The sequence below is a fragment of the Syngnathus floridae genome, chromosome 14 (genome assembly GCF_059516105.1).
Source record: "Syngnathus floridae isolate MCC-2025c chromosome 14, RoL_Sflo_1.0, whole genome shotgun sequence".
In the NCBI taxonomy this organism is placed as follows: domain Eukaryota; kingdom Metazoa; phylum Chordata; class Actinopteri; order Syngnathiformes; family Syngnathidae; genus Syngnathus; species Syngnathus floridae.
Window position 1 is genome coordinate 238,616 of NC_142426.1, and position 69,667 is coordinate 308,282.

General features: G+C 55.9%; 1 protein-coding gene and 1 long non-coding RNA gene across 2 annotated transcripts; both read right to left on the reverse strand.

Moving 5' to 3' along the window:
• Positions 1–10,117: 10,117 nt before the first annotated feature.
• On the reverse strand, positions 10,118–12,358 carry LOC148386878 (janus kinase and microtubule-interacting protein 3-like). Its single transcript, XM_088397051.1, has 8 exons — positions 12,123–12,358; positions 11,837–11,899; positions 11,652–11,750; positions 11,333–11,566; positions 11,147–11,212; positions 11,017–11,085; positions 10,573–10,940; positions 10,118–10,493 (listed from the first exon to the last, which is right to left on the reverse strand). The coding sequence occupies exons 1-7, from the start codon at positions 12,189–12,191 to the stop codon at positions 10,713–10,715; spliced, it is 828 nt and encodes a 275-aa protein (XP_088253177.1). The 5' UTR covers positions 12,192–12,358; the 3' UTR covers positions 10,118–10,493; positions 10,573–10,712.
• A 209-nt stretch (positions 12,359–12,567) lies between these two features.
• On the reverse strand, positions 12,568–14,425 carry LOC148386879 (uncharacterized). Its single transcript, XR_015862752.1, has 4 exons — positions 14,312–14,425; positions 12,964–14,080; positions 12,809–12,879; positions 12,568–12,672 (listed from the first exon to the last, which is right to left on the reverse strand). It is a non-coding gene; the product is annotated as an uncharacterized LOC148386879 (long non-coding RNA).
• Positions 14,426–69,667: the final 55,242 nt, after the last annotated feature.

Here is a 69,667-nt window from a genome sequence, read left to right on the forward strand (position 1 = left end):
GACTTATTCATTGAATAAATGCATTTGGTTCTTCAAAACTGCATCACGCAACATAGCGTGACCGAGACGGCCGTTATCCACCTGCGTGAAGTTATTTGGTGAAATGAATGAGATGTTTAAGACACCATCGTTCTGTCTCTATGTAGATGAAGGGAAATAATCGATTGCTGAAGGTCCAAAGGTGTTGTGATAAACAAATAAACATATTAGTGATTAGTGTCATATTTGTGATAAACATATTAGGCAGGATAATCTTATATGTTAACGTGACTGCCCACACTGTATTTATTTATGGTTATTTGTTAAATCGAGTACTGTTAGACATGAAATAGGAAGTGTTTAACATAAATGGAAGACGAAAGGGGTACTCACCATTGTAGCTCCTGCTGGTCAATGATACGAGCCTCTTCTTGCAGTGGAAAACATACAGCCAACAAACACCGTGGAACCTAAAGGAATGAAATTAAACATTAACATTTAGCCTCAACCAACATTCACAGATACAACGCAACGCAAACTACACAAACGTAAATCTTTTTAAACACAATGAGTTGTACTTACCGTGTACGCTCTAGACGGTCCACTTGCAAGCAGAAAATAAAGATATTTCTGTTGATAATCGTCGTGTTTGTATCCGGTGTCTCGCTCAAGGCCATTGCGCCCACAGATTTGAATTTTGGCGAGAGTTCAGCCTATTGACGTCATTTCCGCGGTGTAATACCCGCATATCTGAAACGGCAAAGTTAAGAGTAGAGTTAAATAAAGTTTTTAGTCAACGCAATAATTTACAACCGTTGACCAGTCGAAATAATCGTCGAAATTTGGCGTCTGTGGCTGGAAGCAGACGCCGAGTTCGACATTCCTCCCAAACGCCACACTCCCTCGCTTTTCAGGGCTAAAAAAAAACTATTGTAATTACCTTGTACGCTCTAGACGGTCAAGTTGCAAGCTGAAAACAAAAATATTTGCCTTGTTAGTCATCGTGTTACTAACCGCTGTTTCTTGTTTGCCAGAATTGCCGCTTTCCTACTTCCTGCTGCAAGCCACGCCCACGGCTTATAATTTTGCCGTGAGTTCCGCCTATGGACGTCATGTCCGCGTCACATGACTGCGACGTAATATTATCTAAAACTGTTTGTGCGGTATTGTGTTGTTCTGTGCGGTATTGTGTTATTCTGTGCGGCGTCGTGCTGTTCTGTGCGGCGTCGTGTTGTTCAGTGCGACGTCGTGTTGTTCAGTGCGGCATGGTGTTGTTCAGTGCGGCATGGTGTTGTTCAGTGCGGCATGGTGTTGTTCAGTGCGGCATAATGTTGTTCAGTGCGGCATAATGTTGTTCAGTGCGGCATGGTGTTGTTCAGTGCGGCATGGTGTTGTTCAGTGCGGCATGGTGTTGTTCAGTGCGGCATAATGTTGTTCAGTGCGCCATAATGTTGTTCAGTGCGGCATGGTGTTGTTCAGTGCGGGATGGTGTTGTTCAGTGCAGGATGGTGTTTTTCAGTGCGGCATGGTGTTGTTCAATGCGGCATGGTGTTGTTCAGTGCGGCATGGTGTTGTTCAGTGCGGCATAATGTTGTTCAGTGCGGCATGGTGTTGTTCAGTGCGGCATGGTGTTGTTCAGTGCGGCATGGTGTTGTTCAGTGCGGCATGGTGTTGTTCAGTGCGGAATGGTGTTGTTCAGTGCGGCATGGTGTTGTTCAGTCCGGGATGGTGTTTTTCAATGCGGGATCGTGTTGTTCAGTGCGGGGTGGTGTTGTTCAGTGCGGGATGGTGTTGTTCAGTGCGGCATGGTGTTGTTCAATGCGGCATGGTGTTGTTCAGTGCGGGATGGTGTTGTTCATTGCGGCATAGTGTTGTTCAGTGCGGCATGGTGTTGTTCAGTGCGGCATGGTGTTGTTCAGTGCGGCATGGTGTTGTTCAGTGCGGCATAATGTTGTTCAGTGCGGCATGGTGTTGTTCAGTGTGGAAAGGTGTTGTTCAGTGCAGGATGGTGTTGTTCAGTGCGGCATGGTGTTGTTCAATGCAGGATCGTGTTGTTCAGTGCAGCATGGTGTTGTTCAGTGCGGCATGGTGTTGTTCAATGCGGCATGGTGTTGTTCACTGCGGGATGGTGTTGTTCAATGCGGGATCGTGTTGTTCAGTGCGGCATAATGTTGTTCAGTGCAGCATGGTGTTGTTCAGTGCGGCATGGTGTTGTTCAGTGCAGGATGGTGTTGTTCAGTGCGGCATGGTGTTGTTCAATGTGGCATGGTGTTGTTCAGTGCGGGATGGTGTTGTTCAGTGCAGGATGGTGTTGTTCAGTGCGGCATGGTGTTGTTCAGTGCGGAATGGTGTTGTTCAGTGCGGCATGGTGTTGTTCAGTGCGGCATGGTGTTGTTCAGTGCAGGATGGTGTTGTTCAATGCGGGATCGTGTTGTTAAGTGCGGCATGGTGTTGTTCAGTGCGGCATGGTGTTGTTCAGTGCGGCATAATGTTGTTCAGTGCGGCATAATGTTGTTCAGTGCGGCATAATGTTGTTCAGTGCGGCATAATGTTGTTCAGTGCGGCATAATGTTGTTCAGTGCGGCATAATGTTGTTCAGTGCGGGATGGTGCTGTTCATTGCGGCATGGTGTTGTTCAGTGCGGCATGGTGTTGTTCAGTGCGGCATGGTGTTCAGTGCGGGATGGTGTTGTTCAGTGCAGGATGGTGTTGTTCAGTGCGGCATGGTGTTGTTCAATGCGGCATGGTGTTGTTCAGTTCGGGATGGTGTTGTTCAGTGCGGCATGGTGTTGTTCAGTGCGGCATAATGTTTTTCAGTGCGGCATGGTGTTGTTCAGTGCGGCATGGTGTTGTTCAGTGCAGCATAATGTTGTTCAGTGCGGCATGGTGTTGTTCAGTGCGGAATGGTGTTGTTCAGTGCGGCATGGTGTTGTTCAGTGCGGCATGGTGTTGTTCAGTGCGGCATGGTGTTGTTCAGTGCGGCATGGTGTTGTTCAGTGCGGCATGGTGTTGTTCATTTCGGCATAATGTTGTTCAGTGCGGCATAATGTTGTTTAGTGCGGCATGGTGTTGTTCAGTGCGGGATGGTGTTGTTCAGTGCGTTATAATGTTGTTCAGTGCGGCATGGTGTTGTTCAGTGCGGCATGGTGTTGTTCAGTGCGGCATGGTGTTGTTCAGTGCGGCATAATGTTGTTCAGTGCGGCATAATGTTGTTCAGTGCGGCATGGTGTTGTTCAGTGCGGGATGGTGTTGTTCAGTGCGGGATGGTGTTGTTCAGTGCGGCATGGTGTTCAATGCGGAATGGTGTTGTTCAGTGCAGGATGGTGTTGTTCAGTGTGGCATGGTGTTGTTCAGTGCGGCATAATGTTGTTCAGTGCGGCATGGTGTTGTTCAGTGCGGCATGGTGTTGTTCAGTGCGGCATGGTGTTGTTCAGTGCGGCATGGTGTTGTTCAGTGCGGCATAATGTTGTTCAGTGCGGCATAATGTTCAGTGCGGCATAATGTTGTTCAGTGCGGCATGGTGTTGTTCAGTGCGGCATAATGTTGTTCAGTGCGGCATGGTGTTGTTCAGTGCGGCATGGTGTTGTTCAGTGCGGCATAATGTTCAGTGCGGCATAATGTTGTTCAGTGCGGCATGGTGTTGTTCAGTGCGGGATGGTGTTGTTCAGTGCAGGATGGTGTTGTTCAGTGCGGCATGGTGTTCAGTGCGGGATGGTGTCTTTCAGTGCGGCATGGTGTCGTTCAGTGCGGCATGGTGTCTTTCAGTGCGGCATGGTGTCGTTCAGTGAGGCATGGTGTTGTTCAGTGCGGCATGGTGTTGTTTAGTGCGGCATGGTGTTGTTCAGTGCGGGATGGTGTTGTCCAGTGCGGCATGGTGTTGTTCAGTGCGGTATCGTGTTGTTCAGTGCGGTATCGTGTTGTTCAGTGCGGTATCGTGTTTCTCAGTGCGGTATCGTGTTGTTCAGTGCAGTATCGTTGTGTTGTTCGTATTGTGTTGTGTTGTTCGTAATGTGTTGTGTTGTTCGTATTGTGTTGTGTTGTTCGTATTGTGTTGTGTTGTTCGTATTGTGTTGTGTTGTTCATATTGTGTTGTTCATATTGTGTTGAGTTGTTCGTATTGTGTTGTGTTGTTCGTATTGTGTTGCCTTTAACACTTAGCCTCTAACACTTAGCCTCTAACACTTAGCCTCTAGCATCTAGAAGGTAAATAAATAGGAAGGAAGGACTCACCGGTGACGTCTTCGCCCACGTCCAAGCGTTGTACTTTGTATTTTCATCCTTCTGACAGTGGAAAACATAGCCAACAAACACCGTGGAACCTAAACGAATGAAAGAAAACTATCATTTGGCCACAACCAACATTCACAGATACAACACAATGTGACGTGCGGGGTTGAGGTTAAAGGTTGAGTGAAGGGCCCTCGTTTTAAACTACTTTTTTGAAAAGGATTGGGAACAAGTAAGACGTATTTAATTTATTTAATGGGAAGTAGTAAGAGCTATTGAATTTAATCTATGTATTATATTCTATTGTATTGTATTCTGTTGTATTCTTTTGGATTGTATTCACACTAACCCCACTAAAACTTCAGCCCACAAAAACTCGCCTCTGGCGCCTAGCCTCTGGCACTTAGCCTCTAACACTTAGCCTTTAACACTTAGCCTTTAACACTTAGCCTTTAACACTTAGCCTTTAACACTTAGCCTAGAAGGTGAATAAATAGGGTTAAAGGTTGAGTGAAGGGACCTCGTTTTAAACTACTTTTTTGAAAAGGAGTGGGAACAAGTAAGACGTATTTAATTTATTTAATGGGAAGTAGTAAGACTTATTAAATTTATTTAATCTACTTTTCTTCCCAGGCAAAATTTGATGTGCTGCAATTCCAAATTTCCAAAGTGAATGAAGGAATGAAGTCCTTTAAATTATGATTTTGTATAAATACTAGGCATTAACACAAAATCGACGGCACAAAATGGGCAGACTTTACTTGTTTGAAAAGGACTGGTTACAAGACAGACTTTTTTAATTTATTTAATGGGAAGAAGACTTTAGTTTAATTGATCTATTTTTGTTCCCTGGCAAAATTCGATTTGCTGCAATTCCAAATTTCCAAAGTGAATGAAGGAAAGAAGTCGTTTAAATTATGATTTTGTTTAAATACTAGGCATAGACACAAAATCTACGGCACAAAATGGGCAGACTTTACTTGTTTGAAGAGGACTGGTTACAAGACAGACTTTTCTGATTTATTTAATGGGAAGAAGACTTATTTAGTTTATTTAATCTATTTTTGTTCCCTGGCAAAACTGGATTTGCTGAAATTGTATTTTGCCAAATCTTGCCTTGAGACCTGATAGGAAGTATTAAACGCTTAGTTAAATCAATACAAGTTGGTAATAAGAGCGAGTAATGTTGGTTGAACCGATGAATGAAGGTTGAAAGCAATTTAAATTATGACTTTGTATAAATACTAGATATTAACAGAACATCTACTGCGCGAAATGGGCAGAGTTTACTTGTTTGAGAAGGAGTGGCTTATTCAAAACTAAGATTTATTTAATCTGTTTGTTCCCAGGCAAAATTGGATGTGATGCAATTCCAAATTTCACCACATGATGGTGCCCAATTTTGACTTCATAGGACATATTAAACACTTAGCTTGTTATTATGTTCAAGGTAAGCAGATTTGTTTATTATTCTAATGGCCTCTTCAAAACTATTCTGGATTACTACTTTGGATCTATTCTACATTACTTGGCAACAACATACTCTGTAACAGATTAGGCAGTATAATCATATCTGTTAACTTGAGAGTGCCCACACTCAATCTACTTATCGTGATGTGTTAAATCAATTACTGTTAGACATTATTTGTCTGATAATCTACCAAATCTTTGAATTGAAGAATTTGTGATTTAATTAATAGCTTGTTGTTATGTTAAGGGTAATCAGACTTGTATATAATTCTAATGGCCTTCTTTTGTAAACTATTCTGAATTACAACTTTGGATCTTATATTACTTTGCAACAATCTACTCCGTGACAGATTAGGCAGTATAATCACATATGTTAACTTCAGTGCCCACACTGTATTTATTTATGGTTATTTGTTAAATCAAGTACTGTTAGACATGAAATAGGAAGTGTTTAACATAAATGTTATGGCTACTCACCATTGTAGCTCGCTCCTGGTCAATGATACGAGCCTCTTCTTGCAGTGGAAAACTTGCAGCCAACAAACACCGTGGAACCTAAAGGAATGAAATTAAACATTAACATTTCGCCTCGACCAATTTTCACACGTACAACGCAACGCGGCTACACTTCTGCTATTACAAACGTAAATCTCCTTAAACACAATGAGTGTTACTTACCGTGTACGCTCTAGACGGTCCAGTTGCAAGCAGAAAATAAAGATATTTCTGTTGATAATCGTCGCTGCTCAGTGGCTCACGGCCATCGGGCCAACAGATTTGAATTTTGGCGGAGGTTCGGGCAATTACGTCATATCCGCGGCACATGACTGCGACGTAATACCCGCTTATCTGAAACGGCAGTTAAAAGTAGAGTTACATCAAGTTTTCTTGGAACCTAAACGAATGAAAGAAAACTATCATTTGGCCACAACCAACATTCACAGATACAACACAACGTGCGGGGTTGAGGTTAAAGATTGAGTGAAGGGCCCTCGTTTTAAACTACTGTTTTGAAAAGGAGTGGGAACAAGTAAGACGTATTTAATTTATTTAATGGGAAGTAGTAAGACTTATTAAATTTATTTAATCTACTTTTCTTCCCAGGCAAAATTTGATGTGCTGCAATTCCAAATTTCCAAAGTGAATGAAGGAATGAAGTCCTTTAAATTATGATTTTGTATAAATACTAGGCATTAACACAAAATCGACGGCACAAAATGGGCAGACTTTACTTGTTTGAAAAGGACTGGTTACAAGACAGACTTTTTTAATTTATTTAATGGGAAGAAGACTTATTTAGTTTAATTGATCTATTTTTGTTCCCTGGCAAAATTCGATTTGCTGCAATTCCAAATTTCCAAAGTGAATGAAGGAAAGAAGTCGTTTAAATTATGATTTTGTTTAAATACTAGGCATAGACACAAAATCTACGGCACAAAATGGGCAGACTTTATTTGTTTGAAGAGGACTGGTTACAAGACAGACTTTTCTGATTTATTTAATGGGAAGAGGACTTATTTAGTTTATTTAATCTATTTTTGTTCCCTGGCAAAATTGGATTTGCTGAAATTGTATTTTGCCAAATCTCGATTTGAGACCTGATAGGAAGTATTAAACGCTTAGTTAAATCAATACCAGTTGGTAATAAGAGCGAGTAATGTTGGTTGAACCGATGAATGAAGGTTGAAAGCAATTTAAATTATGACTTTGTATAAATACTAGATATTAACAGAACATCTACTGCACAGAATGGGCAGAGTTTACTTGTTTGAGAAGGAGTGGCTTATTCAAAACTAAGATTTATTTAATCTGTTTGTTCCCAGGCAAAATTGGATGTGATGCAATTCCAAATTTCACCACATGATGGTGCCCAATTTTGACTTCATAGGACATATTAAACACTTAGCTTGTTATTATGTTCAAGGTAATCAGATTTGTTTATCATTCTAATGGCCTCTTCAAAACTATTCTGGATTACTACTTTGGATCTATTCTACATTACTTGGCAACAACATACTCTGTAACAGATTAGGCAGTATAATCACATATGTTAACTTGAGAGTGCCCACACTCAATCTACTTATCGTGATGTGTTAAATCAATTACTGTTAGACATTATTTGTCTGATAATCTACCAAATCTTTGAATTGAAGAATTTGTGATTTAATTAATAGCTTGTTCAGGGTAATCAGACTTGTATATAATTCTAATGGCCTTCTTTTGAAAACTATTCTGAATTACAACTTTGGATCTTATATTACTTTGCAACAATCTACTCGGTGACAGATTAGGCAGTATAATCACATATGTTAACTTCAGTGCCCACACTGTATTTATTTATTGTTATTTGTTAAATCAAGTACTGTTAGACATGAAATAGGAAGTGTTTAACATAAATGTTATGGCTACTCACCATTGTAGCTCGCTCCTGGTCAATGATATGAGCCTCTTCTTGCAGTGGAAAACTTGCAGCCAACAAACACCGTGGAACCTAAAGGAATGAAATTAAACATTAACATTTCGCCTGGACCAACATTCACACGTACAACGCAACGCAGCTACACTTCTGCTATTACAAACGTAAATCTCCTTAAACACAACGAGTGTTACTTACCGTGTACGCTCTAGGCAAAATTGGATGTGATGCAATTCCAAATCTATCTGAAACGGCAGTTAAAAGTAAAGTTACATCAAGTTTTCTTTTTTAATCAACACAATCATTTACAACCGTTGACCAGAAAGAATCGTCGAAATTCGACGTCCCCCACAAACGCCACGCTCACTCGCTTTTCAGGGCAACAAAAGTACTTCTTTTTAAAAACGATGAGTTGTACTTACCGTGTACGCTCTGGACGGTCCAGTTGCAAGCAGAAAATAAAAATATTTCTCTTGTTAGTCGTATGTTACCATCCGCTGTGTCTTTGTGGACATCGCCGCCATTTTCCTACTTCCTGCTGCGAGCCACGCCCACAGATTTAAATTTGGGCGGAAGCTCTTTCCATTGGCGTCGTTTTCGCATATAGCAAATCCGATTGGTTGGGAAGGGGGCACGGTTATGCAGCCGAGGGGTCCTGTGATCGGTGGGATGTAAAGTAGGCGTCGACGTCACGTCCGCGTCACGTGACCACGACGTGGCAGACGTCATATAGCAACCGCTGTTTTGTTTAGTAGACTTACAGTTGTTATGCATTGACATAATGGCGCACACACCAAATAGATTTAAATAAATTAAATAATTCTTCTGCCCACTCTCTTTTAAACAAGTTAACTCTCCCCGCGGATTTGAATTCCGGCGAAAGTTACGCCCATCGACGTCACGTATGTCACGTGACCACGACGTGGCAGATGTCATATAGCAACCGCTGTTTTGTTTAGTAGATTTACAGTTGTTATGCATTGGCATAATGGTGTGCACTCAAAATAGATTTAAATAAATTAAATATTTCTTCTGCCCACTCCCTTTTAAACAAGTTAACTCTGCCCACGTCCATTGACGTCTTGTCTGCGTCACGTGACCACGACGTAGCGACGTCATATAGTAACCGCTGTTTTGATTAGTAGACTTACAGTTATTATGCGTTGACATAATGGCGCACTGGTTAGCATGGCCACCTCTTAAGCATGATGTTGCGGGTTCGACGCCTGATCAATGTTAGCATGGAGTGACCTGAAGTGCATGGCGCTGAAGATTTGAATCTTTGAAATGCGCTGAGGTCTGGCATATCAGGCAGAATGGTTTGCCATCACGTTCAACAAAAAATAGAAACTTTCTCACTCTGATTAAAACGTCCTGTGTTCATCTACGTATTTTCGTTTTGCTGTGCATCTTTTCCCTGCCATTTCGAGAGCCCAATTGACACTCATAGTTTAAAGAAATGTGTTTGCCCATCCTACTTTGTGGAATTTCACCACATGCGCTTTTGACCAAAATACCAAATTGAACTCAAGTGAAGCCAACACGCACAACCCCCCCAAACACACACACAAATGTTGATATGAACATGAAAGAGCCGCATGCGGTTCGGGAGTTGCGGCTTGGCCAAACCTGTACTATACAACTTTATTTGTATAAAATTTTCACAACAGCTGTCACACAAACAAAGCGGGAAAAACCGAAGACGTGCGTGTTCCGCCCACGCTGGATTTATTTGCACCTTTGAAAAGACACCGTATTGCCGCAGATGTGGCAAAGAGTACTCTTGGGCATCTGAGACGGAAGGATGTCCAAAGCATCACGTCACCTGCTCTGGTAGGCATGGTGGTGGGACGTTGAGGTCAACCGCTTTGGGGTTGGCTGAATCTTTGATCGCAGGATGCCACACACTTGAAGACAGAAGCAGAAAAGCAGAGCTAAATGCAAAATGTACTCACCGGTGACTCCAATTTTTTTCCCCCCTGAAGAAACAGCTGGACGGGTGGCCCCGGCTGGCCAGTGGGACTCTTGTTATTCTGACCCTTTTTAGTGCGCGTTTGGGGCAACAACCGTTTTTTGTGGCGCTCTCTTCTGGTTCAAAAGTGCCCTGCATGTGAATTTGCTTTTCCTGCCTTCTGATTGGATGAGCCCCGGTGTGACGCGGTGCCTCTGTCACCGTGGCGGGGGGTATACGTTGGCATCGGAGCGTCTGCCAACGTCTGAGACCGGCTGGCAGTGTATCGGAGGTGTCGAGTGCGGTGCCGCTGGAGCTCACTCACCAGCTGGTGTTAGGGCCACAGAATGAAGGCCAAGGAGAAGAATAGAAAGAGAAACAGAAACTTCTCCTCCAATTGTTTGATTTGTCTCTTCTGAGCTTCGATGAATTCTTTCAGCTCTTTGTTCCTCTAGGACGGACAAATGGAAAGTGGCATTCAAAAGCCAGTAAGCGTGCAAGTAAGTGCCGGGCTGGCTTTGGGCCCTTACCTGTTGCGCGCTGTGCAGCAGATCCATTCTCTCTTGGAGGATGCAAGCGTCGCGCTCCCTCAACTCGCACATCAGGGCTCGCTTCCATTGGTCCACGGCGCTCCTAAGCTCTTCTCTCTGATCCGCCGTCAGCACGTCATTCACGCCAGCGTGGCTGGCTTTTTCGCCGTCCGTGGCGGGGCAGTCCCGCTGCGGTAGCGCCTCGTACAACATGGCCTCCAGCTCCAGGATCCTCTGGGCCGCAATCCTCGTCCATCAGTGGTCCGGCGGGAGATTTGAGGGCGGCTTACCTTATGAGCCTGGTCCATGGAACACTTCCTGAAGTCCAACTCTTCATCCAGGTAGCCCTTCTGCTTGCAGAACATATCCTAGCACAGCTCAAGGTCAGAATTGTTGGGGCACATTGCCGGAGTTCCCCTTGGCTGATGTCGCGTGTCTGTCTACCTTCTCACTTTCAATGTCCAACATCTTCTGTTGAAGTGCTGACTTGGTCACTTTGATGTATTCTAACCACTGAGGAAAGGCTGGTGTCACATAAGCAGAATGCGAGAGCGTGCGTGGACGTGCGCGTTACCTTCTCGGCTAGGGTGAGAAGGGTCCTGGCGTGAATCACGACCACCTGCTCCTCGTTGGTGAGATTCTGCAAGAGCCCAAAGGCACAGCGTCAACAAGCTTCTTTCAGCGCAAAGCCTTCCAAAAGTCACATTTGAGCCGCCGAGTCTCGTGGAGTGCGAACATAAGGAGTTCGACATACACTTACGGCGTTATAGCCCAGGATGTCCAGCTTCTTCATCAGATCACTGATGACGATGTCCGGGGGAAAGGCGCAAGGAGCAATGTAAGGTGTTCTGGGACCTCGGGTTAAGGTTAGGGTTGCGAGGGACGCCTTACGTACGCTCACGCCCTCGGCCTCGCAGTAGATCTGCAAAGGGCTGAGGCCGTCTGGGAAACGGACTTGCAGAAACTTCAAGACGGGGGAGACCCATTCCCTCTCCTGAAAGGCAGAGGCATGCATCCGTCCGTCCGTCCGTCCGTCCGTCACATCTCTGGCCTCAACACGCTTGTGCGAGTCTTCCCACCTCCAGCTCCAGGATGCGGAACTCAAGCAGTTCGTTTTGGTCTCGGATATCCTGGATGTGCTCTTTCAGACGCGCTTCTTCCGCCTCCATCCGCCTGACCTGAAAAGACAGTCAGACCTCATCTCCGGGGCTTCCCGACAGGTGTGACGCCAAGCGACTCCGCCCAGCGCCTTTCTTTCCGTCACCTTTTCGGCCAACTGCTGATTGCTCTGACGCAGCAGCTTCTTCTCCTCCACCCACTTGACATTCTAGAAGAGACAAACGCGTGGACAGCTTTGGAATGTTGTGTCATTTTCATCCACAAATTCTTTGGTTGACTGGAAAATGACATTTGCTTTTCTCCGCATTTTCCCAGCCACGTTCGGGGGTTGGGGAGGGGGGGGGGGTTGGTCCAGTAATGCCAGACGGATGAGTGACTGAAGAATGTAGCTATTTTGTCTGAGAAAAAGGTGTGCTCATTGATGAGCTTACCTGTCCTTGTTGCTTCAGCGCTGACTCCAGATCTGCTACTCTGCTTTGATAGTGACCCATTTCTACCATCAGCTTTTCTCTGGTCTGAAAGGAGGAGGAGGGAGGCTCCTCCTCCTCCTTTCAGACCAGAGAACACCCGAGGCTGGGTGAGAACGGGGAGGGTGCGACCCGGCCGGGGGTTGCGGGAAGGGGCGCCACCTTGATCTCCTTCTCGGCGTCGTAGTCCCCTTCGCTGGTCTGGGCTAGCAGAGCGTAGGCTCGTTGCAGCGCTTGATATTCTTGCGTCAGCGAAGCTCCGCCTCTTCATGCACACACCAATGCAACACAGCACTAGTACCAGAATCAGTCAGACCGGCGACAAAGCACCCGCGACGCAAAGACGAGTCCGATTCCAGGCTGAAGAGGAATGTTTGGTGCCAATACGCTGGCAGAAATGGCAGGCTACCTCTTCGGGTTCCGTGTCGGGGGTTCTGTCGGTGTGAAAAGACAAGGACGATCCGTCCGAGTCCACCAACACGTCTTCGTCGTAGCCGTAAAATGTTTCGATGACCTGCGGGTGCGGAAGCAAACATCTCTCTGAACAAACTGAAGCGACACCTCACGATGAATCGACGAGAGGAACGATAGCGAGAAAAAGGCCATTTCATCTTGCGCAACACCAAGCAGCCGCAAACAAACAGACTCACCTTGCAGGACCTCACGCTTTGTTCCTCCTCAGAGATTCTCGACGTCGGTATCGTAGCAGCAAATCTCTCTCCTGTCGACACAAATAATCCGCCTTTGAGATTCTTTGGATGCAAAGGGAACGAACGGCTCCGGCGCAGAAACAAACGCGACTCACAATGACATTTCTGACATGAGCTCCTGTCTCCAGAGCCTGAAAAACACGTCACCGGCGATGATTGGAGGGACGCTCGTCTTTTCCAAAAGTGACAACTACAGGGTGTGTCAGGGTTTTCCAGATTATCTTTATCGTATCATTGTGTTGCTTTGACTTTGACTGCGACCTGTAATAAATAATATTATTTATCCCTTATTTATCCCTATCGCTTATCCCTTCCTACACAAAGTCGTAAAACACCCCTTGCTATGTTTTGACTAGAGGTCAAGGGCTTCCTCTATTCAATCCACTCTTACACCCACCCTGTTTCTCTTAATTAAAATGCTCGTGCAGGAGCCGAGAGTCAGACTTCATTCGTACAACGGATGGACTCTCCACCTGCAGGTGTCCAAAAGAACTTACTTGTCTCCCGTGTGGTTCTTGCAAAATAAGTTGGAGCGAGCGCAACTCTAACAGGGTGCATTTTGCCACTAGCTGCCTACGGACAATGACGTCGCGCTCGCGGCTCATGGTTGACGGGCTGAGCAGCCGGGCAAGTCCGTCGTTTTCAGCGCACAGCGAGTGGCAAAGGCGCTGACAAAACGGGAGCTTTGAGCTGCTGAAAACGGCAAAACAAGTCTAAAGCGTGTTCAAACGCGTGCGCACAATGCTCCTGCTTGAAAGGTCGGAATTTAAGGGGCCAATTTTTTGGATGGCGGCCGCCGGCCAAGCTTTGGACGGAAAAGGTTTCCTGGCGACAGCGAGCGAGCGCGGCGCTGCCGTACGTGCACCGAGTCGCCTGCCTGAAGACCTTGGACAAGTCGTCGATGATGTGCCGCTGCTCCACAACTTGAAGGAACTCCATTTCACCGTCCTGCTGGCCGCAACCGCGGTCCAGGTCATTGAGCGAACTAGGCCTTCTCTGTGGAACACAAATGCAGTGGACTCTGTTGGCACGCCGCCGTTGTCCGCGTCGACTTACCAAGCTTGCCATCTCCTCGTTCTCCTGGGTGACAAAGCGCACTTTGTTTTCAAGGCGACACAGCACCAGCGAGAGTTCTTCATTCTTCCTGCTCAGGCGTTTGTTTTTGTACAGGAGTGGCAGAAACTGGCTTTCTGTTTCTCTCAGTCGCTTTAGCTGCAAGCATGAAGTGCGGGATGTGAAAGACGCACAACACGCGGGCCAGAACGTATCCATTCCTTTTGCATCGGTTTGAACGGAATCGTGGCTTTGGCTCCCAATAAAAGACATCTACCAGGCAACCGACTCGCCGCGCCGCTCAACTAATAAGCAAGCGCAATGGGTGCCTCGCTGGATGGCGCGCATCAAACGTAGCGCAAACCTTCAAGCGTGCCGTCAATAAATTACCAGTTCATTGCGCTCTTCAGAAAGCAGGGCGTTTCGATCCTCCGGTTTCCTGATGACTGCGCTGAGCTCAGCGATTTTCAGATGAAACCGTCGCGTGTCCCGATCCTCCTGAGACTGAAAACGCCCCGCAACACACACACACAAGCACTCGTTCAAAGTTCAAAACTGTTTTTGTGCTACCTTCCTCCAGCAACGAACTAAGTCATGCGTACTGCAAGTGTGTGATGAGGTGGCTTACGCTATGAAGAGGATTGCTAGTAGCGGCGTTGACCCCACTTCCAGGGTAGTTTAGGCCCACCCTTTGGGAATCCCTCAGGGCAGCGATCTGCTGCTCGGCAGCCTGAGTCTGCAGCTGAAGGCGGTGGACGTGGCCGGCCCCAGGGTTTTATCCAAAACACTAACCGCTCTGTCTTTCAGCTTGATCTCATCCGTCTGGATGTACAAACGGGGAGCGCTCAGGCAGGCGGGCAAACTCATTTGCCAGATTTGTGACAAAAACAAAGAGAGCAACCGGCCAATTTTTTTCTTGAATCGACTAGAACACCTTTGCTGTGACAAAAGTGAAGCGAGCAACCGGACATTTTCTTCTTGTGAAATAGAATAGAATAGAATGCCTTAGGTGTCATTGCACTGCAGGTATACAACAAAATTGGGAACATAGCCACGCACCGCGCATCTGATCAGTCCTACCAGTCGGCGGATCTCCCTCTCGCAGTCTCTCTTGGTTCGGCTCAGCTCCTCCCGATGCTGGTGATGAGCCGATCGGAGCTCGGCCGCTCGGGACTGCCAGGCCTGCTGGGCCGCTGCCAGGGCTTCTTCCGCGCTCCTGGTGGAGGCGACACCGCTCGGTCTCCCGACACCGCCGCGTCTCCTCCACCTCCGCCAGCAAAGCGCCCCCCCTCCTCACCTGAGCAGACATTGCGCCACACCGGGCCGTTGAGACCGCAACGGAGCGCCGCGACGCTTACTGGGGACAAGCTACACAATACGGTAGCGGCCGCACCGAAGCCCGACGTGGCGTGCGGATAGTCAGACACGGATAGAGCGGATCACCTTGTCCATGGAGCCGTCCCTCAGGCTGAGGACCAAGGCATTCAGTCGCTGGATCTCTCCATCTTTGATTTTGATCACTCTCATCAGCTCCATTTCATGCTGCCGCAGTAATGTCTCCCTGGTAATGGCTAACTCTTTCTGCTTCTCCTCATGGAGTTTGCTTTTGAGTTCCGTCATGGCGGCGGTGGCACGGTGGTGCTCCGCCCGCAGGTCCTGACTTCTCTCTCTCTCCAGACAGCTGACCTGACATGACTTAGACTTAGACTTAGACAAACTTTATTGTCATCTTTTCTGCACATGGTGCATACAAAACGAAATTCCGTTGCATACGTCTTACAACAAAGTAGTGATATTGCAGTTGAATAGAAGTAACATATCCTATGAAAATATATATATATACATATACTATATATATATATATATATATATATATATATATATATATTAAAAATAAGTATAAAGTGCAGCAGTGATAATTATGCAATAGTGCAAGTAGGCAAAACAGTATTCAAGAGTGTGCAGAGGAATGCTAAACCATGTATTAAACTTCTATTTAAAGGGTTTATACAAGTTCAGTAAAGTTGGTAGTGCGAGATAGTGCAAGATAGAGGTCCGTAGTGTCATAAAGTACAGTTCTGTGAATGTGTGATGCAGAGTTCAGTTTAGAGCTCAACAGTTCTAGTGTTCAACAGTCTGATGACAGCAGGGAAAAAGCTGTTGCAGAACCTGGTGGACCTGCAGCGGATGCTGCGAAACCTCTTCCCAGAGGGCAGCAGGGAGAACAGTCCATGGTGGGGGTGTGATGGGTCATTGATGATGTTACGGGCACGGGATATGCAGCGCTGAGATGAAATGTCCTGAATGGAGGGAAGAGGAGCCCCTATGATCCTCTCTGCTGTCCTCACCACTCTCCTCACGTTCTTCCAATCGGAGGCGGTGCAGCCTCCACACCACACAGAGAGACAGCTTGTCAGAATGCTCTCTATGGTGCTCCTGTAGAACGTCCTCATGATGGGTGGGGGCAGGTGGGCTCTCCTCATCCTCCGCAGGAAGTACAAGCGCTTCTGTGCCCTCTTGACCAGTGCCGTAGTGTTCATAGTCCAGGTGAGGTCTTCTGTGATGTGGACCCCCAGGAATTTTTGTGGTGCTGACCACCTCCACAGCTGAGCTGTTGATGATCAGTGGAGCGTGGTGAGGCTGTTTTTTCCTGAAGTCGACGATGATCTCCTTCATCTTCTCCTCATTCAGGATCAGGCTGTTTTCTCTGCACCAGCCCACCAGCTGCTCCACCTCCTCTCTGTAGTCCAGGTCGTTGTTGTCTCTGATGAGCCCCACCACCGTTGTGTCGTCTGCTGACTTCACGATGTGATTGGTGGTGAACCTGAGGACGCAGTCGTGTGTCATCAGGGTGAACAGCAGGGGGCTCAGGACGCAGCCCTGAGGGGAGCCTGTGCTGAGGGTGATGACATCAGAGGTGTTCTGTCCGACCCGGACTGACTGAGGTCTGTTGGTGAGGAAGTCTAGCAGCCAGTTGCGAAGGGGGGTGTTGAAGCCCAGGTGTTCCAATTTTCCTACCAGATGCTGTGGGATGATGGTGTTAAACGCTGAGCTGAAGTCCAGGAACAGCATCCGCACATGGGTGTTCTTCTCCTCCAGGTGAGCCAGGCTCAGGTGAAGAACGGAGGAGATGGCGTCCTGAGTGGAGCGGTTTTGCCGGTCGGCAAACTGGAACGGGTCAAATAATAGGGGGAGTCTGGAAACGATGTGACCTTTAAGCAGCCTTTCGAAGCACTTCATCATAACCGGAGTCAGTGCAACAGGCCGGTAATCATTAAATGAGGTGATTTGAGGTTTCTTCGGCACCGGAATGATGGAGGCAGTCTTAAAGCACGCCGGCACTGTGGCTTGGCCCAGCAAGGTGTTAAAAATGTCTGTGATGACCCCAGCCAGATGACTTGCACATTCCCTGAACACCCGCCCAGGAATGTTGTCGGGGCCAGGGGCCTTATGGGGGGACTCTCCTCAGGATCTTAGACACATCGGCGGAGTCAATACAAACCTGAAAAAAGGAAACATAAACACAAAATTGAATATAAACTAAAAAATGGTTGGAAGTAAATATTTACATTATCAAAAAACAATACTTACCTGATACAAACCTGAAAAAAGGAAACACAGTTATACTTACCTATGCCGAGATCACATATTCACGCCCAATCGGTGCCTGCAAGAAAAGAAACAGAAATTCACAAGAGCGAAAACAACAAGTTAATAAGCTAAAATAAGTAGATGGGAAATTATCCGGAACGAAACGCAAATTGCTGACATGAAACTATATAAGGACCGCTCAAAGCAGGAAACTCAGTCTCGATGCGGCCATGAAGGAGGAAACAGCTCCACATGCAATGAAACTAAATTTAGCTGCAATTCCCGTGTGCCAGACCTGAGGAAGGCACAAAAGATGCCGAAACGTTGTCGATGGCCACACGGAGGAAATAAAAGGGAGCGCAAACTAGCGCCGATAGGAAAACAATTAGACGCAAAATTATAATTTACCCACGCTCTACCCAGATAGGAGAGCGCATGGATGCCGCACAGAGCAAGATGCTCTCGCTCCACCCAGATAGGGGAGTCGATGAATTAAGTGCGAGGTACGACTAATTTGACCGCAAATGCAGCTGTCAATCTATCATGCCAAGTCGAGACTCATTTATTACATATATAACAAAGGCGACCGGATAGGCAAAGTACAAACACAAAAACAAACAACAACTACAAAGCAAATACATGTTTATTAAGCCCAATTTGGCCTGACCAGCATGGCTGGCGCAGCCACGACGGGCGGTGTGCTCTGGGGCTGGTTGTGGGACGTGGGCGTGGATGGTAGGACCGTGCCTTTGCTCCTCTCCTTCGGGGGAGGAACTCCCTACTTAATCCTAACTCGCCTGTGCCACCTCCACTGCCCCCCCACGTTTCCAGTTTCCATTCAGCTCCTGCTGCGTCTGTGCGCTGTCCCCTGAACCGATCCTACCCTAACCCTAACCCTAACCTAACCCCAAACCCTAACCCTAACCCTAACCCCAACCCTAACCCTAACCCTAATCCAAATCCCTCCCTGACTCCCAATATGAAAAAAATTTCAACCTTAAGTCAAAAATTGAAAATAAGAAGTCAAAAATTTGAACAGTAAACACAAAATTGAATATAAACTAAAAAGTGGTTGGAAGTAAATATTTACACTATCAAAAAACAATACTTACCTGATACAAACCTGAAAAAAGGAAACATAAACACAAAATTGAATATAAACTAAAAAATGGTTGGAAGTAAATATTTACATTATCAAAAAACAATACTTACCTGATACAAACCTGAAAAAAGGAAACACAGTTATACTTACCTATGCCGAGATCACATATTCACGCCCAATCGGTGCCTGCAAGAAAAGAAACAGAAATTCACAAGAGCGAAAACAACAAGTTAATAAGCTAAAATAAGTAGATGGGAAATTATCCCGAACGAAACGCAAATTGCTGACATGAAACTATATAAGGACCGCTCAAAGCAGGAAACTCAGTCTCGATGCGGCCATGAAGGAGGAAACAGCTCCACATGCAATGAAACTAAATTTAGCTGCAATTCCCGTGTGCCAGACCTGAGGAAGGCACAAAAGATGCCGAAACGTTGTCGATGGCCACACGGAGGAAATAAAAGGGAGCGCAAACTAGCGCCGATAGGAAAACAATTAGACGCAAAATTATAATTTACCCACGCTCTACCCAGATAGGAGAGCGCATGGATGCCGCACAGAGCAAGATGCTCTCGCTCCACCCAGATAGGGGAGTCGATGAATTAAGTGCGAGGTACGACTAATTTGACCGCAAATGCAGCTGTCAATCTATCATGCCAAGTCGAGACTCATTTATTACATATATAACAAAGGCGACCGGATAGGCAAAGTACAAACACAAAAACAAACAACAACTACAAAGCAAATACATGTTTATTAAGCCCAATTTGGCCTGACCAGCATGGCTGGCGCAGCCACGACGGGCGGTGTGCTCTGGGGCTGGTTGTGGGACGTGGGCGTGGATGGTAGGACCGTGCCTTTGCTCCTCTCCTTCGGGGGAGGAACTCCCTACTTAATCCTGGCGCAGCCACGACGGGCGGTGTGCTCTGGGGCTGGTTGTGGGACGTGGGCGTGGATGGGAGGACCGTGCCTTTGCTCCTCTCCTTCGGGGGAGGAACTCCCTACTTAATCCTATGAAAAACAAAAATATTTCATTCAATACGGGTGTGCCAGACCTGAAGAAGGCTTAGTATAGCCGAAACGTTGTTAAGGCACACTACTATTTACATTCAATTTAATAATTTCCTATTTACAGTCGATTTAATAATTTACTATTGTTTATTTTATTTACAGTTATTTACAAATCATTTATTTCATTGCAATAAATTACATTGCTAAATTCGGACAATTTGGACACTAAAAATCTTTTTGAAAAATAGACATTTGATAATTTGTTTTAGAATAAAAAGTCTAAAATTCAAGTTTTACCCACTCATTATATGTTTGAAATTTGAAAATTAAAAATATACATTTAGACATAATAAAAATTTGAAGTCCAAAAATTAATATGTCAATTAATTACAACGGGGAATGGACAGTTGTCCGTAGGGGGCGACAGCGCCAGCCTGCAACCCGGGGGCGGGAGCGGGTGGCGAGGTATGGCCACGGATGGATAGACCGTGCGTTGTCCTCTTCTGCTAGGGGGGGACATCAGTTCCCCGTCCCTGGTAGGGGTTGGACTTCACAATCCAATCCTAACCCTAACCCTAACCCTAACCCTAACCCTTATTTCGGCCACTTGGTGCGTGTGCACGGCCTCCCGCTGGAACCGGGTGGTGTGCGCGAGTGTGCTGGCCGCTGGAAGTGCAATGAGGCTCTGCAGTCTCCTCCGCGGTGCTCATAAACAGCCGATCCGCTAGGCGGGAGCTTATTTCAGCCACTTGGCGCATGTACACGGCCTCCCGGTTGTTCCGGGCGGCGTGCGCGAGTGTGCTTGCCGCTGGAAGTGCAATGAGGCTCCGCGATCTCCTCCGCGGGGCTTATAATTGCCGATCCGCTAGGCAGGAATTTATTTCGGCCACTTGGCGCGTGCGCACGGCCTTCCGGTGGAGTTGGGCGGCGTGTGCGAGTGTGCTTGCCGCTGGAAGTGCAATGAGGCTCCGCGATCTCCTCCGCGGTGCTTATAAACAGCCGCTCCGCTAGGCGGGAGCTTATTTCGGCCACTTGGCGCATGCTCACGTCCTCCCGGTTGTTCCGGGCGGCGTGCGCGAGTGTGCTTGCCGCTGGAAGTGCAATGAGGCTCCGCGATCTCCTCCGCGGTGCTTATAAACAGCCGATCCGCTAGGCGGGAGCTTATTTCGGCCACGGCGCGTGCGCACGGCCTCCCGGTGGAGCCGGGCGGTGTGCGTGAGTGTGCTGGCCGCTGGAAGTGCAATGAGGCTCTGCGATCTCCTCCGCGGTGCTTATAAACAGCCAATCCGCTAGAAGGGAGCTTATTTCGGCCACCTGGCGCGTGCGCACGGCCTCCCGGTGGAACCGGGAAGCGTGCGCGAGTGTGCTGGCCGCTGGAAGTGCAATGAGGCTCCGCGATCTCCTCCGCGGTGCTTATAAACAGCCGATCCGCTAGGCGGGAGCTTATTTCGGCCACATGGCTCGTGCGCACGGCCTCAAGGTGGAATCGGGCAGCGTGTGCGAGTGTGCTGGCCGCTGGAAGTGCAATGAGGCTCTGCGGTCTCCTCCGCGGTGCTTATAAACAGCCGGTCCGCTAGGCGAAGCTTATTTCGGCCACTTGGTGCGTGCGCACGGCCTCCCGGTGGAACCGGGAAGCGTGCGCGAGTGTGCTGGCCGCTGGAAGTGCAATGAGGCTCCGCTATCTCCTCCGCGGTGCTTATAAACAGCCGATCTGCTAGGCGGGATCTTATTTCGGCCACTTAGCGCATGCGCACGGCCTCCCGGTTGTTCCGGGCGGCGTGCGCGAGTATGCTTGCCGCTGGAAGTGCAATGAGGCTCTGCGGTCTCCTCCGCGGTGCTTATAAACAGCCAGTCCGCTAGGCGGGAGCTTATTTCGGCCACTTGGCGCGTGCCCACGGCCTCCCGGTGGAACCGGGAAGCGTGCGCGAGTGTGCCGGCAGCTGGAAGTGCAATCAGGCTCCGCGATCTCCTCCGCGGTGCTTTTAAACAGCCGCTCCGAGAGGCGGGAGCTTATTTCGGCCACTTGGCGCATGCGCACGTCCTCCCGGTTGTTCCGGGCGGCGTGCGTGAGTGTGCTTGCCGCTGGAAGTGCAATGAGGCTCCGCGATCTCCTCCGCGGTGCTTATAAACAGCCGATCCGCTAGGCGGGAGCTTATTTCGGCCACGGCGCGTGCGCACGGCCTCCCGGTGGAGCCGGGCGGTGTGCGCGAGTGTGCTGGCCGCTGGAAGTGCATTGAGGCTCTGCGATCTCCTCCGCGGTGCTTATAAACAGCCAATCCGCTAGAAGGGAGCTTATTTCGGCCACCTGGCGCGTGCACACGGCCTCCCGGTGGAACCGGGAAGCGTGCGCGAGTGTGCTGGCCGCTGGAAGTGCAATGAGGCTCCGCAATCTCCTCCGCGGTGATTATAAACAGCCGATCCGCTAGGCGGGAGCTTATTTCGGCCACTTGGCGCGTGTGCACGGCCTCCCGGTGGAACCGGGTGGTGTGCGCGAGTGTGCTGGCCGCTGGAAGTATAATGAGGCTCTGCAGTCTCCTCCGCGGAGCTCATAAACAGCCGATCCGCTAGGCGGGAGCTTATTTCGGCCACTTGGCGCGTGCGCACGGCCTCCTGGTGGAGCCGGGCGGTGTGCGTGAGTGTGCTGGCCGCTGGAAGTGCAATGAGGCTCTGCGATCTCCTCCGCGGTGCTTATAAACAGCCAATCCGCTAGAAGGGAGCTTATTTCGGCCACTTGGCGCGTGTGCACGGCCTCCCGGTTGTTCCGGGCGGCGTGCGCGAGTATGCTTGCCGCTGGAAGTGCAATGAGGCTCCGCGATCTCCTCCGCAGTGCTTATAAACAGCCGATCCGCTCGGCGGGAGCTTATTTCGGCCACTTGGCGCGTGTGAGCGGCCTCCCGGTGGAACCGGGTGGTGTGCGTGAGTGTGCTGGCCGCTGGAAGTGCAATGAGGCTCTGCAGTCTCCTCCGCGGTGCTCATAAACAGCCGATCCGCTAGGCGGGAGCTTATTTCGGCCACTTGCCGCATGTACACGGCCTCCCGGTTGTTCCGGGCGGCGTGCGCGAGTGTGCTTGCCGCTGGAAGTGCAATGAGGCTCCGCGATCTCCTCCGCGGTGCTTATAAACAGCCGATCCGCTAGGCGGGAATTTATTTCGTTCACTTGGCGCGTGCGCACGGCCTTCCGGTTGGAGTTGGGCGGCGTGTGCGAGTGTGCTTGCCGCTGGAAGTGCAATGAGGCTCCACGATCTCCTCCGCGGTGCTTATAAACAGCCGCTCCGCTAGGCGGGAGCTTATTTCGGCCACTTGGCGCATGCGCACGTCCTCCCGGTTGTTCCGGGCGGCGTGCGAGAGTGTGCTTGCCGCTGGAAGTGCAATGAGGCTCCGCGATCTCCTCCGCGGTGCTTATAAACAGCCGATCCGCTAGGCGGGAGCTTATTTCGGCCACGGCGCGTGCGCACGGCCTCCCGGTGGAGCCGGGCGGCGTGCGCGAGTGTGCTTGCCGCTGGAAGTGCAATGAGGCTCCGCGATCTCCCCCGCAGTACTTATAAACAGCCGATCCACTCGGCGGGAGCTTATTTCGGCCACTTGGCGCGTGCGCACGGCCTCCCGGTGGAACCGGGTGAAGTGCGCACGGCCTCCCGGTGGAACCGGGTGGCGTGCGCGAGTGTGCTGGCCGCTGGAAGTGCAATGAGGCTCCGCGATCTCCTCCGCAGTACTTATAAACAGCCGATCCGCTCGGCGGGAGCTTATTTCGGCCACTTGGCTCGTGCGCACGGCCTCAAGGTGGAATCGGGCGGCGTGTGCGAGTGTGCTGGCCGCTGGAAGTGCAATGAGGCTCTGCGGTCTCCTCCGCGGTGCTTATAAACAGCCGGTCCGCTAGGCGGGAGCTTATTTCGGCCACTTGGTGCGTGCGCACGGCCTCCCGGTGGAACCGGGAGGGCGTGCGCGAGTGTGCTGGCCGCTGGAAGTGCAATGAGGCTCCGCTATCTCCTCCGCGGTGCTTATAAACACCCGATCCGCTAGGCGGGATCTTATTTCGGCCACTTGGCGCGTGCGCGAGTGTGCTGGCCGCTGGAAGTGCAATGAGGCTCCGAGATCTCCTCCGCAGTACTTATAAACAGCCGATCCGCTAGGCGGGAGCTTATTTCGGCCACTTTGCGCGTGCGCACCGCCTCCCGGTTGTTCCGGGCGGCGTGCGCGAGTGTGCTGACCGCTGGAAGTGCAATGAAGCTCTGCGATCCCCTCCGCGGTGCTTATAAACAGCCGCTCCGAGAGGCGGGAGCTTATTTCGGCCACTTGGCGCATGCGCACGTCCTCCCGGTTGATCCGGGCGGCGTGCGCGAGTGTGCTGGCCGCTGGAAGTGCAATGAGGCTCCGCGATCTCCTCCGCGGTGCTTATAAACAGCCGGTCCGCTAGGCGGGAGCTTATTTCGGCCACTTGGCCCGTGCGCACGGCCTCAAGGTGGAATCGGGCGGCGTGTGCGAGTGTGCTGGCCGCTGGAAGTGCAATGAGGCTCTGCGGTCTCCTCCGTGGTGCTTATAAACAGCCGGTCCGCTAGGCGGGAGCTTATTTCGGCCAATTGGTGCGTGCGCACGGCCTCCCGGTGGAACCGGGAAGCGTGTGCGAGTGTGCTGGCCGCTGGAAGTGCAATGAGGCTCCGCTATCTCCTCCGCGGTGCTTATAAACAGTCGATCCGCTAGGCGGGATCTTATTTCGGCCACTTAGCGCATGCGCACGGCCTCCCGGTTGTTCCGGGCGGCGTGCGCGAGTATGCTTGCCGCTGGAAGTGCAATGAGGCTCCGCGATCTCCTCTGCGGTGCTTATAAACAGCCGATCCGCTCGGCGGGAGCTTATTTCGGCCACTTCGCGCGTGCGCACGGCCTCCCGGTGGAACCGGGTGGCGTGCGCGAGTGTGCTGGCCGCTGGAAGTGCAATGAGGCTCTGCAGTCTCCTCTGCGGTGCTCATAAACAGCCGATCCGCTAGGCGGGAGCTTATTTCGGCCACTTGGCGCATGTACACGGCCTCCCGGTTGTTCCGGGCGGCGTGCGCGAGTGTGCTTGCCGCTGGAAGTGCAATGAGGCTCCACGATCTCCTCCGCCGTGCTTATAAACAGCCGATCCGCTAGGCGGGAGCTTATTTCGGCCACTTGGCGCGTGCGCACGGGCTTCCGGTAGAGTTGGGCGGCGTGTGCGAGTGTGCTTGCCGCTGGAAGTGCAATGAGGCTCCGCGATCTCCTCTGCGGTGCTTATAAACAGCCGCTCCGGTAGGCGGGAGCTTATTTCGGCCACTTGGCGCATGCGCACGTCCTCCCGGTTGTTCCGGGCGGCGTGCGCGAGTGTGCTGGCCGCTGGAAGTGCAATGAAGCTCTGCGATCTCCTCTGCGGTGCTTATAAACAGCCGCTCCGAGAGGCGGGAGCTTATTTCGGCCACTTGGCGCATGCGCACGTCCTCCCGGTTGTTCCGGGCGGCGTGTGCGAGTGTGCTTGCCGCTGGAAGTGCAATGAGGCTCCGAGATCTCCTCCGCAGTACTTATAAACAGCCGATCCGCTAGGCGGGAGCTTATTTCGGCCACTTTGCGCGTGCGCACCGCCTCCCGGTTGTTCCGGGCGGCGTGCGCGAGTGTGCTGGCCGCTGGAAGTGCAATGAGGCTCCGCGATCTCACCGCGGTGCTTATAAACAGCCAATCCGCTAAGCGGGAGCTTATTTCGGCCACTAGGCGCATGCGCACGACCTCCCGGTTGTTCCGGGCGGCGTGCGCGAGTGTGCTGGCCGCTGGAAGTGCAATGAAGCTCTGCGATCTCCTCCGCGGTGCTTATAAACAGCCGCTCCGAGAGGCGGGAGCTTATTTCGGCCACTTGGCGCATGCGCACGTCCTCCCGGTTGATCCGGGCGGCGTGCGCGAGTGTGCTGGCCACTGGAAGTGCAATCAGGCTCCGCAATCAACTCCAAGGTGCTTATAAACAGCCGATCCGCTAGGCGGGACCTTATTTCGGCCACTTGGCGCGGGCGCACGGCCTCCCGGTGGAGCCGGGCGGCGTGTGCGAATGTCCTGGCTGCTGGAAGTGCAATTAGGCTCTGCGATCTCCTCCGCGGTTCTGATAAACAGCCGTTCCGCTAGGCGGGAGCTTATTTCGGCCACTTGGCTCGTGCGCACGGCCTCAAGGTGGAATCGGGCGGCGTGTGCGAGTGTGCTGGCCGCTGGAAGTGCAATGAGGCTCTGCGGTCTCCTCCGCGGTGCTTATAAACAGCCGGTCCGCTAGGCGGGAGCTTATTTCGGCCACTTGGTGCGTGCGCAAGGCCTCCCGGTGGAACCGGGAAGCGTGCGCGAGTGTGCTGGCCGCTGGAAGTGCAATGAGGCTCTGCGGTCTCCTCCGCGGTGCTTATAAACAGCCGGTCCGCTAGGCGGGAGCTTATTTCGGCCACTTGGTGCGTGTGCACGGCCTTCCGGTGGAACCGGGAAGCGTGCGCGAGTGCGCTGGCCGCTGGAAGTGCAATGAGGCTCCGCTATCTCCTCCGCGGTGCTTATAAACAGCCGATCCGTTAGGCGGGATCTTATTTCGGCCACTTAGCGCATGCGCACGGCCTCCCGGTTGTTCCGGGCGGCGTGCGCGACTGTGCTGGCCGCTGGAAGTGCAATGAAGCTCTGCGATCTCCTCTGCGGTGCTTATAAACAGCCGCTCCGAGAGGCGGGAGCTTATTTCGGCCACTTGGCGCATGCGCACGTCCTCCCGGTTGTTCCGGGCGGCGTGTGCGAGTGTGCTTGCCGCTGGAAGTGCAATGAGGCTCCGAGATCTCCTCCGCAGTACTTATAAACAGCCGATCCGCTAGGCGGGAGCTTATTTCGGCCACTTTGCGCGTGCGCACCGCCTCCCGGTTGTTCCGGGCGGCGTGCGCGAGTGTGCTGGCCGCTGGAAGTGCAATGAGGCTCCGCGATCTCACCGCGGTGCTTATAAACAGCCAATCCGCTAAGCGGGAGCTTATTTCGGCCACTAGGCGCATGCGCACGACCTCCCGGTTGTTCCGGGCGGCGTGCGCGAGTGTGCTGGCCGCTGGAAGTGCAATGAAGCTCTGCGATCTCCTCCGCGGTGCTTATAAACAGCCGCTCCGAGAGGCGGGAGCTTATTTCGGCCACTTGGCGCATGCGCACGTCCTCCCGGTTGATCCGGGCGGCGTGCGCGAGTGTGCTGGCCACTGGAAGTGCAATCAGGCTCCGCAATCAACTCCAAGGTGCTTATAAACAGCCGATCCGCTAGGCGGGAGCTTATTTCGGCCACTTGGCGCGGGCGCACGGCCTCCCGGTGGAGCCGGGCGGCGTGTGCGAATGTCCTGGCTGCTGGAAGTGCAATTAGGCTCTGCGATCTCCTCCGCGGTTCTGATAAACAGCCGTTCCGCTAGGCGGGAGCTTATTTCGGCCACTTGGCTCGTGCGCACGGCCTCAAGGTGGAATCGGGCGGCGTGTGCGAGTGTGCTGGCCGCTGGAAGTGCAATGAGGCTCTGCGGTCTCCTCCGCGGTGCTTATAAACAGCCGGTCCGCTAGGCGGGAGCTTATTTCGGCCACTTGGTGCGTGCGCAAGGCCTCCCGGTGGAACCGGGAAGCGTGCGCGAGTGTGCTGGCCGCTGGAAGTGCAATGAGGCTCTGCTATCTCCTCCGCGGTGCTTATAAACAGCCGATCCGCTAGGCGGGATCTTATTTCGGCCACTTAGCGCATGCACACGGCCTCCCGGTTGTTCCGGGCGGCGTGCGCGAGTATGCTTGGCGTTGGAAGTGCAATGAGGCTCCGCGATCTCCTCCGCGGTGCTTATAAACAGCCGATCCGCTCGGCGGGAGCTTATTTCGGCCACTTGGCGCGTGTGCACGGCCTCCCGGTGGAACCGGGTGGTGTGCGCGAGTGTGCTGGCCGCTGGAAGTGCAATGAGGCTCCGCGATCTCCTCCATGGTGCTTATAATTGCCGATCCGCTAGGCAGGAATTTATTTCGGCCACTTGGCGCGTGCGCACGGCCTTCCGGTGGAGTTGGGCGGCGTGTGCGAGTGTGCTTGCCGCTGGAAGTGCAATGAGGCTCCGCGATCTCCTCCGCGGTGCTTATAAACAGCCGCTCCGCTAGGCGGGAGCTTATTTCGGCCACTTGGCGCGTGCGCACGATCTCCCGGTGGAACCAGGAAGCGTGCGCGAGTGTGCCGGCCGCTGGAAGTGCAATCAGGCTCCGCGAACTCCTCCGCGGTGCTTATAAACAGCCGCTCCGAGAGGCGGGAGCTTATTTCGGCCACTTGGCGCATGCGCACGTCCTCCCGGTTGTTCCGGGCGGCGTGCGCGAGTGTGCTTGCCGCTGGAAGTGCAATGAGGCTCCGCGATCTCCTCCGCGGTGCTTATAAACAGCCGATCCGCTAGGCGGGAGCTTATTTCGGCCACGGCGCGTGCGCACGGTCTCCCGGTGGAGCCGGGCGGTGTGCGTGAGTGTGCTGGCCGCTGGAAGTGCAATGAGGCTCTGTGATCTCCTCCGCGGTGCTTATAAACAGCCAATCCGCTAGAAGGGAACTTATTTCGGCCACCTGGCGCGTGCGCACGGCCTCCCGGTGGAACCGGGAAGCGTGCCCGAATGTGCTGGCCGCTGGAAGTGCAATGAGGCTCCGCAATCTCCTCCGCGGTGCTTATAAACAGCCGATCCGCTAGGCGGGAGCTTATTTCGGCCACTTGGCTCGTGCGCACGGCCTCAAGGTGGAATCGGGCGGCGTGTGCGAGTGTGCTGGCCGCTGGAAGTGCAATGAGGCTCTGCGGTCTCCTCCGCGGTGCTTATAAACAGCCGGTCCGCTAGGCGGGAGCTTATTTCGGCCACTTGGTGCGTGCGCACGTTCTCCCGGTGGAACCGGGAAGCGTGCGCGAGTGTGCTGGCCGCTGGAAGTGCAATGAGACTCCGCTATCTCCTCCGCGGTGCTTATAAACAGCCGATCCGCTAGGCGGGATCTTATTTCGGCCACTTAGCGCATGCGCACGGCCTCCCGGTTGTTCCGGGCGGCGTGCGCGAGTATGCTTGCCGCTGGAAGTGCAATGAGGCTCTGCGGTCTCCTCCGCGGTGCTTATAAACAGCCGGTCCGCGAGGCGGGAGCTTATTTCGGCCACTTGGCGCGTGCGCACGGCCTCCCGGTGGAACCAGGAAGCGTGCGCGAGTGTGCCTGCCGCTGGAAGTGCAATCAGGCTCCGCGAACTCCTCCGCGGTGCTTATAAACAGCCGCTCCGAGAGGCGGGAGCTTATTTCGGCCACTTGGCGCATGCGCACGTCCTCCCGGTTGTTCCGGGCGGCGTGCGCGAGTGTGCTTGCCGCTGGAAGTGCAATGAGGCTCCGCGATTTCCTCCGCGGTGCTTATAAACAGCCGATCCGCTAGGCGGGAGCTTATTTCGGCCACGGCGCGTGCGCACGGCCTCCCAGTGGAGCCGGGCGGTGTGCGCGAGTGTGCTGGCCGCTGGAAGTGCAATGAGGCTCTAAGATCTCCTCCGCAGTGCTTATAAACAGCCAATCCGCTAGAAGGGAGCTTATTTCGGCCACTTGGCTCGTGCGCACGGCCTCAAGGTGGAATCGGGCGGCGTGTGCGAGTGTGCTGGCCGCTGGAAGTGCAATGAGGCTCTGCGGTCTCCTCCGCGGTGCTTATAAACAGCCAGTCCGCTAGGCGGGAGCTTATTTCGGCCACTTGGTGCGTGCGCACGTTCTCACGGTGGAACCGGGAAGCGTGCGCGAGTGTGCTGGCCGCTGGAAGTGCAATGAGGCTCCGCTATCTCCTCCGCGGTGCTTATAAACAGCCGATCCGCTAGGCGGGATCTTATTTCGGCCACTTAGCGCATGCGCACGGCCTCCCGGTTGTTCCGGGCGGCGTGCGCGAGTATGCTTGCCGCTGGAAGTGCAATGAGGCTCCGCGATCTCCTCCGCAGTGCTTATAAACAGCCGATCCGCTCGGCGGGAGCTTATTTCGGCCACTTGGCGCGTGTGCACGGCCTCCCGGTGGAACCGGGTGGTGTGCGCGAGTGTGCTGGCCGCTGGAAGTGCAATGAGGCTCTGCAGTCTCCTCCGCGGAGCTCATAAACAGCCCATCCGCTAGGCGGGAGCTTATTTCGGCCACTTGGCGCGTGCGCACGGCCTCCCGGTGGAACCGGGTGGCGTGCACGAGTGTGCTGGCCGCTGGAAGTGCAATGAGGCTCCGCTATCTCCTCCGCAGTACTTATAAACAGCCGATCCGCTAGGCGGGAGCTTATTTCGGCCACTTTGCGCGTGCGCACCGCCTCCCGGTTGTTCCGGGCGGCGTGCGCGAGTGTGCTGGCCGCTGGAAGTGCAATGAGGCTCCGCGATCTCCTCCGCGGTGCTTATAAACAGCCGGTCCGCTAGGCGGGAGCTTATTTCGGCCACTTGGTGCGTGCGCACGGCCTCCCGGTGGAACCGGGAAGCGTGCGCGAGTGTGCTGGCCGCTGGAAGTGCAATGAGGCTCCGCTATCTCCTCCGCGGTGCTTATAAACAGCCGATCCGCTAGGCGGGATCTTATTTCGGCCACTTAGCGCATGCGCACGGCCTCCCGGTTGTTCCGGGTGGCGTGCGCGAGTGTGCTTGCCGCTGGAAGTGCAATGAGGCTCCGCGATCTTCTCCGCGGTGCTTATAAACAGCCGATCTGCTAGGCGGGAGCTTATTTCGGCCACGGCGCGTTTGCACGGCCTCCCGGTGGAGCCGGGCGGTGTGCGTGAGTGTGCTGGCCGCTGGAAGTGCAATGAGGCTCTGCGATCTCCTCCGCGGTGCTTATAAACAGCCAATCCGCTAGAAGGGAGCTTATTTCGGCCACCTGGCGCGTGCGCATGGCCTCCCGGTGGAACCGGGAAGCGTGCGCGAGTGTGCTGGCCGCTGGAAGTGCAATGAGGCTCCGCAATCTCCTCCGCGGTGCTTATAAACAGCCGATCCGCTAGGCGGGAGCTTATTTCGGCCACTTGGCGCGTGTGCACGGCCTCCCGGTGGAACCGGGTGGTGTGCGCGAGTGTGCTGGCCGCTGGAAGTGCAATGAGGCTCTGCAGTCTCCTCCGCGGAGCTCATAAACAGCCGATCTGCTAGGCGGGAGCTTATTTCGGCCACTTGGCGCATGCGCACGTCCTCTCGGTTGTTCCGGGCGGCGTGCGCGAGTGTGCTGGCCGCTGGAAGTGCAACGAGGCTCTGCGATCTCCTCCGCGGTGCTTATAAACAGCCAATCCGCTAGAAGGTAGCTTATTTCGGCCACTTGGCGCGTGTGCACGGCCTCCCGGTTGTTCCGGGCGGCGTGCGCGAGTATGCTTGCCGCTGGAAGTGCAATGAGGCTCAACGATCTCCTCCGCAGTGCTTATAAACAGCCGATCCGCTCGGCGGGAGCTTATTTCGGCCACTTGGCGCGTGTGCACGGCCTCCCGGTGGAACCGGGTGGCGTGCACGAGTGTGCTGGCCGCTGGAAGTGCAATGAGGCTCCGCTATCTCCTCCGCAGTACTTATAAACAGCCGATCCGCTAGGCGGGAGCTTATTTCGGCCACTTTGCGCGTGCGCACCGCCTCCCGGTTGTTCCGGGCGGCGTGCGCGAGTATGCTTGCCGCTGGAAGTGCAATGAGGCTCTGCGGTCTCCTCCGCGGTGCTTATAAACAGCCGGTCCGCTAGGCGGGAGCTTACTTCGGCCACTTGGCGCGTGCGCACGGCCTCCCGGTGGAACCAGGAAGCGTGCGCGAGTGTGCTTGCCGCTGGAAGTGCAATGAGGCTCCGCGATCTCCTCCGCGGTGCTTATAAACAGCCGCTCCGCGAGGCGGGAGCTTATTTCGGCCACTTAGCGCATGCGCACGTCCTCCCGGTTGTTCCGAGCGGCGTGCGCCAGTGTGCTTGCCGCTGGAAGTGCAATGAGGCTCCGCGATCTCCTACGCGGTGCTTATAAACAGCCGATCCGCTAGGCGGGAGCTTATTTCGGCCACGGCGCGTGCGCACGGCCTCCCGGTGGAGCCGGGCGGTGTGCGTGAGTGTGCTGGCCGCTGGAAGTGCAATGAGGCTCTGCGATCTCCTCCGCGGTGCTTATAAACAGCCAATCCGCTAGAAGGGATCTTATTTCGGCCACTTAGCGCATGCGCACGGCCTCCTGGTTGTTCCGGGCGGCGTGCGCGAGTATGCTTGCCGCTGGAAGTGCAATGAGGCTCTGCGGTCTCCTCTGCGGTGCTTATAAACAGCCGATCCGCTAGGCGGGAGCTTATTTCGGCCACTTGGCTCGTGCGCACGGCCTCAAGGTGGAATCGTGCGGCGTGTGCGAGTGTGCTGGCCGCTGGAAGTGCAATGAGGCTCTGCGGTCTCCTCCGCGGTGCTTATAAACAGCCGGTCCGCTAGGCGGGAGCTTATTTCGGCCACTTGGTGCGTGCGCAAGGCCTCCCGGTGGAACCGGGAAGCGTGCGCGAGTGTGCTGGCCGCTGGAAGTGCAATGAGGCTCTGCTATCTCCTCCGCGGTGCTAAAAAACAGCCGATCCGCTAGGCGGGATCTTATTTCGGCCACTTAGCGCATGCACACGGCCTCCCGGTTGTTCCGGGCGGCGTGCGCGAGTATGCTTGCCGTTGGAAGTGCAATGAGGCTCCGCAATCTCCTCCGCGGTGCTTATAAACAGCCGATCCGCTCGGCGGGAGCTTATTTCGGCCACTTGGCGCGTGTGCACGGCCTCCCGGTGGAACCGGGTGGTGTGCGCGAGTGTGCTGGCCGCTGGAAGTGCAATGAGGCTCCGCGATCTCCTCCGTGGTGCTTATAATTGCCAATCCGCTAGGCAGGAATTTATTTCGGCCACTTGGCGCATGCGCACGGCCTTCCGGTGGAGTTGGGCGGCGTGTGCGAGTGTGCTTGCCGCTGGAAGTGCAATGAGGCTCCGCGATCTCCTCCGCGGTACTTATAAACAGCCGCTCCGCTAGGCGGGAGCTTATTTCGGCCACTTGGCGCGTGCGCACGGCCTCCCGGTGGAACCAGGAAGCGTGCGCGAGTGTGCCGGCCGCTGGAAGTGCAATCCGGCTCCGCGAACTCCTCCGCGGTGCTTATAAACAGCCGCTCCGAGAGGCGGGAGCTTATTTCGGCCACTTGGCGCATGCGCACGTCCTTCCGGTTGTTCCGGGCGGCGTGCGCGAGTGTGCTTGCCGCTGGAAGTGCAATGAGGCTCCGCGATCTCCTCCGCGGTGCTTATAAACAGCCGATCCGCTAGGCGGGAGCTTATTTCGGCCACGGCGCGTGCGCACGGCCTCCCGGTGGAGCCGGGCGGTGTGCGTGAGTGTGCTGGCCGCTGGAAGTGCAATGAGGCTCTGCGATCTCCTCCGCGGTGCTTATAAACAGCCAATCCGCTAGAAGGGAGCTTATTTCGGCCACCTGGCGCGTGCGCACGGCCTCCCGGTGGAACCGGGAAGCGTGCCCGAATGTGCTGGCCGCTGGAAGTGCAATGAGGCTCCGCAATCTCCTCCGCGGTGCTTATAAACAGCCGATCCGCTAGGCGGGAGCTTATTTCGGCCACTTGGCTCGTGCGCACGGCCTCAAGGTGGAATCGGGCGGCGTGTGCGAGTGTGCTGGCCGCTGGAAGTGCAATGAGGCTCTGCGGTCTCCTCCGCGGTGCTTATAAACAGCCGGTCCGCTAGGCGGGAGCTTATTTCGGCCACTTGGTGCGTGCGCACGTTCTCCCGGTGGAACCGGGAGACGTGCGCGAGTGTGCTGGCCGCTGGAAGTGCAATGAGGCTCCGCTATCTCCTCCGCGGTGCTTATAAACAGCCGATCCGCTAGGCGGGATCTTATTTCGGCCACTTAGCGCATGCGCACGGCCTCCCGGTTGTTCCGGGCGGCGTGCGCGAGTATGCTTGCCGCTGGAAGTGCAATGAGGCTCTGCGGTCTCCTCCGCGGTGCTTATAAACAGCCGGTCCGCTAGGCGGGAGCTTATTTCGGCCACTTGGCGCGTGCGCACGGCCTCCCGGTGGAACCATGAAGCGTGCGCGAGTGTGCCGGCTGCTGGAAGTGCAATCAGGCTCCGCGAACTCCTCCGCGGTGCTTATAAACAGCCGCTCCGAGAGGCGGGAGCTTATTTCGGCCACTTGGCGCATGCGCACGTCCTCCCGGTTGTTCCGGGCGGCGTGCGCGAGTGTGCTTGCCGCTGGAAGTGCAATGAGGCTCCGCGATCTCCTCCGCGGTGCTTATAAACAGCCGATCCGCTAGGCGGGAGCTTATTTCGGCCACGGCGCGTGCGCACGGCCTCCCGGTGGAACCGGGTTGTGTGCGCGAGTGTGCTGGCCGCCGGAAGTGCAATGAGGCTCTGCAGTCTCCTCCGCGAAGCTCATAAACAGCCGATCCGCTAGGCGGGAGCTTATTTCGGCCACTTGGCGCGTGCGCACGGCCTCAAGGTGGAATCGGGCGGCGTGTGCGAGTGTGCTGGCCGCTGGAAGTGCAATGAGGCTCTGCGGTCTCCTCCGCGGTGCTTATAAACAGCCGGTCCGCTAGGCGGGAGCTTATTTCGGCCACTTGGTGCGTGCGCACGGCCTCCCGGTGGAACCGGGAAGTGTGCGCGAGTGTGCTGGCCGCTGGAAGTGCAATGAGGCTCCGCTATCTCCTCCGCGGTGCTTATAAACAGCTGATCCGCTAGGCGGGATCTTATTTCGTCCACTTAGCGCACGCGCACGGCCTCCCGGTTGTTCCGGGCGGCGTGCGCGAGTATTCTTGCCGCTGGAAGTGCAATGAGGCTCCGCGATCTCCTCAGCGGTGCTTATAAACAGCCGATCCACTCGGCGGGAGCTTATTTCGGCCACTTGGCGCGTGTGCACGGCCTCCCGGTGGAACCGGGTGGTGTGCGCGAGTGTGCTGGCCGCTGGAAGTTCAATGAGGCTCTGCAGTCTCCTCCGCGGAGCTCATAAACAGCCGATTCGCTAGGCGGGAGCTTATTTCGGCCACTTGGCGCGTGCGCACGGCCTCCCGGTGGAACCGGGTGGCGTGCGCGAGTGTGCTGGCCGCTGGAAGTGCAATGAGGCTCCGAGATCTCCTCCGCAGTACTTATAAACAGCCGATCCGCTAGGCGGGAGCTTATTTCGGCCACTTTGCGCGTGCGCACCGCCTCCCGGTTGTTCCGGGCGGCGTGCGCGAGTGTGCTGGCCGCTGGAAGTGCAATAAGGCTCCGCGATCTCCTCCGCGGTGCTTATAAACAGCCAATCCGCTAGGCGGGAGCTTATTTCGGCCACTTGGCGCATGTGCACGGCCTCCCGGTGGAACCGGGTGGTGTGCGCGAGTGTGCTGGCCGCTGGAAGTGCAATGAGGCTCTGCAGTCTCCTCCGCGGAGCTCATAAACAGCCCATCCGCTAGGCGGGAGCTTATTTCGGCCACTTGGCGCGTGCGCACGGCCTCCCGGTGGAACCGGGTGGCGTGCACGAGTGTGCTGGCCGCTGGAAGTGCAATGAGGCTCCGCTCTCTCCTCCGCAGTACTTATAAACAGCCGATCCGCTAGGCGGGAGCTTATTTCGGCCACTTTGCGCGTGCGCACCGCCTCCCGGTTGTTCCGGGCGGCGTGCGCGAGTGTGCTGGCCGCTGGAAGTGCAATGAGGCTCCGCGATCTCCTCCGCGGTGCTTATAAACAGCCAATCCGCTAGGCGGGAGCTTATTTCGGCCACGAGGCGCATGCGCACGGGTTGTTCCGGGCGGCGTGCGCGAGTGTGCTGGCCGCTGGAAGTGCAATGAAGCTCTGCGATCTCCTCTGCGGTGCTTATAAACAGCCGCTCCGAGAGGCGGGAGCTTATTTCGGCCACTTGGCGCATGCGCTCGTCCTCCCGGTTTTTCCGGGCGGCGTGTGCGAGTGTGCTTGCCGTTGGAAGTGCAATGAGGCTCCGCGATCTCCTCCGCGGTGCTTATAAACAGCCGCTCCGCTAGGCGGGAGCTTATTTCGGCCACTTGGCGCATGCGCACGTCCTCCCGGTTGTTCCGGGCGGCGTGCGCGAGTGTGCTTGCCGCTGGAAGTGAAATGAGGCTCCGCGATCTCCTACGCGGTGCTTATAAACAGCCGATCCGCTAGGCGGGAGCTTATTTCGGCCACGGCGCGTGCGCACGGCCTCCCGGTGGAGCCGGGCGGTGTGCGTGAGTGTGCTGGCCGCTGGAAGTGCAATGAGGCTCTGCGATCTCCTCCGCGGTGCTTATAAACAGCCAATCCGCTAGAAGGGATCTTATTTCGGCCACTTAGCGCATGCGCACGGCCTCCTGGTTGTTCCGGGCGGCGTGCGCGAGTGTGCTGGCCGCTGGAAGTGCAATGAGGCTCTGCTATCTCCTCCGCGGTGCTAAAAAACAGCCGATCCGCTAGGCGGGATCTTATTTCGGCCACTTAGCGCATACACACGGCCTCCCGGTTGTTCCGGGCGGCGTGCGCGAGTATGCTTGCCGTTGGAAGTGCAATGAGGCTCCGCGATCTCCTCCGCGGTGCTTATAAACAGCCGATCCGCTCGGCGGGAGCTTATTTCGGCCACTTGGCGCGTGTGCACGGCCTCCCGGTGGAACCGGGAAGCGTGCCCGAATGTGCTGGCCGCTGGAAGTGCAATGAGGCTCCGCAATCTCCTCCGCGGTGCTTATAAACAGCCGATCCGCTAGGCGGGAGCTTATTTCGGCCACTTGGCTCGTGCGCACGGCCTCAAGGTGGAATCGGGCGGCGTGTGCGAGTGTGCTGGCCGCTGGAAGTGCAATGAGGCTCTGCGGTCTCCTCCGCGGTGCTTATAAACAGCCGGTCCGCTAGGCGGGAGCTTATTTCGGCCACTTGGTGCGTGCGCACGTTCTCCCGGTGGAACCGGGTGGCGTGCGCGAGTGTGCTGGCCGCTGGAAGTGCAATGAGGCTCCGAGATCTCCTCCGCAGTACTTATAAACAGCCGATCCGCTAGGCGGGAGCTTATTTCGGCCACTTTGCGCGTGCGCACCGCCTCCCGGTGGTTCCGGGCGGCGTGCGCGAGTGTGCTGGCCGCTGGAAGTGCAATGAGGCTCCGCGATCTCCTCCGCGGTGCTTATAAACAGCCCATCCGCTAGGCGGGAGCTTATTTCGGCCACTTGGCGCGTGCGCACGGCCTCCCGGTGGAACCGGGTGGCGTGCACGAGTGTGCTGGCCGCTGGAAGTGCAATGAGGCTCCGCTATCTCCTCCGCAGTACTTATAAACAGCCGGTCCGCTAGGCGGGAGCTTATTTCGGCCACTGGGTGCGTGCGCACGGCCTCCCGGTGGAACCGGGAAGCGTGTGCGAGTGTGCTGGCCGCTGGAAGTGCAATGAGGCTCCGCTATCTCCTCCGCGGTGCTTATAAACAGTCGATCCGCTAGGCGGGATCTTATTTCGGCCACTTAGCGCATGCGCACGGCCTCCCGGTTGTTCCGGGCGGCGTGCGCGAGTATGCTTGCCGCTGGAAGTGCAATGAGGCTCCGCGATCTCCTCTGCGGTGCTTATAAACAGCCGATCCACTCGGCGGGAGCTTATTTCGGCCACTTCGCGCGTGCGCACGGCCTTCCGGTGGAGTTGGGCGGCGTGTGCGAGTGTGCTTGCCGCTGGAAGTGCAATGAGGCTCCGCGATATCCTCCGCGGTGCTTATAAACAGCCGCTCCGCTAGGCGGGAGCTTATTTCGGCCACTTGGCGCGTGCGCACGGCCTTCCGGTGGAGTTGGGCGGCGTGTGCGAGTGTGCTTGCCGCTGGAAGTGCAATGAGGCTCCGCGATCTCCTCCGCGGTGCTTATAAACAGCCGCTCCGCTAGGCGGGAGCTTATTTTGGCCACTTGGCGCGTGCGCACGATCTCCCGGTGGAACCAGGAAGCGTGCGCGAGTGTGCCGGCCGCTGGAAGTGCAATCAGGCTCCGCGAACTCCTCCGCGGTGCTTATAAACAGCCGCTCCGAGAGGCGGGAGCTTATTTCGGCCACTTGGCGCATGCGCACGTCCTCCCGGTTGTTCCGGGCGGCGTGCGCGAGTGTGCTTGCCGCTGGAAGTGCAATGAGGCTCCGCGATCTCCTCCGCGGTGCTTATAAACAGCCGATCCGCTAGGCGGGAGCTTATTTCGGCCACGGCGCGTGCGCACGGTCTCCCGGTGGAGCCGGGCGGTGTGCGTGAGTGTGCTGGCCGCTGGAAGTGCAATGAGGCTCCGCTATCTCCTCCGCAGTACTTATAAACAGCCGATCCGCTAGGCGGGAGCTTATTTCGGCCACTTTGCGCGTGCGCACCGCCTCCCGGTTGTTCCGGGCGGCGTGCGCGAGTGTGCTGGCCGCTGGAAGTGCAATGAGGCTCCGCGATCTCCTCCGCGGTGCTTATAAACAGCCGGTCCGCTAGGCGGGAGCTTATTTCGGCCACTTGGTGCGTGCGCACGGCCTCCCGGTGGAACCGGGAAGCGTGCGCGAGTGTGCTGGCCGCTGGAAGTGCAATGAGGCTCCGCTATCTCCTCCGCGGTGCTTATAAACAGCCGATCCGCTAGGCGGGATCTTATTTCGGCCACTTAGCGCATGCGCACGGCCTCCCGGTTGTTCCGGGCGGCGTGCGCGAGTATGCTTGCCGCTGGAAGTGCAATGAGGCTCCGCGATCTCCTCCGCGGTGCTTATAGACAGCCGATCCGCTCGGCGGGAGCTTATTTCGGCCACTTGGCGCGTGTGCACGGCCTCCCGGTGGAACCGGGTGGTGTGCGCGAGTGTGCTGGCCGCTGGAAGTGGAATGAGGCTCTGCAGTCTCCTCCGCGGAGCTCATAAACAGCCCATCCGCTAGGCGGGAGCTTATTTCGGCCACTTGGCGCGTGCGCACGGCCTCCCGGTGGAACCGGGTGGCGTGCACGAGTGTGCTGGCCGCTGGAAGTGCAATGAGGCTCCGCTATCTCCTCCGCAGTACTTATAAACAGCCGATCCGCTAGGCGGGAGCTTATTTCGGCCACTTTGCGCGTGCGCACCGCCTCCCGGTTGTTCCGGGCGGCGTGCGCGAGTGTGCTGGCCGCTGGAAGTGCAATGAGGCTCCGCGATCTCCTCCGCGGTGCTTATAAACAGCCAATCTGTTAGAGATTTTCTCACTCAAACAATATTTTGCAAGAACCACACGGTAGACAAGCAAGTTCTTTTAGACACCTGCAGGTGGAGAGTTCACTCACTCCAGAATGAAGTCTGAACCCTCGTTCCTGCGATAGGATATTTATTAAGAGAAACAGAGTGGGGGTTTGGGTACACTGGCTAAAGCCCTTGTCCTCTAGTCTAAACATGTCAGGGGATGTTTTACGACCTTGTGATAAGGAGGACAAGGTAAGGTATTTATTACCTGTTGCATTCCAACATAATCCTATGATAAAGATAACCTGGAAAACCCTAACATCTCCCTCCTGATTTATCATATGATTATGTTACCCCAAACAACAAAGACAAGTAAAAAAACATATATACGTATAATGAAGAAAGTAGAATGGTAAAAATAAAAACAACAAACAATGATAGCAACACTTTCTAGTGAAGATGAGGCATTACCTCAATACCCCAAATCAAACTTATTGTGTAAGCGAAAAACCTGCTGGCCAGATGTTATTAGCAGGAAAATTCTTACACGGCCCCGTTGCCACAGGCGACCAGAATGCTATCAATAATAAAAAAAAATTAAAAAAATAAAAAAGAAAAACACAGAAACAGTACATCATTGTATCCATCACTTGCGAAGCATTTTCGATGGTCAAATCATCAAGTTTCTGTAAAACATGCTCAACAGAACAGCATCTACGCAATCCACGTTTCATTATCGTCATCACATCCGTCATCTCTAAGAAGTTGTATATGAACCTGGGCTACAGTAGAGGACACAAACTTCGACACAGCAGACTTCAAACATGGGATAACGCAGGTCGTAAACAAGCACAACACCACCAGCACAACAAGCACAGGAGACAGCAATTTCAACAGCAGTTGCCACCAGTTGCCAGAGAATAGCCATGAAAAGAAATCAAACTGATGTGGGACCTTGTCTTTAGACATGGCCTGCTGAAAGTTCTTCAGCGAATTCATGGCGTCGTTTATGTGGGTGTCATTTTCTCCTGGTATGTATGTGCAACAGGAAGTCCCAATGATGTGGCACACACCACCTTGTGCTGCCGTCAACAAGTCCAGAACCATCCTGTTTTGCAAGACCATCAGTCTAATAGCCTGAATCTCTCTATTTTGTCCATCGTTGACTTGCAGTGAGAGATTCACAAAGGATTGAAAACGATAGTTCAGTGTCTCGATGAAGAGCGATAGTTTCCCAACCCCAATCTGAGGAAAGAGCGCAAGGACAACTTTGTCTCCGACGGACCATACTTTACGGTCATCTGGAACGTTCGCACCCCAGACAGGGTCATGAGGGTCAAAGGTTGCAACTGCCCTGCGTCGACGTCCAGTGGAGTTATGTGCTCCTGTCAACAAATGGTGTCGTATCCTGTAGGTGTGGTCTGTCACCCACACTGGTGCACACACTCCTGTCCAGTTGGCAGGCAGCATCGGATAAACCTTGTGACCACAAAGCCACCACCCATTCTGTATGAAGTATGTTCCATTCGATGGTGTAGCCATGTTGGTTGGAGAGCCCTCACCACCTGAAATGGCTCTCTTATCTTGACACTCATCGATGATGTCCAGAGCTCCCATCCAGTTTCCTCCTGGAGAGCAGTCGTCGTTAATGCAGACGTGGGTCTTGTTACCTTGGATGTAACATGTGTAATTCACTCCAGCTGGTCTCTCTGTGTAGGCCACTTGTGGTATTGTTCGTCCTTTAACAGTCACATTGAGATTTGTCCAGAATAGCTGATCACAGGCACCGTCAGCAAGCCCAGGGCGGTAAGGGTCGGCATCCTTGACTGCGACGGCACGGTGCTGATATCCAACTCCTCCCATGGATGCCATACATTTTGCTTCAGTGACATTCATTGCTCTGGCCTCCAAGCGAACTTGCGTGGAGGAAGGGGGGAGTTTCGAACACACATAGCATCCCTCCTGTGTGTGAGCTCTCACAGTGAACCTGACATACCGGTACCAAGTGTTGGTTTCGTATGGGTTTCTGGGGTCCCATGACCAGTCCTCAAAGTTCTCATCATGTGACCATCGTTTACCACGGGCAACATTGTCATTTGGTCTGTTCAGATAAGTCAATAGACCATAGCACGCTCCAACCACAACGCAGCAGAGGATCCATCTGGCATATGGAGCCCCGTTGCTACTAGGATGGCAGAGACACCGGGACATCCCCTCGCCTAGCGGAGTGGGGATCGATGGATTCTTCACCAACATTGAGACGCCTCACCCTAAACGATGAAGCCCCTTTGTAGTTAGCCTTCCCCACCACTCCGAATTAGGGGTCCAGCACTCTCTGCAACTTGCAGTGGCTGAGGTGAATCCAACTGGGCCGTTGAGAAATTTTAATCGCCGTGGGAGTAGCAAGCAAAACTTGAAACGGTCCCTCCCACCGTGGGCTGGCCCAGTTCTTTCTTTTGATGACCTTGATGTAGACCCAGTCTCCTGGATTGATGGGCTTGTCCACCTGTGAGGGAGAGAGATCAGGTAAATTTGCATTTGACACATCTTTCAGTTTGAGCGTCCTGATTAGATAATCTGCCAAGGTCTGTTCTTCATCTGCTTTTTGCAAATCTGCAGGGAACACTGGTAGTCTATATGGTCTCCCATGTATGATTTCAAAAGGTGTTAGTCCTTCTGAAGTGGGAGTAATTCTCATATAGAGCTTCACTAAGTCGAGGCACTCTGGCCAAGGTCTGCCTGTTGTTTCCATGCATTTTTTCAACCTGCTTTTGATGGTAAAATTTGCCCGTTCAACCAGGCCTGCGCTCGAAGGATGCCAAGCACAGTGGTTTTTTAACGTTATTCCAAGGTGTACAGCCATGTTCTGCACAACTTGGTTCACAAAGTGTGGACCATTGTCACTGTAAATGGTCTGGGGGATGCCATGAGTTGGTATGATGGTTTTGCAGATGGCTTTTGCCACTGTTAAGGCATCTGCACGTTTAGATGGAACTATTTCCACCCATTTGGAAAATGCATCAATCATCACTAGGCAGTATTTGTGAGGTCCACTTTGTGTGAGTTCAATAAAATCCATATGCATGATTTGAAATGGATAAGAGGGTTTTGGAAATGAGCCCCTCTTAGGTCTCATGTTTCCTTGTGGATTATGTTTCACACAAACAGGACATGCTTTACAAAAATGTTTTAAGTAAGCATCTAAACCAAAGGTAGTGAATTGTTGATCTATGATGGTCTTCATCCCTCCTGTCGACACATGGCAAAGCCCATGTGTCGCAAGCGCTGCTGCCTTAAAAAGTGATTTTGGTAAAACAGGTTTGTCATTGATGCGGTGGATATTATCTGTATCCACAATTGCACCTTTTGTCGTCCACATTCGTTTCTCCACCATTGGAGCATTGCCCTGCATATCTGCCAGTATAGTCTTATCTATGAGTTGTGTGTCCTCTGAACCCATTAAAAAAAATTCATGGCCATGTCTCCCTGCAGCTGCTTCTTTTGCAATTTTGTCTGCTAATCTGTTTCCATTTGAGACTTCATCTCTGCCTGTGGTGTGAGCAGCACATTTACACACAGCTAGTTTAGCAGGTAAAAGAATGGCCTGCAACAAGTCTTTTAACAAGGAGGCATGGGTAACCGGTTGATGTTGTCATCCCTCTGCGCTCCCATTGTTTCGCAAAATAGAACAGAGTAGAAAACGCATACTGACTGTCTGTGTATACAGTGACTTCCTTATCTTCCGCTAATTGACAAGCTCTTGTTAGAGCAATCAGCTCAGCAGCCTGTGCTGACCTGGTGTATGGAAGCTTCTCTGCTTCAACAATCTGGTTTGGCAATTTCACAATTGCATAACCACTTTGATTGTTTCCTTTAGGATCCTTTGAACATGATCCATCCACAAACCACTTTTCCCCTTTATCAAGCGGCGTGTCACTTAAATCTTCTCTGGGCAGCTGTAGATGTTCTGTAGCATCCAAACAGTTATGTGGTGTCCCATCCCCTGGCAACGGAATCAACGTTGCTGGGTTTAGGACTGTGCACCTCTTTATCACGATGTGTGGTTGTGACAGAAGTATAGCAGTGTAGGACAGATGTCTGGCTGGTGACAAAAAGTTCATTTTGCTTTGCAGCAGCAACACATCTACAGCATGTGGAACTAGCAGCTCCATTTTGTGAAAGAGCACCACATCTGCAGATTGTCTCACTGCAAGCGCTGCCGCGCATACTGCTTGAACACAGTCTGGCAAAGACAGAGCCACTGGATCCAGTTTTTTTGAATAGAATGCAATCGGTCTTAGTTTGTTGCCATGACCCTGCAGCAACACTGAGGTCATAAAACCATTCCTGCAGTCTGCTGTTTGCACAAAGGTTTTATTGTAGTCTGGCAAGATAAGAGTTGTGGTTTCTACCAGAGCCTGTTTCAGCACTACAAAAGCATCATCCGCTGCTGGTGTCCACATGATTTTTTCTGTCATTGTCATGGGAACTCCATGCACAATATCCAGCAACGGTTGTGTTTTCTCCGCATAATGTGGGATCCATGCTCTGCAGTAATTGCAGAGCCCCAAAAATGACATCATTTGTTTTTTTGTTTCAGGTTTCGGTGCATCTGAAATAATCTGCTTTCTGGTACTTTGTATCTGTCTTCCAGAAGCCGACAAAGTGTGACCTAAATAGTTCACTTCCTGTCGGACCCATTGTAACTTATTTTTGCTCACTTTATTCCCTGTTTTGCAGAGATAGTGTAACAATGCTAAGGAGTCTGCCTTGCAAGCAGCTTCAGTTTCAGAGGCTACCAGGAGATCATCTACATAAACTAGAAGTTGGCTTTTGTTTGACATCTGAAAATCAGCCAAACAGGCCATGATAGCTTGAGTGAAAATAGTTGGACTATCAGCAAATCCTTGTGGCAATCTGGTGTATGTATAGCTTTGTCCTTTAAAGGTAAAAGCGAACCAAAACTGTGAGTCTGGGTGAATTGGCACTGAGAAAAATGCATTGCTGAGATCAATTACTGTGAAAAACTTCTGATTAGGTTTCAAAGTGTTCAGAAGTGTGTGTGGGTCAGGCACATTGGGTGCTCTTGTTCGCACTGCATCATTCACTGCTCGTAGATCTTGTATCATTCGCCAATTAATTTTGTCGGCCTTTTGGACTGGAAAAATGGGAGTGTTGCAAGGAGAATCCGAGCATTCCCTAATGATTCCTCCTGCCAAAAGATCATTTATAACAGGGGCAATCCCATTTATTGCCTCCTGTTTTAAAGGATATTGCTTAACTCTCGGACGCCACTCTGATCTTGGTTTGATCTGTACTGGGGAAATGGATTTTAAAAGTCCTACATCAGATGGGCCCTTGGTCCACAGTTTTTCAGGAAGCCCAGCCAATTCCCCCTCCTCCTTTTCATTCAAACAAATGTCAACTAGTCAGGGAAGCGCACAAGCGCCTGCTCTGCCCACAGCCACTTCACACACTGTTTGCTTCCACACGTCACAACTGGTACTGTAGCTCCACCCATCACCTTTGTCCTCATAATCAGTCACAGATCCAGCAAGTTTAATTCGGGAACCCACATCTGCCCACGTTATACTGTGAGGTTTAAACAATGAGATGTGGGGTACAGCCGACAATTTGTATCTGTCTTTCTGAGGAGCGGGCAAGAGTACAGCAGCAGCCGCAAATGACCTGCGATCAGTGTACAGAGCAGTGATTGTTAAAGTTACTTCTGTGTCACTGAGAAAACTTCCAATATAGTCATCTTGTGGATCAGTGAGAATATTCATGGTGACATGTAATTCAGTACAAGTCATTTCTGATTCAGGTTGGGACAATTGTTTTCGAGCTTCACTCAGCAATCTGCTTGGGAGTTTAGGATTTCGTTCAGGAGGGATGGCATAGGAGCAGCAAATCTGTTCACCTGCTTGTGCAGCATATGAGTCCACATCTCTCACTCTACATGCTCGCATGCCATCCTTTACTGGGATTATTGCAATTCCCAACCGAGTCATCAGATCTCGTCCCAGCAGGTTTATGGGACATTTTGGAGATAGGACAATCGAAACTGAAACCATGCTTCCAGTTTCCTTATCTCTCACTTCAACTGGATTAGAGATACTCTCCTTGTGTACCTGCCCATCAGCAGATTTCACCCAAATAGTATTTTGGGAGGCTTTTAGATTTGGGACTTTAGTTTTTATCACGGTTTTACAAGCCCCGGTATCACACAAAAACTCGACATCACTGCCTCCAATGTTTAGAGTAACATATGGTTTTTCTTTTAATGCACTCAGAATGTCCCATGCTGTCTGGACATCTACTATTTCTTCCTCTATAGGAGCACCAGAGGTCAAAGGGGGGGGATCTAGTCATGCTGAGAATTTGGGCTTTCCTCTGCCCCTTCCTGCACCCTTTGAGTGATATTGTTTTTTTCTAAAACATTCCTTTGACCAGTGGCCACGTTTCCCACAGTTCCAACAGTTGTCAGTATCTCGTGGGGGTTTTGAATTATATGGCGGCCTGTGACCTTGTTGGCCTCTACCTCTTCCTCTGCCTTGCTGGGACCCTTGGAAGAAGACTGTTGTATCTTCATCTAGTTCATCATCATCATTATCTAGATGAAATACATCAGAACTTTTGCCTTTTTTGATCACTTTTTCAGCATGTCTGGCCCATTGCATATGTAGTTGTTGTCACACTTGCAACGTCCACTTCCACCAAATGTTTCCTCACCCAGTTGCCTATTTGAGGGCGGAAATTAGTGAGGAGCGCATTTTTAAGCTGTTGTTGATAAGCACTCTCAGCTGCATCATTGAATGGGATGCCACTATGCACCCTGAATTCTTTTTCAAATCTCAAACGAAAATCATCAGTATCTTCGCCAGGCTTCTGTTTTATTCCTGCCAAATGACCATAATTCGCTCGTCTTTGAAATATAGTTCGCACTCTTTGCACAAGACCATTCCATTGTGCTGCATAGTCCCCTCCCAATTGATTTTCCTCAATGGGATAGGGAAAAGGCCCTTGAATATTTCTACCTGTATAATTTCCTCTAACCTTCGCCCAGTCTTTTCCCAAGGAGGACATTGCAGCTTCTCCTGCCTCATGTCCATTCAGTCTATAGGAATGTATAATTCCAGCCATGTCCTCTGCCCATTTATCTGGGTCTTCAGCAACAGGGGTAACCCCTTCAACTGCTTTTCTTGCCTCTTCCAAAGTCCATGGCCGGAAAACATATGTATGTGGGAGTTGGCCTTCCCCTACATTAGGGTTTGGCACCTGTATCATTGGGCATACATCAACCTTGTCTAAATTTTGAGAAAATCTAGCAGCAGTGGTCAAACTTCTTGTTTGTACAGGACTCCTACTAATGTGACCCTGACTTCTTTTGCTGTTATATGGGGGGGGCTGCAGGTTTGTTAAGCTTGGATACAAGTTTTGTGTACAAGCGGAAGGCCCCTCTTGCTCCTCTACTTGAGCTTCGGCTGGAGCCGTGGCCGCGGCAGTGCGCCTGCGCACTGTGGCCTCATTGTCTTCCGGCCTGACAAACATAGTCTCAGCCTCATCACCTTTCATCTTTCTATCTTTTGTCTTTTGGATTTGTTCTCTTCTCTCTTGTGAAGCTTTTAACCACATTTTAGCACAATCCAATTCTCTCTCTTTTCTTTTCTTTTTCAGTCCATTTTTCTTTTTATCCACACTCTCTTCCAAAACATCAACTACTATCTTCCACACTTCAACTCTCAACTTCCCTTCTACTCCATACTTTTTCTTCCACTTTGGCATATATTGCATACAATTAAGAAATCTACTCGCCATGTACTTCTCATCTCCGTCAAGAGGTAGAGATTTACCGTTTTTATTTCCCATATTAATTCTAGTAGTTTTAGGTTATACAATTTATTTTTTCTCAAAAATATTATTATTATTATTATTTATTTATTTATTTATTTATTTGAGGATCCTCAATGCAGGTTTAAATTGACCTTTCAACAAATTACTAGCCTGTACTATTGCCGTGGATCAATGCTAGAACTGCTATTTAGTCAATTTATCCTATCAGTCACACACTCAATCACACAAGTTATCCCTGCCTACGCGAAGTCCTCCCTTTCTGCATGAAAAGGGAGCTGCTTCATCCAGTGAGGGGACTCTACAACACCCCCCACCTTCCCTGGGAACTAAAGACAACAGTCCTTGTCCCCAGCCCTGCCAACGCGAGGTTGTACTCTTTAGAATAGTGGTCGTCAAATAATGAACCACGGAGGTACTGAGATTTTATAACAGTTTGAGAACCACTGCTCCAAAAGAGACACCTCATCCAGAGGGGGACTCTACAACACCCCCTCCTTCCACAAAATTTACTTATTCCTGTGCACTTCTACCTTTTTACGCGTTTCACAAACAACAACACAATCACAAACAACAACACAATCACACAACTTCAGGCCCTTAACTTACTTGTCCCCTGGTTCGTTGCACTGCCGGGTCCCGTCAATCCACCTCTGTCAGACGAAGGCAGACCTAAGATGCTGGCCCAGCGAAGAATTTCCTTCCCAGGTCTTTCTTTACCAGGTCCGGCTAGTGGACGCTGGCCCGTCGACAGTGTGCAGCGCGTCGTCCTCCGTCAGCCAGATGATGGGTATGAGAGATCCCGGGTTTCGGCACCAAAATGGTAGAGATTTTCTCACTCAAACAATATTTTGCAAGAACCACACGGTAGACAAGCAAGTTCTTTTAGACACCTGCAGGTGGAGAGTTCACTCACTCCAGAATGAAGTCTGAACCCTCGTTCCTGCGATGGGATATTTATTAAGAGAAACAGAGTGAGGGTTTGGGTACACTGGCTAAAGCCCTTGTCCTCTAGTCTAAACATGTCAGGGGATGTTTTACGACCTTGTGATAAGGAGGACAAGGTAAGGTATTTATTACCTGTTGCATTCCAACATAATCCTATGATAAAGATAACCTGGAAAACCCTAACACAATCCGCTAGGCGGGAGCTTATTTCGGCCACTAGGCGCATGCGCACGGCCTCCCGGTTGTTACGGGCGGCGTGCGCGAGTGTGCTGGCCGCTGGAAGTGCAATGAAGCTCTGCGATCTCCTCTGCGGTGCTTATAAACAGCCGCTCCGAGAGGCGGGAGCTTATTTCGGCCACTTGGCGCATGCGCACGGCCTCCCGGTTGTTCCGGGCGGCGTGCGCGAGTGTGCTGGCCACTGGAAGTGCAATCAGGCTCCGCAATCAACTCCAAGGTGCTTATAAACAGCCGATCCGCTAGGCGGGAGCTTATTTCGGCCACTTGGCGCGGGCGCACGGCCTCCCGGTGGAGCCGGGCGGCGTGTGCGAATGTCCTGGCTGCTGGAAGTGCAATGAGGCTCTGCGATCTCCTCCGCGGTTCTGATAAACAGCCGTTCCGCTAGGCGGGAGCTTATTTCGGCCACTTGGCTCGTGCGCACGGCCTCAAGGTGGAATCGGGCGGCGTGTGCGAGTGTGCTGGCCGCTGGAAGTGCAATGAGGCTCTGCGGTCTCCTCCGCGGTGCATAGAAACAGCCGGTCCGCTAGGCGGGAGCTTATTTCGGCCACTTGGTGCGTGCGCAAGGCCTCCCGGTGGAACCGGGAAGCGTGCGCGAGTGTGCTGGCCGCTGGAAGTGTAATGAGGCTCTGCTATCTCCTCCGCGGTGCTTATAAACAGCCGATCCGCTAGGCGGGATCTTATTTCGGCCACTTAGCGCATGCACACGGCCTCCCGGTTGTTCCGGGCGGCGTGCGCGAGTATGCTTGCCGTTGGAAGTGCAATGAGGCTCCGCGATCTCCTCCGCGGTGCTTATAAACAGCCGATCCGCTCGGCGGGAGCTTATTTCGGCCACTTGGCGCGTGTGCACGGCCTCCCGGTGGAACCGGGTGGTGTGCGCGAGTGTGCTGGCCGCTGGAAGTGCAATGAGGCTCCGCGATCTCCTCCGTGGTGCTTATAATTGCCGATCCGCTAGGCAGGAATTTATTTCGGCCACTTGGCGCGTGCGCACGGCCTTCCGGTGGAGTTGGAAGGCGTGTGCGAGTGTGCTTGCCGCTGGAAGTGCAATGAGGCTCCGCGATCTCCTCCGCGGTGCTTATAAACAGCCGCTCCGCTAGGCGGGAGCTTATTTCGGCCACTTGGCGCGTGCGCACGATCTCCCGGTGGAACCAGGAAGCGTGCGCGAGTGTGCCGGCCGCTGGAAGTGCAATCAGGCTCCGCGAACTCCTCCGCGGTGCTTATAAACAGCCGGTCCGCTAGGCGGGAGCTTATTTCGGCCACTTGGTGCGTGCGCACGTTCTCCCGGTGGAACCGGGAAGCGTGCGCGAGTGTGCTGGCCGCTGGAAGTGCAATGAGGCTCCGCTATCTCCTCCGCGGTGCTTATAAACAGCCGATCCGCTAGGCGGGATCTTATTTCGGCCACTTAGCGCTTGCGCACGGCCTCCCGGTTGTTCCGGGCGGCGTGCGCGAGTATGCTTGCCGCTGGAAGTGCAATGAGGCTCTGCGGTCTCCTCCGCGGTGCTTATAAACAGCCGGTCCGCTAGGCGGGAGCTTATTTCGGCCACTTGGCGCGTGCGCACGGCCTCCCGGTGGAACCAGGAAGCGTGCGCGAGTGTGCCGGCCGCTGGAAGTGCAATCAGGCTCCGCGAACTCCTCCGCGGTGCTTATAAACAGCCGCTCCGAGAGGCGGGAGCTTATTTCGGCCACTTGGCGGATGTGCTCGTCCTCCCGGTTGTTCCGGGCGGCATGTGCGAGTGTGCTTGCCGCTGGAAGTGCAATGAGGCTCCGCGATCTCCTCCGCGGTGCATATAATCAGCCGCTCCGCTAGGCGGGAGCTTATTTTGGCCAATTGGCGCATGCGCACGTCCTCCCGGTTGTTCCGGGTGGCGTGCGCGAGTGTGCTTGCCGCTGGAAGTGCAATGAGGCTCTGCAGTCTCCTCCGCGGTGCTCATAAACAGCCGATCCGCTAGGCGGGAGCTTATTTCGGCCACTTGGCGCATGTACACGGCCTCCCGGTTGTTCCGGGCGGCGTGCGCGAGTGTGCTTGCCGCTGGAAGTGCAATGAGGCTCCGCGATCTCCTCCGCGGTGCTTATAAACAGCGGCTCCGCTAGGCGGGAGCTTATTTCGGCCACTTGGCGCGTGCGCACGGCCTCCCGGTGGAACCAGGAAGCGTGCGCGAGTGTGCCGGCCGCTGGAAGTGCAATCAGGCTCCGCGAACTCCTCCGCGGTGCTTATAAACAGCCGATCCGCTCGGCGGGAGCTTATTTCGGCCACTTGGCACGTGTGCACGGCCTCCCGGTGGAACCGGGTGGTGTGCGCGAGTGTGCTGGCCGCTGGAAGTGCAATGAGGCTCTGCAGTCTCCTCCGCGGAGCTCATAAACAGCCGATTCGCTAGAAGGGAGCTTATTTCGGCCACCTGGCGCGTGCGCTCGGCCTCCCGGTGGAACCGGGAAGCGTGCCCGAATGTGCTGGCCGCTGGAAGTGCAATGAGGCTCCGCAATCTCCTCCGCGGTGCTTATAAACAGCCGATCCGCTAGGCGGGATCTTATTTCGGCCACTTAGCGCATGCACACGGCCTCCCGGTTGTTCCGGGCGGCGTGCGCGAGTATGCTTGCCGTTGGAAGTGCAATGAGGCTCCGCGATCTCCTCCGCGGTGCTTATAAACAGCCGATCCGCTCAGCGGGAGCTTATTCCGGCCACTTGGCGCGTGTGCACGGCCTCCCGGTGAAACCGGGTGGTGTGTGCGAGTGTGCTGGCCGCCTAAAGTGCAATGAGGCTCTGCGGTCTCCTCCGCGGTGCTTATAAACAGCCGGTCCGCTAGGCGGGAGCTTATTTCGGCCACTTGGTGCGTGCGCAAGGCCTCCCGGTGGAACCAGGAAGCGTGCGCGAGTGTGCTGGCCGTTGGAAGTGTAATGAGGCTCTGCTATCTCCTCCGCGGTGCTAAAAAACAGCCGATCCGCTAGGCGGGATCTTATTTCGGCCACTTAGCGCATGCACACGGCCTCCCGGTTGTTCCGGGCGGCGTGCGCGAGTATGCTTGCCGTTGGAAGTGCAATGAGGCTCCGCGATCTCCTCCGCGGTGCTTATAAACAGCCGATCCGCTCTGCGGGAGCTTATTTCGGCCACTTGGCTCGTGCGCACGGCCTCAAGGTGGAATCGGGCGGCGTGTGCGAGTGTGCTGGCCGCTGGAAGTGCAATGAGGCTCTGCGGTCTCCTCCGCGGTGCTTATAAACAGCCGGTCCGCTAGGCGGGAGCTTATTTCGGCATCTTGGTGCGCGTGTGCTGGCTGCTGGAAGTGCAATGAGGCTCTGCTATCTCCTCCGCGGTGCTTATAAACAGCCGATCCGCTAGGCGGGATCTTATTTCGGCCACTTAGCGCATGCACACGGCCTCCCGGTTGTTCCGGGCGGCGTGCGCGAGTATGCTTGCCGCTGGAAGTGCAATGAGGCTCTGCGGTCTCCTCCGCGGTGCTTATAAACAGCCGGTCCGCTAGGCCGGAGCTTATTTCGGCCACTTGGCGCGTGCGCACGGCCTCCCGGTGGAACCAGGAAGCATGCGCGAGTGTGCCGGCCGCTGGAAGTGCAATGAGGCTCCGCGATCTCCTCCGCGGTGCTTATAAACAGCCGATCCGCTAGGCGGGAGCTTATTTCGGCCACGGCGCGTGCGCACGGCCTCCCGGTGGAGCCGGGCGGTGTGCGCGAGTGTGCTGGCCGCTGGAAGTGCAATGAGGCTCTGCGATTTCCTCCGCGGTGCTTATAAACAGCCAATCCGCTAGAAGGGAGCTTATTTCGGCCACCTGGCGCGTGCGCACGGCCTCCCGGTGGAACCGGGAAGAGTGCGCGAGTGTGCTGGCCGCTGGAAGTGCAATGAGGCTCCGCAATCTCTTCCGCGGTGCTTATAAACAGCCGATCCGCTAGGCGGGAGCTTATTTTGGCCACTTGGCGCGTGTGCACGGCCTCCCGGTGATCCCGGGTGGTGTGTGCGAGTGTGCTGGCCGCTGGAAGTGCAATGAGGCTCTGCGGTCTCCTCCGCGGTGCTTATGAACAGCCGGTCCGCTAGGCGGGAGCTTATTTCGGCCACTTGGTGCGTGCGCACGGCCTCCCGGTGGAACCGGGAAGCGTGCGCGGGTGTGCTGGCCGCTGGAAGTGCAATGAGGCTCCGCTATCTCCTCCGCGGTGCTTATAAACAGCCGATCCGCTAGGCGGGAGCTTATTTCGGCCACTTTGCGCGTGCGCACCGCCTCCCGGTTGTTCCGGGCGGCGTGCGCGAGTGTGCTGGCCGCTGGAAGTGCAATGAGGCTCCGCGATCTCCTCCGCGGTGCTTATAAACAGCCAATCCGCTAGGCGGGAGCTTATTTCGGCCACTAGGCGCATGCGCACGGCCTCCCGGTGGTTCCGGGCGGCGTGCGCGAGTGTGCTGGCCGCTGGAAGTGCAATGAAGCTCTGCGATCTCCTCTGCGGTGCTTATAAACAGCCGCTCCGAGAGGCGGGAGCTTATTTCGGCCACTTGGCGCATGCGCTCGTCCTCCCGGTTGTTCCGGGCGGCGTGTGCGAGTGTGCTTGCTGCTGGAAGTGCAATGAGGCTCCGCGATCTCCTCCGCGGTGCTTATAAACAGCCGCTCCGCTAGGCGGGAGCTTATTTTGGCCAATTGGCGCATGCGCACGTCCTCCCGGTTGTTCCGGGTGGCGTGCGCGAGTGTGCTTGCCGCTGGAAGTGCAATGAGGCTCCGCGATCTCCTCCGCGGTGCTTATAAACAGCCGATCTGCTAGGCGGGAGCTTATTTCGGCCACGGCGCGTGCGCACGGCCTCCCGGTGGAGCCGGGCGGTGTGCGTGAGTGTGCTGGCCGCTGGAAGTGCAATGAGGCTCTGCGATCTCCTCCGCGGTGCTTATAAACAGCCGATCCGCTCGGCGGGAGCTTATTTCGGCCACTTGGCTCGTGTGCACGGCCTCCCGGTGAAACCGGGTGGTGTGTGCGAGTGTGCTGGCTGCTGGAAGTGCAATGAGGCTCTGCGGTCTCCTCCGCGGTGCTTATGAACAGCCGGTCCGCTAGGCGGGAGCTTATTTCGGCCACTTGGTGCGTGCGCACGGCCTCCCGGTGGAACCGGGAAGCGTGCGCGAGTGTGCTGGCCGCTGGAAGTGCAATGAGGCTCCGCTATCTCCTCCGCGGTGCTTATAAACAGCCGATCCGCTAGGCGGGATCTTATTTCGGCCACTTAGCGCATGCGCACGGCCTCCCGGTTGTTCCGGGCGGCGTGCGCGAGTGTGCTGGCCGCTGGAAGTGCAATGAGGCTCCGCAATCTCCTCCGCGGTGCTTATAAACAGCCGATCCGCTCGGCGGGAGCTTATTTCGGCCACTTGGCTCGTGTGCACGGCCTCCCGGTGAAACCGGGAAGCGTGCGCGAGTGTGCTGGCCGCTGGAAGTGCAATGAGGCTCTGCTATCTCCTCCGCGGTGCTAAAAAACAGCCGCTCCGAGAGGCGGGAGCTTATTTCGGCCACTTGGCGCATGCGCACGTCCTCCCGGTTGTTCCGGGCGGCGTGCGCGAGTTTGCTGGCCGCTGGAAGTGCAATGAGGCTCCGAGATCTCCTCCGCGGTGCTTATAAACAGCCGCTCCGCTAGGCGGGAGCTTATTTTGGCCAATTGGCGGATGCGCACGTCCTCCCGGTTGTTCCGGGCGGCGTGCGCGAGTGTGCTGGCCGCTGGAAGTGCAATGAGGCTCCGAGATCTCCTCCGCAGTACTTATAAACAGCCGATCCGCTAGGCGGGAGCTTATTTCGGCCACTTTGCGCGTGCGCACCGCCTCCCGGTTGTTCCGGGCGGCGTGCGCGAGTGTGCTGGCCGCTGGAAGTGCAATAAGGCTCCGCGATCTCCTCCGCGGTGCTTATAAACAGCCAATCCGCTAGGCGGGAGCTTATTTCGGCCACTTGGCGCGTGTGCACGGCCTCACGGTGGAACCGGGTGGTGTGCGCGAGTGTGCTGGCCGCTGGAAGTGCAATGAGGCTCTGCAGTCTCCTCCGCGGAGCTAATAAACAGACCATCCGCTAGGCGGGAGCTTATTTCGGCCACTTGGCGCATGCGCTCGTCCTCCCGGTTGTTCCGGGCGGCGTGTGCGAGTGTGCTTGCCGCTGGAAGTGCAATGAGGCTCCGCGATCTCCTCCGCGGTGCTTATAAACAGCCGCTCCGCTAGGCGGGAGCTTATTTTGGCCAATTGGCGCATGCGCACGTCCTCCCGGTTGTTCCGGGTGGCGTGCGCGAGTGTGCTTGCCGCTGGAAGTGCAATGAGGCTCCGCGATCTCCTCCGCGGTGCTTATAAACAGCCGATCTGCTAGGCGGGAGCTTATTTCGGCCACGGCGCGTGCGCACGGACTCCCGGTGGAGCCGGGCGGTGTGCGTGAGTGTGCTGGCCGCTGGAAGTGCAATGAGGCTCTGCGATCTCCTCCGCGGTGCTTATAAACAGCCGATCCGCTCGGCGGGAGCTTATTTCGGCCACTTGGCTCGTGTGCACGGCCTCCCGGTGAAACCGGGTGGTGTGTGCGAGTGTGCTGGCCGCTGGAAGTGCAATGAGGCTCTGCGGTCTCCTCCGCGGTGCTTATGAACAGCCGGTCCGCTAGGCGGGAGCTTATTTCGGCCACTTGGTGCGTGCGCACGGCCTCCCGGTGGAACCGGGAAGCGTGCGCGAGTGTGCTGGCCGCTGGAAGTGCAATGAGGCTCCGCTATCTCCTCCGCGGTGCTTATAAACAGCCGATCCGCTAGGCGGGATCTTATTTCGGCCACTTAGCGCATGCGCACGGCCTCCCGGTTGTTCCGGGCGGCGTGCGCGAGTGTGCTGGCCGCTGGAAGTGCAATGAGGCTCCGCAATCTCCTCCGCGGTGCTTATAAACAGCCGATCTGTCGGCGGGAGCTTATTTCGGCCACTTGGATCGTGTGCACGGCCTCCCGGTGAAACCGGGAAGCGTGCGCGAGTGTGCTGGCCGCTGGAAGTGCAATGAGGCTCTGCTATCTCCTCCGCGGTGCTAAAAAACAGCCGATCCGCTAGGCGGGATCTTATTTCGGCCACTTAGCGCATGCACACGGCCTCCCGGTTGTTCCGGGCGGCGTGCGCGAGTATGCTTGCCGTTGGAAGTGCAATGAGGCTCCGCGATCTCCTCCGCGGTGCTTATAAACAGCCGATCCGCTCGGCGGGAGCTTATTTCGGCCACTTGGCTCGTGCGCACGGCCTCAAGGTGGAATCGGGCGGCGTGTGCAAGTGTGCTGGCCGCTGGAAGTGCAATGAGGCTCTGCGGTCTCCTCCGCGGTGCTTATAAACAGCCGGTCCGCTAGGCGGGAGCTTATTTCGGCATCTTGGTGCGCGAGTGTGCTGGCCGCTGGAAGTGCAATGAGGCTCTGCTATCTCCTCCGCGGTGCTTATAAACAGCCGATCTGCTAGGCGGGATCTTATTTCGGCCACTTAGCGCATGCACACGGCCTCCCGGTTGTTCCGGGCGGCGTGCGCGAGTATGCTTGCCGCTGGAAGTGCAATGAGGCTCTGCGGTCTCCTCCGCGGTGCTTATAAACAGCCGGTCCGCTAGGCGGCAGCTTATTTCGGCCACTTGGCGCGTGCGCACGGCCTCCCGGTGGAACCAGGAAGCGTGCGCGAGTGTGCCGGCCGCTGGAAGTGCAATCAGGCTCCGCGAACTCCTCCGCGGTGCTTATAAACAGCCGCTCCGAGAGGCGGGAGCTTATTTCGGCCACTTGGCGCATGCGCACGTCCTCCCGGTTGTTCCGGGCGGCGTGCGCGAGTGTGCTGGCCGCTGGAAGTGCAATGAGGCTCCGAGATCTCCTCCGCAGTACTTATAAACAGCCGATCCGCTAGGCGGGAGCTTATTTCGGCCACTTTGCGCGTGCGCACCGCCTCCCGGTTGTTCCGGGCGGCGTGCGCGAGTGTGCTGGCCGCTGGAAGTGCAATAAGGCTCCGCGATCTCCTCCGCGGTGCTTATAAACAGCCAATCCGCTAGGCGGGAGCTTATTTCGGCCACTTGGCGCGTGTGCACGGCCTCACGGTGGAACCGGGTGGTGTGCGCGAGTGTGCTGGCCGCTGGAAGTGCAATGAGGCTCTGCAGTCTCCTCCGCGGAGCTCATAAACAGACCATCCGCTAGGCGGGAGCTTATTTCGGCCACTTGGCGCGTGCGCACGGCCTCCCGGTGGAACCGGGTGGCGTGCACGAGTGTGCTGGCCGCTGGAAGTGCAATGAGGCTCTGCAGTCTCCTCCGCGGAGCTCATAAACAGCCCATCCGCTAGGCGGGAGCTTATTTCGGCCACTTGGCGCGTGCGCACGGCCTCCCGGTGGAACCGGGCTGCGTGCACGAGTGTGCTGGCCGCTGGAAGTGCAATGAGGCTCCGCTATCTCCTCCGCAGTACTTATAAACAGCCGATCCGCTAGGCGGGAGCTTATTTCGGCCACTTTGCGCGTGCGCACCGCCTCCCGGTTGTTCCGGGCGGCGTGCGCGAGTGTGCTGGCCGCTGGAAGTGCAATGAGGCTCCGCGATCTCCTCCGCGGAGCTCATAAACAGCCGATTCGCTAGGCGGGAGCTTATTTCGGCCACTAGGCGCATGCGCACGGCCTCCCGGTTGTTACGGGCGGCGTGCGCGAGTGTGCTGGCCGCTGGAAGTGCAATGAAGCTCTGCGATCTCCTCTGCGGTGCTTATAAACAGCCGCTCCGAGAGGCGGGAGCTTATTTCGGCCACTTGGCGCATGCGCACGTCCTCCCGGTTTTTCCGGGCGGCGTGCGCGAGTATGCTTGCCGCTGGAAGTGCAATGAGGCTCCGCTATCTCCTCCGCGGTGCTTATAAACAGCCGGTCCGCTAGGCGGGAGCTTATTTCGGCCACTTGGTGCGTGCGCACGGCCTCCCGGTGGAACCGGGAAGCGTGCGCGAGTGTGCTGGCCGCTGGAAGTGCAATGAGGCTCCGCTATCTCCTCCGCGGTGCTTATAAACAGCCGATCCGCTAGGCGGGATCTTATTTCGGCCACTTGGCGCGTGCGCACGGCCTCCCGGTGGAACCGGGTGGCGTGCGCGAGTGTGCTGGCCGCTGGAAGTGCAATGAGGCTCCGAGATCTCCTCCGCAGTACTTATAAACAGCCGATCCACTAGGCGGGAGCTTATTTCGGCCACTTTGCGCGTGCGCACCGCCTCCCGGTTGTTCCGGGCGGCGTGCGCGAGTGTGCTGGCAGCTGGAAGTGCAATGAGGCTCCGCGATCTCCTCCGCGGTGCTTATAAACAGCCAATCCGCTAGGCGGGAGCTTATTTCGGCCACTAGGCGCATGCGCACGACCTCCCGGTTGTTCCGGGCGGCGTGCGCGAGTGTACTGGCCGCTGGAAGTGCAATGAAGCTCTGCGATCTCCTCCGCGGTGCTTATAAACAGCCGCTCCGAGAGGCGGGAGCTTATTTCGGCCACTTGGCGCATGCGCACGGCCTTCCGGTGGAGTTGGGCGGCGTGTGCGAGTGTGCTTGCCGCTGGAAGTGCAATGAGGCTCCGCGATCTCCTCCGCGGTGCTTATAAACAGCCGATCCGCTCGGCGGGAGCTTATTTCGGCCACTTGGCGCGTGTGCACGGCCTCCCGGTGGAACCGGGTGGTGTGCGCGAGTGTGCTGGCCGCTGGAAGTTCAATGAGGCTCTGCAGTCTCCTCCGCGGAGCTCATAAACAGCCGATTCGCTAGAAGGGAGCTTATTTCGGCCACCTGGCGCGTGCGCACGGCCTCCCGGTGGAACCGGGAAGCGTGCCCGAATGTGCTGGCCGCTGGAAGTGCAATGAGGCTCCGCAATCTCCTCCGCGGTGCTTATAAACAGCCGATCCGCTAGGCGGGAGCTTATTTCGGCCACTTGGCTCGTGCGCACGGCCTCAAGGTGGAATCGGGCGGTGTGTGCGAGTGTGCTGGCCGCTGGAAGTGCAATGAGGCTCTGCGGTCTCCTCCGCGGTGCTTATAAACAGCCGGTCCGCTAGGCGGGAGCTTATTTCGGCCACTTGGTGCGTGCGCACGGCCTCCCGGTGGAACCGGGAAGCGTGCGCGAGTGTGCTGGCCGCTGGAAGTGCAATGAGGCTCCGCTATCTCCTCCGCGGTGCTTATAAACAGCCGATCCGCTAGGCGGGAGCTTATTTCGGCCACTTCGCGCGTGCGCGCGGCCTCCCGGTGGAACCGGGTGGCGTGCGCGAGTGTGCTGGCCGCTGGAAGTGCAATGAGGCTCTGCAGTCTCCTCCGCGGTGCTCATAAACAGCCGATCCGCTAGGCGGGAGCTTATTTCGGCCACTTGGCGCATGTACACGGCCTCCCGGTTGTTCCGGGCGGCGTGCGCGAGTGTGCTTGCCGCTGGAAGTGCAATGAGGCTCCACGATCTCCTCCGCGGTGCTTATAAACAGCCGATCCGCTAGGCGGGAATTTATTTCGGCCACTTGGCGCGTGCGCACGGCCTCCCGGTGGAACCGGGTGTTGTGCGCGAGTGTGCTGGCCGCTGGAAGTGCAATGAGGCTCCGCAATCTCCTCCGCAGTACTTATAAACAGCCGATCCGCTAGGCGGGAGCTTATTTCGGCCACTTTGCGCGTGCGCACCGCCTCCCGGTTGTTCCGGGCGGCGTGCGGGAGTGTGCTGGCCGCTGGAAGTGCAATGAGGCTCCGCTATCTCCTCCGCGGTGCTTATAAACAGCCGGTCCGCTAGGCGGGAGCTTATTTCGGCCACTTGGTGCGTGCGCACGGCCTCCCGGTGGAACCGGGAAGCGTGCGCGAGTGTGCTGGCCGCTGGAAGTGCAATGAGGCTCCGCTATCTCCTCCGCGGTGCTTATAAACAGCCGATCCGCTAGGCGGGATCTTATTTCGGCCACTTGGCGCGTGCGCACGGCCTCCCGGTGGAACCGGGTGGCGTGCGCGAGTGTGCTGGCCGCTGGAAGTGCAATGAGGCTCCGAGATCTCCTCCGCAGTACTTATAAACAGCCGATCCACTAGGCGGGAGCTTATTTCGGCCACTTTGCGCGTGCGCACCGCCTCCCGGTTGTTCCGGGCGGCGTGCGCGAGTGTGCTGGCAGCTGGAAGTGCAATGAGGCTCCGCGATCTCCTCCGCGGTGCTTATAAACAGCCAATCCGCTAGGCGGGAGCTTATTTCGGCCACTAGGCGCATGCGCACGACCTCCCGGTTGTTCCGGGCGGCGTGCGCGAGTGTACTGGCCGCTGGAAGTGCAATGAAGCTCTGCGATCTCCTCCGCGGTGCTTATAAACAGCCGCTCCGAGAGGCGGGAGCTTATTTCGGCCACTTGGCGCATGCGCACGGCCTTCCGGTGGAGTTGGGCGGCGTGTGCGAGTGTGCTTGCCGCTGGAAGTGCAATGAGGCTCCGCGATCTCCTCCGCGGTGCTTATAAACAGCCGATCCGCTCGGCGGGAGCTTATTTCGGCCACTTGGCGCGTGTGCACGGCCTCCCGGTGGAACCGGGTGGTGTGCGCGAGTGTGCTGGCCGCTGGAAGTTCAATGAGGCTCTGCAGTCTCCTCCGCGGAGCTCATAAACAGCCGATTCGCTAGAAGGGAGCTTATTTCGGCCACCTGGCGCGTGCGCACGGCCTCCCGGTGGAACCGGGAAGCGTGCCCGAATGTGCTGGCCGCTGGAAGTGCAATGAGGCTCCGCAATCTCCTCCGCGGTGCTTATAAACAGCCGATCCGCTAGGCGGGAGCTTATTTCGGCCACTTGGCTCGTGCGCACGGCCTCAAGGTGGAATCGGGCGGTGTGTGCGAGTGTGCTGGCCGCTGGAAGTGCAATGAGGCTCTGCGGTCTCCTCCGCGGTGCTTATAAACAGCCGGTCCGCTAGGCGGGAGCTTATTTCGGCCACTTGGTGCGTGCGCACGGCCTCCCGGTGGAACCGGGAAGCGTGCGCGAGTGTGCTGGCCGCTGGAAGTGCAATGAGGCTCCGCTATCTCCTCCGCGGTGCTTATAAACAGCCGATCCGCTAGGCGGGAGCTTATTTCGGCCACTTCGCGCGTGCGCGCGGCCTCCCGGTGGAACCGGGTGGCGTGCGCGAGTGTGCTGGCCGCTGGAAGTGCAATGAGGCTCTGCAGTCTCCTCCGCGGTGCTCATAAACAGCCGATCCGCTAGGCGGGAGCTTATTTCGGCCACTTGGCGCATGTACACGGCCTCCCGGTTGTTCCGGGCGGCGTGCGCGAGTGTGCTTGCCGCTGGAAGTGCAATGAGGCTCCACGATCTCCTCCGCGGTGCTTATAAACAGCCGATCCGCTAGGCGGGAATTTATTTCGGCCACTTGGCGCGTGCGCACGGCCTCCCGGTGGAACCGGGTGTTGTGCGCGAGTGTGCTGGCCGCTGGAAGTGCAATGAGGCTCCGCAATCTCCTCCGCAGTACTTATAAACAGCCGATCCGCTAGGCGGGAGCTTATTTCGGCCACTTTGCGCGTGCGCACCGCCTCCCGGTTGTTCCGGGCGGCGTGCGGGAGTGTGCTGGCCGCTGGAAGTGCAATGAGGCTCCGCAATCTCCTCCGCGGTGCTTATAAACAGCCGATCCGCTCGGCGGGAGCTTATTTCGGCCACTTGGCTCGTGTGCACGGCCTCCCGGTGAAACCGGGTGGTGTGTGCGAGTGTGCTGGCCGCTGGAAGTGCAATGAGGCTCTGCGGTCTCCTCCGCGGTGCTTATGAACAGCCGGTCCGCTAGGCGGGAGCTTATTTCGGCGACTTGGTGCGTGCGCACGGCCTCCCGGTGGAACCGGGAAGCGTGCGCGAGTGTGCTGGCCGCTGGAAGTGCAATGAGGCTCCGCTATCTCCTCCGCGGTTCTTATAAACAGCCGATCCGCTAGGCGGGATCTTATTTCGGCCACTTAGCGCATGCGCACGGCCTCCCGGTTGTTCCGGGCGGCGTGCGCGAGTATGCTTGCCGCTGGAAGTGCAATGAGGCTCCGCGATCTCCTCCGCGGTGCTTATAAACAGCCGATCCGCTCGGTGGGAGCTTATTTCGGCCACTTGGCGCGTGTGCACGGCCTCCCGGTGGAACCGGGTGGTGTGCGCGAGTGTGCTGGCCGCTGGAAGTGCAATGAGGCTCTGCAGTCTCCTCCGCGGAGCTCATAAACAGCCCATCCGCTAGGCGGGAGCTTATTTCGGCCACTTGGCGCGTGCGCACGGCCTCCCGGTGGAACCGGGTGGCGTGCGCGAGTGTGCTTGCCGCTGGAAGTGCATGAGGCTCCGCGATCTCCTCAGCGGTGCTTATAAACAGCCGATCCGCTAGGCGGGAGCTTATTTTGGCCAATTGGCGCATGCGCACGTCCTCCCGGTTGTTCCGGGTGGCGTGCGCAAGTGTGCTTGCTGCTGGAAGTGCAATGAGGCTCCGCGATCTTCTCCGCGGTGCTTATAAACAGCCGATCTGCTAGGCGGGAGCTTATTTTGGCCACGGCGCGTGCGCACGGCCTCCCGGTGGAGCCGGGCGGTGTGCGTGAGTGTGCTGGCCGCTGGAAGTGCAATGAGGCTCTGCGATCTCCTCCGCGGTGCTTATAAACAGCCAATCCGCTAGAAGGGAGCTTATTTCGGCCACCTGGCGCGTGCGCACGGCCTCCCGGTGGAACCGGGAAGCGTGCGCGAGTGTGCTGGCCGCTGGAAGTGCAATCAGGCTCCGCAATCAACCTCAAGGTGCTTATAAACAGCCGATCCGCTAGGCGGGAGCTTATTTCGGCCACTTGGCGCAGGCGCACGGCTTCCCGGTGGAGCCGGGCAGCGTGTGCGAATGTCCTGGCTGCTGGAAGTGCAATGAGGCTCTGCGATCTCCTCCGCGGTTCTGATAAACAGCCGATCCGCTAGGCGCGATCTTATTTCGGCCACTTGGCGTGTGCGCACGGCCTCCCGGTGGAACCGGGCGGTGTGCGCGAGTGTGCTGGCCGCTGGAAGTGCAATGAAGCTCCGCAATCTCCTCCGCGGTGCTTATAAACAGCCGATCCGCTAGGCGGGAGCTTATTTCGGCCACTTGGCGCGTGCCCACGGACTCCGGGTTGTTCCGGGCGGCGTGCGCGAGTGTGCTGGCCGCTGGAAGTGCAATGAGGCTCTGCAGTCTCCTCCGCGGAGCTCATAAACAGCCCATCCGCTAGGCGGGAGCTTATTTCGGCCACTTGGCGCGTGCGCACGGCCTCCCGGTGGAACCGGGTGGCGTGCGCAAGTGTGCTGGCTGCTGGAAGTGCAATGAGGCTCCGCAATCTCCTCCGCGGTGCTTATAAACAGCCGGTCCGCTAGGCGGGAGCTGATTTTGGCCACTTGGCGCGTGCGCACGGCCTCCGGGTTGTTCCGGGCGGCGTGCGCGAGTGTGCTGGCCGCAGGAAGTGGAATGACGCTCCGCGATCTCGTCCGCGGTGCTTATAAACAGCCGATCCGATAGGCGGGAGCTTGTTTCGGCCACTTGGCGCGTGCGCACGGCCTCCCGGTGGAGCGGGGCGGTGTGCGCGAGTGTGCTGGCCGCTGGAATTTCAATGAGGCTCTTCGATCTCCTCCGCGGTACTTATAAAAAGCTGATCCGCTCGGCAAGGAGCTATTTCCGGCAACTTGGCGCGTGCGCACGGCCTCCCGGTTGTTCCGGGCGGCGTGCGCGAGTGTGCCGGCCGCTGGAAGTGCAATCAGGCTCCGCGAACTCCTCCGCGGTGCTTATAAACAGCCGCTCCGAGAGGCGGGAGCTTATTTCGGCCACTTGGCGCATGCGCACGTCCTCCCGGTTGTTCTGGGCGGCGTGCGCGAGTGTGCTTGCCGCTGGAAGTGCATGAGGCTCCGCGATCTCCTCAGCGGTGCTAATAAACAGCCGATCCGCTAGGCGGGAGCTTATTTCGGCCACGGCGCGTGCGCACGGCCTCCCGGTGGAGCCGGGCGGTGTGCGCGAGTGTGCTGGCCGCTGGAAGTGCAATGAGGCTCTGCGATCTCCTCCGCGGTGCTTATAAACAGCCAATCCGCTAGAAGGGAGCTTATTTCGGCCACCTGGCGCGTGCGCACGGCCTCCCGGTGGAACCGGGAAGCGTGCGCGAGTGTGCTGGCCGCTGGAAGTGCAATGAGGCTCCGCAATCTCTTCCGCGGTGCTTATAAACAGCCGATCCGCTAGGCGGGAGCTTATTTTGGCCACTTGGCGCGTGTGCACGGCCTCCCGGTGGAACCGGGTGGTGTGCGCGAGTGTGCTGGCCGCTGGAAGTGCAATGAGGCTCTGCAGTCTCCTCCGCGGAGCTCATAAACAGCCGATCCGCTAGGCGGGAGCTTATTTCGGCCACTTGGCGCGTGCGCACGGCCTCCCGGTGGAACCAGGAAGCGTGCGCGAGTGTGCCGGCCGCTGGAAGTGCAATCAGGCTCCGCGAACTCCTCCGCGGTGCTTATAAACAGCCGCTCCGAGAGGCGGGAGCTTATTTCGGCCACTTGGCGCATGTGCTCGTCCTCCCGGTTGTTCCGGGTGGCGTGCGCGAGTGTGCTTGCCGCTGGAAGTGCAATCAGGCTCCGCGAACTCCTCCGCGGTGCTTATAAACAGCCGCTCCGAGAGGCGGGAGCTTATTTCGGCCACTTGGCGCGTGCGCACGGCCTCCCGGTGGAACCGGGAAGCGTGCCCGAATGTGCTGGCCGCTGGAAGTGCAATGAGGCTCCGCGATCTCCTCCGCGGTTCTTATAAACAGCGGCTCCGCTAGGCGGGAGCTTATTTCGGCCACTTGGCGCGTGCGCACGGCCTCCCGGTGGAACCAGGAAGCGTGCGCGAGTGTGCCGGCCGCTGGAAGTGCAATCAGGCTCCGCGAACTCCTCCGCGGTGCTTATAAACAGCCGATCCGCTCGGCGGGAGCTTATTTCGGCCACTTGGCGCGTATGCACGGCCTCCCGGTGGAACCGGGTGGTGTGCGCGAGTGTGCTGGCCGCTGGAAGTGCAATGAGGCTCTGCAGTCTCCTCCGCGGAGCTCATAAACAGCCGATTCGCTAGAAGGGAGCTTATTTCGGCCACCTGGCGCGTGCGCACGGCCTCCCGGTGGAACCGGGAAGCGTGCCCGAATGTGCTGGCCGCTGGAAGTGCAATGAGGCTCCGCAATCTCCTCCGCGGTGCTTATAAACAGCCGATCCGCTAGGCGGGAGCTTATTTCGGCCACTTGGCTCGTGCGCACGGCCTCAAGGTGGAATCGGGCGGCGTGTGCGAGTGTGCTGGCCGCTGGAAGTGCAATGAGCCTTTGCGGTCTCCTCCGCGGTGCTTATAAACAGCCGGTCCGCTAGGCGGGAGCTTATTTCGGCCACTTGGTGCGTGCGCACGGCCTCCCGGTGGAACCGGGAAGCGTGCGCGAGTGTGCTGGCCGCTGGAAGTGCAATGAGGCTCCGCTATCTCCTCCGCGGTGCTTATAAACAGCCGATCCGCTAGGCGGGAGCTTATTTCGGCCACTTCGCGCGTGCGCACGGCCTCCCGGTGGAAGCGGGTGGCGTGCGCGAGTGTGCTGGCCGCTGGAAGTGCAATGAGGCTCTGCAGTCTCCTCCGCGGTGCTCATAAACAGCCGATCCGCTAGGCGGGAGCTTATTTCGGCCACTTGGCGCATGTACACGGCCTCCCGGTTGTTCCGGGCGGCGTGCGCGAGTGTGCTTGCCGCTGGAAGTGCAATGAGGCTCCACGATCTCCTCCGCGGTGCTTATAAACAGCCGATCCGCTAGGCGGGAATTTATTTCGGCCACTTGGCGCGTGCGCACGGGCTTCCGGTGGAGTTGGGCGGCGTGTGCGAGTGTGCTTGCCGCTGGAAGTGCAATGAGGCTCCGCGATCTCCTCTGCGGTGCTTATAAACAGCCGCTCCGGTAGGCGGGAGCTTATTTCGGCCACTTGGCGCATGCGCACGTCCTCCCGGTTGTTCCGGGCGGCGTGCGCGAGTGTGCTTGCCGCTGGAAGTGCAATGAGGCTCCGCGATCTCCTCCGCGGTGCTTATAAACAGCCGATCCGCTAGGCGGGAGCTTATTTCGGCCACGGCGCGTGCGCACGGCCTCCCGGTGGAGCCGGGCGGTGTGCTTGAGTGTGCTGGCCGCTGGAAGTGCAATGAGGCTCTGCGATCTCCTCCGCGGTGCTTATAAACAGCCAATCCGCTAGAAGGGATCTTATTTCGGCCACTTAGCGCATGCGCACGGCCTCCCGGTTGTTCCGGGCGGCGTGCGCGAGTATGCTTGCCGCTGGAAGTGCAATGAGGCTCTGCGGTCTCCTCCGCGGTGCTTATAAACAGCCGATCCGCTAGGCGGGAGCTTATTTCGGCCACTTGGCTCGTGCGCACGGCCTCAAGGTGGAATCGGGCGGCGTGTGCGAGTGTGCTGGCCGCTGGAAGTGCAATGAGGCTCTGCGGTCTCCTCCGCGGTGCTTATAAACAGCCGGTCCGCTCGGCGGGAGCTTATTTCGGCATCTTGGTGCGTGCGCACGGCCTCCCGGTGGAACCGGGAAGCGTGCGCGAGTGTGCTGGCCGCTGGAAGTGCAATGAGGCTCTGCTATCTCCTCCGCGGTGCTTATAAACAGCCGATCCGCTAGGCGGGATCTTATTTCGGCCACTTAGCGCATGCACACGGCCTCCCGGTTGTTCCGGGCGGCGTGCGCGAGTATGCTTGCCGCTGGAAGTGCAATGAGGCTCCGCGATCTCCTCCGCGGTGCTTATAAACAGCCGATCCGCTCGGCGGGAGCTTATTTCGGCCACTTGGCGCGTGTGCACGGCCTCCCGGTGGAACCGGGTGGTGTGCGCGAGTGTGCTGGCCGCTGGAAGTGCAATGAGGCTCCGCGATCTCCTCCGTGGTGCTTATAATTGCCGATCCGCTAGGCAGGAATTTATTTCGGCCACTTGGCGCGTGCGCACGGCCTTCCGGTGGAGTTGGGCGGCGTGTGCGAGTGTGCTTGCCGCTGGAAGTGCAATGAGGCTCCGCGATCTCCTCCGCGGTGCTTATAAACAGCGGCTCCGCTAGGCGGGAGCTTATTTCGGCCACTCGGCGCGTGCGCATGGCCTCCCGGTGGAACCAGGAAGCGTGCGCGAGTGTGCCGGCCGCTGGAAGTGCAATCAGGCTCCGCGAACTCCTCCGCGGTGCTTATAAACAGCCGCTCCGAGAGGCGGGAGCTTATTTCGGCCACTTGGCGCATGCGCCCCTCCCGGTTGTTCCGGGCGGCGTGCGCGAGTGTGCTTGCCGCTGGAAGACCAATGAGGCTCCGCGATCTCCTCCGCGGTGCTTATAAACAGCCGATCCGCTCGGCGGGAGCTTATTTCGGCCACTTGGCGCGTGTGCACGGCCTCCCGGTGGAACCGGGTGGTGTGCGCGAGTGTGCTGGCCGCTGGAAGTGCAATGAGGCTCTGCAGTCTCCTCCGCGGAGCTCATAAACAGCCGATTCGCTAGAAGGGAGCTTATTTCGGCCACCTGGCGCGTGCGCACGGCCTCCCGGTGGAACCGGGAAGCGTGCCCGAATGTGCTGGCCGCTGGGAGTGCAATGAGGCTCCGCAATCTCCTCCGCGGTGCTTATAAACAGCCGATCCGCTAGGCGGGAGCTTATTTCGGCCACTTGGCTCGTGCGCACGGCCTCAAGGTGGAATCGGGCGGCGTGTGCGAGTGTGCTGGCCGCTGGAAGTGCAATGAGGCTCTGCGGTCTCCTCCGCGGTGCTTATAAACAGCCGGTCCGCTAGGCGGGAGCTTATTTCGGCCACTTGGTGCGTGCGCACGGCCTCCCGGTGGAACCGGGAAGCGTGCGCGAGTGTGCTGGCCCCTGGAAGTGCAATGAGGCTCCGCTATCTCCTCCGCGGTGCTTATAAACAGCCGATCCGCTAGGCGGGATCTTATTTCGGCCACTTAGCGCATGCGCACGGCCTCCCGGTTGTTCCGGGCGGCGTGCGCGAGTATGCATGCCGCTGGAAGTGCAATGAGGCTCTGCGGTCTCCTCCGCGGTGCTTATAAACAGCCGGTCCGCTAGGCGGGAGCTTATTTCGGCCACTTGGCGCGTGCGCACGGCCTCCCGGTGGAACCAGGAAGCGTGCGCGAGTGTGCCGGCCGCTGGAAGTGCAATCAGGCTCCGCGAACTCCTCCGCGGTGCTTATAAACAGCCGCTCCGAGAGGCGGGAGCTTATTTCGGCCACTTGGCGCATGCGCACGTCCTCCCGGTTGTTCCGGGCGGCGTGCGCGAGTGTGCTGGCCACTGGAAGTGCAATCAGGCTCCGCAATCAACTCCAAGGTGCTTATAAACAGCCGATCCGCTAGGCGGGTGCTTATTTCGGCCACTTGGCGCGGGCGCACGGCCTCCCGGTGGAGCCGGGCGGCGTGTGCGAATGTCCTGGCTGCTGGAAGTGCAATGAGGCTCTGCGATCTCCTCCGCGGTTCTGATAAACAGCCGTTCCGCTAGGCGGGAGCTTATTTCGGCCACTTCGCTCGTGCGCACGGCCTCAAGGTGGAATCGGGCGGCGTGTGCGAGTGTGCTGGCCGCTGGAAGTGCAATGAGGCTCTGCGGTCTCCTCCGCGGTGCTTAGAAACAGCCGGTCCGCTAGGCGGGAGCTTATTTCGGCCACTTGGTGCGTGCGCAAGGCCTCCCGGTGGAACCGGGAAGCGTGCGCGAGTGTGCTGGCCGCTGGAAGTGTAATGAGGCTCTGCTATCTCCTCCGCGGTGCTTATAAACAGCCAATCCGCTAGAAGGGATCTTATTTCGGCCACTTAGCGCATGCGCACGGCCTCCCGGTTGTTCCGGGCGGCGTGCGCGAGTATGCTTGCCGCTGGAAGTGCAATGAGGCTCTGCGGTCTCCTCCGCGGTGCTTATAAACAGCCGCTCCGCTAGGCGGGAGCTTATTTCGGCCACTTGGCGCGTGCGCACGATCTCCCGGTGGAACCAGGAAGCGTGCGCGAGTGTGCCGGCCGCTGGAAGTGCAATTAGGCTCCGCGAACTCCTCCGCGGTGCTTATAAACAGCCGATCCGCTAGGCAGGATCTTATTTCGGCCACTTAGCGCATGCACACGGCCTCCCGGTTGTTCCGGGCGGCGTGCGCGAGTATGCTTGCCGTTGGAAGTGCAATGAGGCTCCGCGATCTCCTCCGCGGTGCTTATAAACAGCCGATCCGCTCGGCGGGAGCTTATTTCGGCCACTTGGCGCGTGTGCACGGCCTCCCGGTGGAACCGGGTGGTGTGCGCGAGTGTGCTGGCCGCTGGAAGTGCAATGAGGCTCCGCGATCTCCTCCGTGGTGCTTATAATTGCCGATCCGCTAGGCAGGAATTTATTTCGGCCACTTGGCGCGTGCGCACGGCCTTCCGGTGGAGTTGGGCGGCGTGTGCGAGTGTGCTTGCCGCTGGAATTGCAATGAGGCTCCGCGATCTCCTCCGCGGTGCTTATAAACAGCCGCTCCGCTAGGCGGGAGCTTATTTCGGCCACTTGGCGCGTGCGCACGATCTCCCGGTGGAACCAGGAAGCGTGCGCGAGTGTGCCGGCCGCTGGAAGTGCAATCAGGCTCCGCGAACTCCTCCGCGGTGCTTATAAACAGCCGCTCCGAGAGGCGGGAGCTTATTTCGGCCACTTGGCGCATGCGCACGTCCTCCCGGTTGTTCCGGGCGGCGTGCGCGAGTGTGCTTGCCGCTGGAAGTGCAATGAGGCTCCGCGATCTCCTCCGCGGTGCTTATAAACAGCCGATCCGCTAGGCGGGAGCTTATTTCGGCCACGGCGCGTGCGCACGGTCTCCCGGTGGAGCCGGGCGGTGTGCGTGAGTGTGCTGGCCGCTGGAAGTGCAATGAGGCTCCGCGATCTCCTCCGCGGTGCTTATAAACAGCCGATCCGCTAGGCGGGAGCTTATTTCGGCCACGGCTCGTGCGCACGGCCTCCCGGTGGAGCCGGGCGGCGTGCGCGAGTGTGCTTGCCGCTGGAAGTGCAATGAGGCTCCGCGATCTCCCCCGCAGTACTTATAAACAGCCGATCCGCTCGGCGGGAGCTTATTTCGGCCACTTGGCGCGTGCGCACGGCCTCCCGGTGGACCCGGGTGAAGTGCGCACGGCCTCCCGGTGGAACCGGGTGGCGTGCGCGAGTGTGCTGGCCGCTGGAAGTGCAATGAGGCTCCGCGATCTCCTCCGCAGTACTTATAAACAGCCGATCCGCTCGGCGGGAGCTTATTTCGGCCACTTGGCGCGTGTGCACGGCCTCCCGGTGGAACCGGGTGGCGTGCGCGAGTGTGCTGGCCGCTGGAAGTGCAATGAGGCTCCGCTATCTCCTCCGCAGTACTTATAAACAGCCGATCCGCTAGGCCGGAGTGACGGGAGGAGCACATTTCAGAAAACGTGCTCAGCTCGTCGAGAAAATGCGATTTAAGCAATAAAATTAAAAATGCACCTAAAACCTAAACCAAACGTTGCAGGTGCTTATTTCTTCGTGCGCAGTGGTCAACGCGGAACTCCCTAGCTGCCAGGAGCTCTTTTTACTGTGCGCACCCAACCAGAGCGACGGGAGGAGCACATTTCAGAAAACGTGCTCAGCTCGTCGAGAAAATGCGATTTAAGCAATAAAATTAAAAATGCAGCTAAAACCTAAACCAAACGTTGCAGGTGCTTATTTCTTCGTGCGTAGTGCTCAACGCGGCAGTCCCTAGCTGCCAGGAGCACTTTTTACTGTGCGCACCCAACCAGAGTGACGGGAGGAGCACATTTCAGAAAACGTGCTCAGCTCGTCGAGAAAATGCGATTTAAGCAATAAAATTAAAAATGCACCTAAAACCTAAACCAAGCGTTGCAGGTGCTTATTTCTTCATGCGCAGTGGTCAACGCGGCACTCTCTAGCTGCCAAGAGCACTTTTTTACTGTGCGCACCCAACCAGAGTGACGGGAGGAGCACATTTCAGAAAACGTGCTCAGCTCGTCGAGAAAATGCGATTTAAGCAATAAGATTAAAAATGCACCTAAAACCTAAACCAAACGTTGCAGGTGCTTATTTCTTCATGCGCAGTGGTCAACGCGGCACTCTCTAGCTGCCAGGAGCACTTTTTACTGTGTGCACCCAACCAGAGTGACGGGAGGAGCACATTTCAGAAAACGTGCTCAGCTCGTCGAGAAAATGCGATTTAAG

What these genes read in the sequence shown, in the direction of transcription:
- LOC148386878 (XM_088397051.1), bottom strand. Translation starts at nt 12,191, where the DNA reads ATGGTAGAAATGGGTCACTATCAAAGCAGAGTAGCAGATCTGGAGTCA. An exon ending in ACATCCTGGGCTATAACGCC is followed by an intron (nt 11,213 to 11,332) that starts GTAAGTGTATGT and finishes GGGCTCTTGCAG; the next exon opens with AATCTCACCAACGAGGAGCA. An exon ending in TGGACATTGAAAGTGAGAAG is followed by an intron (nt 10,941 to 11,016) that starts GTAGACAGACAC and finishes GAGCTGTGCTAG; the next exon opens with GATATGTTCTGCAAGCAGAA.